The sequence below is a fragment of the Pygocentrus nattereri genome, chromosome 4 (genome assembly GCF_015220715.1).
Source record: "Pygocentrus nattereri isolate fPygNat1 chromosome 4, fPygNat1.pri, whole genome shotgun sequence".
NCBI lineage: Eukaryota > Metazoa > Chordata > Actinopteri > Characiformes > Serrasalmidae > Pygocentrus > Pygocentrus nattereri.
In genome coordinates this window covers 35,739,125-35,808,958 of record NC_051214.1, presented here as the reverse complement: position 1 = coordinate 35,808,958, position 69,834 = coordinate 35,739,125, and the positions used below count along the sequence as shown (strand labels likewise).

The window sequence follows — 69,834 nt, the reverse complement described above, 5'->3', positions numbered from 1 at the left end:
CCACATTTCATCATGTGGATTTCTTGAAAATCTGAAAAACTGAACAAAACTGTTGTTGTTGTATATTCTATAATTGTTATAACTCTATAACATCCACACCATTGTTTGAAATCACGTCCTTAGAAAGATTTGAGTTTACTGCTTGTTTGATGCCAAAATGTCTTTGCTCCATTGTCACTTTACTGAGTGGGATGTTTTTGCTCTGCTGTACTTCAGCTACCCCATAGAGAGGATGATGCCATCATCAGTTGGGAACGGACCTCAGGAAGAGCATGCTTCCCAGCCTAAAGAGCAGAATGGCAGTATTCAGAGCATGTACTGTAAGGATCTTGTGTTTGGAGGTGACACAGAGTTCTCCTTTGAAGAACTGCGTGCCCAGCGCTATTTTATTCAGTTGAATGGTATGTCCCAAAGAACAGTGTTTCTAGCAAACATTACTTACCATCAGCAAATTCCAGTGCTATTTTTTTTGTCTGCAGTACTTGATCTTGGTCTGTACCCCGCCATGTTGAGACAGTTAAACTGAAGAGAGTATAGATTTTTATTTATTTATTTATTTGTAATCTATGACCAGAAGAATCCAGACACACTTTGTAATAGTAAATCCAGCTACAGTTGCAACCATTGCTGACACAGCTTGTATAATTCATAGAAAAGCATTACCTAAAGAATAGGACACTTTGGAGCAGTAACACAGGTCACCATGCTTAATGCCAAGCGTGGGCTAAAGGGGTATTAAACCCCCAGCTTTGGGCTGTGAATCAGTGGAACTACTCTCTTGGGAGTTTAGGAGCTCCATCCAATACCTTTGGGATGAGTTTGAGTGATGTTTGTGATCCAGATCTAATCTGAGATCAGAACCTGATCGCAGTAATGCTCTTGTAGCTGAATGCAGTCATATCATCACAGCAGTTTTCCAACATCCAGCGTAAGGTCTTCCCAGAAGTGTAGAGGCTGTTGCTGTAAAACAAAGTCCCTGTTAATACCCGTGGTTTCAGAAGATGATGCATTAGTTAATGCAAATTGTTCTGTTTTTATTTTTTGTTAACTTCTCAGAAAAAGTCTTACACTTGAACAAAGTTAAGCAGGAACTGAGAGTTCAGATTGAGCAAAAACAAAAACTTATTCAAGGGAGAAATGGTGCCACCCAACATCAGGTAAGTGGCTCATGTTGATCCCTCAAAATATAATTTCTTCTCATTTCTATTTGTTAAATAGTTGTGGCGCATGATCTTCACACAGTTATTTTGCCTCTAATGAGGTAATAAAAATATAGCAATGAATTGGTCAACTTGCCTTTGCCCTGTTTTCTTGGTTGCACAGCAGTTTGAAGTGCCACAGCCGTCCTCCCAGATACGTGAAGTTAGTTGTGCTCCTGTTCCTCCTACTGAGGTGGCTCCATTGAAAGTTTTTAATGAGCCAGAAGTGTCTAGCAACTCTGCCATAAGGTACGTTTTTATGGTATGTTTTTGTGTGCTGAGTAATTTAACAGCATATTATGTTTGTTGTTCTAAAAATATTTTTTGTTTTTTTCTTTAGAAATGGTGTAGTAAACCAAGAAGAAAACATGGGACAAGGTTGGTGGAGTGCATATTTGCCAGTGGTTTTGTACTTGTTTTTGTGTTGATATAGTTAAATTGCAGTTTACCAAACTTAACAAATGTGAAGCAGTAAAGTCAATAAATCAAAAACATCAGTCAGCAGTCACAATCACAGGTAAGCCATGAACCTTAACTATGTTATAGGGCTCTCTTAATTGATGTAATTGACATGTATTTAAATTAATTTGAAGAACAAGAAAAAGAATCCTGAGAGTAAATGACCTAATTATAAATCCATTTTAAGGTCAAAAAGAGTTCAATATATCCATCCATCCATCCATTTTCTAAGCCGCTTCTCCGTCAGGGTCGCGGGGGGGTACTGGAGCCTATCCCAGCAGTCTTCGGGCAGAAGGCAGGATACACCCTGGACAGGTCGCCAGTCCATCACAGGGCAGAGTTCAATATAATTATAATTTATTTTTTTTACCCCTTAGGTAGAAGTGCCCTTAAACAGAGGCATTCACAGATGTCAAAACCCTTCACTGTACATGATGAGAAGCCAAATACAAGGTGTATTTATTTATTTTTTTAAATTAAAAAAAAAATGTATTGCCTCTGAAAAAATGTTTTTCTCTTCCTGTACATTTCCATTTTTAACCTTTTCTCTTCTTTTCTCCTCTGAAATTAAGGTCATTCTCAATGAACCATAACTCCTTGAAGCTGCCCACATCCATTTTGAAAGTCAGGCAGCCTACATCGGAATGTCCCAGTGATAAAGTAAGGATTTGTTATTTCAGACCTCCCTGAATTGGCCATTTTTAGTATGTATTTTGATGATAAACTGTATGAACTGTATTTTCAAATGAGGGCACTTGAATCTGTTTTATTTAAATTTGATTTTTTTTTTCCCCAGGACGCTTCCATCTCACGCTCTGAGGAGGCAATTATCAACGGCCACTGGAATAAGACTCTTTGCAGAAGCCCAGATGATACCTGTGATTTTGCCCGTGCTGCTCAGCTGGCCTCAACGCCATTTGGGGGACCAGTGAGGCAAAACCCTTCAGAGGGGGGCCTAATGGAAGACCGTGAAGCCCTCAACAAAACTGCCTCTGTGATCTTCAAAGAGCCAAACTCTGATGCTATAGCAGAGACAAAAAAACTAAGGTAATTACTACTTAAAATAGAATCACATGATGTACAGTATACAACACATTCTTCACCAAGGAGAGCAACCTTTTTTTGAATTTAAGCATTCACATAGTTTTTGTCATGGTTTAATGTACATTGTACGTTTCTAAAGAATCCCTTTTGAAAGAGGTTACTGTCTTTCATGCTTGCTAACAGAGCTGTTGAACTGTATACATATGATATTAGTCATATGCATATTAGTCTATAAGCTTGTTTTTTTGTTTGAGTTTGTTGATTTTACTGTGCTACTCCAAACACATCTCTCTTTATCTTAAGCCCAATCCAGGAAATCAGTCAGGAATGGGGTTATACCTCCTTTGCCGGCACCTACTCTGTGGAGCCTAAATCACAAGGAAGAGCTGCCACTCAGTCAGGGAATATGGAGGTTAGCCAGTCTACTTCAAGAACCACAGAATCTGTTCCTGCCCCTGGTGAGAACTTCTCTAAAAATAATATGGTGTTTCTAGTCAAGTTGATTCTAGTCCTGTGTGTATGTATGTATGTATGTATGTGTGTGTATATGTATATATGAAAATTACACACACATTATATTGTGCATTTTATACACCATGATGTCATGTGAGAGTTGTTATTGTTGTTGCAGTATTAGGCCACCAGGTGGCAATGAAACTTCATAAAGCATCTATAGACTGCCATTAACATTACCTGAATGTAGTATAAAACATTAACAAGAGAATCATATCGTAAGGAGCCTATATTATGGAAAATTGAATTTCCCTCACAAACTAAAACTAAGTGTAGACCATCATACACATATAAAACAAAAGTGAAAAGATTGTGTAAGGATCATGAAGTCTCGAAGCATATATAGATGTTTTTCACCCAATCAATTTAAATAAGAGACATTTAATACATGCCATGTGTGAGTGTGTATGTTGTTATGCAGTGGAAATTGTATTATTCATGCGGTGTTGTATTTTTAAACAGGTATTCAAAAGCAGCATTGAATTTTATTTTAAAAATTGTGCAGGAGCAGTTCAGCTCCATCTACTCATGCTAAAATTATAAGAAGTGTTGACGGCTTTTTGAACTCGTCTAGGTATGTTAGGCATAAATGCAGAGTAACTATAACAGCCTATGTAATTCTAAAGGATAAAGAATGAAAAATGCTCATGTAAAAATGAATATGACAGTAATGTTAAAGAAAGTATTTCTTAGCACATAAAAACATCCAAATGGCATGTGTGGATCTCAGGGGAGCAAAATAAAATACAAGGAAAGTATAAGATGCTAGTTGTTTAAAACCAAAGAAATATTTCTGACACTTTTCAGAGTTTGTAGAGTTTTTGATGTACTACAAAACATGTGACTAGCAGCAAGCCAGTCATATACGTTTTGCATGTACCTTTTAAAACTAAATCTTCCTAAATAATTAATGCCTACTTCAGTCACCAACAGTCTGCAGTAAGACTTGAATCCACTACTGGTGAGTACAGGATGTTTACTAATCCTAAATGTGTTTCATCAGAGCCTGAGATGGTCAATCCCTGCAGCCTGGCTGTCAGAAAAACTCTGCTTGATAACGTGGACCTGAGTGCATTTACTAACTTTAACAGAAAAACTGGACCTCTGCCTGAGGCTAATGATGACCTGCATCTTGGTATGCCTCACATGTCTATGACCATAACTTAATCATTAGTTTGGTATTACAGGCCTAAGCTTCTGACTGAACAGTTTTTTTTTTTAATTTTTTTTTTTTATTCTAGATGGCGAAACCTTGTTGTTCGTCAGAAAGATGGGAGATGCGGATAGATACTTGTATGGTTCAAGTGGTGGGAGTGTTCTTGCTAAGGTATGTCTTTGAGCACTTAACTTCAGTAGTCAATCTTGTTGATGGAACAGGCAGAGGCATGCATCCCTCTGGTTTGTGCAGGTGGACAAATCTCCAGTGCCTTGGGATTTCTACATCAGCTGCCAATTGAGAGCCAGCCTACCTACCAATCTACAGCACTGTTATGCTGAAAGCATCTGCTACCTTTATGAGAATGGCTCCTTCACACTCTGGAGGGTTCATCAAGGGATGACTATTCAAGTATGGCTCCCTTTCTTGTAAAATGATGGTTGTCAAAGTTATGGAGATGCCCTATTCTTCATACAAAACAGTTTTTTAACCATATTTTTTATTTTTTATTTTTTTAATGCTTTTTTGTGGCTATTTCTGTGTAGGACCTACTAGAAGAGCGCATAGATAGACAAGAAGTTCCACTTTTAGCTGTCCAGTTGCTGGAAATGGTGAAACAGATGCACTCGTGCCGGCTTGTTCACGGGGCTTTGCGGCCTGACACACTAATGCTGTGCAACAGGTACAGCTAATCTACAGAAAATTTTACTGCTAGTTTAGTACTTGTTACTTTGCTGTTTTAAAAGGAATAAAGTGATGAGGTGGCCCTTATAGGTGTTTAGCAGAAAAGAATGGTGGTGATAAGGTGAACATAGTAATGTTCACATGCAAGTACACTGTTTTTAAGCTGCAATGTGCAAGTTTTTTTTTTTTTTTTTAAATTGAAAGAGCATTACAGAGTGAGAAGAATAAACGCATGTTAAAATATGTCAGTTGTGCTAAGACACTCTGTAAAGCCTGATATAATAATGTAAGTCAGAAATGTCGGGTCAGATTTGGCAGAAGTTTTTCAGACCCATCTTACGTCTTTACATGTTATTGTCACACGCAGGCTCAAAAAGAACGAGGCTCAATTTTTAGGTCCCACATGCAAAATAAACATTGTACTGATGATGTGATGACAGTTATAGATAATTCACTTAAATCTGTCACTCACCAAGTTTTCAATGCGCTCAATCAGATTCATCTACTTTGAGAAGAAATCCTAAGGACAACTGACGTTACAGAATGTTTAAAAAATTCCTCTGCATGTTATGTGCAGTTACATATTTCTGCCAGTCTCCAAATTTAAGTTTTAAGAAATGTATTTGTTAAATAGTAGCCAAAAACCCATGAGCACACCTGTAAAACCAATCAAAACTGTTTTAGAGAATCAACAGTATTTCCACTAAGACTTGCAATGTGTGTTGAATGTTTACTTTAGAGGAAAACTGGTTCAAGGATTCCTGATTAGGGCATAAAAGTATTCTTTAGGTGTCCAACAAGTTAGTTAAATAATAAGATAAAAACACGCTCAGTGCTCACTCTTGTAGCTTCATGCTGATTTAAGTGACGATTCTTTTCCCAGCTCTGAAGAGAGTGTTATTATCGGGATCGAGTTCTCCAGCTCATTGGATCTTGAGCTGCAGCCTGAGGTGAAGATGGTGCAAGCTCTTCCGTCTGCTCAGGACTATATTAAGCAGGGCTTATTGTTGCCCACTGCCTCCCCTTACCAGGTATGTCATTCCCAGGCTGCTTAGAAATGAATCTAAAGAAAAACATTATGACAAAACCTTGACATTGTAACTTGCTGGGAGAAGGGACATGGGGGGGGAAAAACACTATTGTGTCATGGTAAATATGCTTACTGCCCCCTGCTGTAGTTCCACAATAGTATAGTATATAATGAGAGTTTCTTGTATTAAGACTAAGAACCCCCTTTCCTACTAAGAAGTTAATATCATGTTTGTTTTATTAGCCTGTACATTAGTGCATTTCTTAATCGCTGTTGTAGTTGTGTTTGCATTATGCATGCTGGGTATTGTAGTGAGAGAACATTGATGGACAAAAACATTAAAAGGACACAGAATTGTCAGCTCTGTTAAATTTGAGAGGTTGAGGGATGCAGTGCTGTGCTACAGTGTGTGTATGTAAGCGGAATGCCCCTTAACTGTAATGTAAAGAGATTTAAATAGGAAAAAAATGAGATGTTGAGATGTGTATGTATTATGCATAAAATATATTTGGAATTTAAAAAAAAATAAAATTAACGACTGCTCACCTTCAACAGGTTGACCTAGTTGGAATTGCAGAAATAGTGCACTTGTTGCTAGTTGGAAGAAGCATAAATCTAGTTAAGGAGGACGCATATTGGAGATTGGCAGAGGACTGTAACCTCAGGTATGAGCATTTAGTACATGCCCTCTTAACTAAAACAGTTAATGATTCATGCACTTGTGTCTCATTTCTCAATCTGCTATCACTTTTCCATTCTTTGGTGAGGATATTAAAAGATGTGAGATGATTGTGTTTGATGTGTTTGTCCTTCATTTTTAGAGAACCTCTTGGTCCCTTGTGGGAAGACTTCTTCCATACTATTTTGAATCCACAGGACAAGTCAACAGAGTGTGTTTTGTCCAACCTCATCAACAGCTTAAAGAATGCTCTCTATGAAGACTTGGAGTAATGTATGTTGTTAGTGAGTTTTTCTGTGTTATTTTATGTTATTTCTATGTTTTCTATGTTTTGTTATTTTATCACCTGCTTTGACTCCGAATTCCCTTCAGTCCTTTTTGACTTAATAAACTTAAGTTGAACGGAATTCATTAACTTCTGTATTTGTTTATACCTTGTATTTCATTCAGGCAACCCACAGGGGTGTTTCTGTAAGCTGGCAAACATTATGAAATATAACAGACAATTACACTAATATTAACGTCTTTCTGGAGAAGCAATTTGTTGTAAATTGACACGTATGTTTTTGTATGTTGTTTCTGATAATATTCTTTATTTACCAGTGGCAAGATGCGTGTAATCCAAGTGTTCAGTGTTTTGTTAATATAGTAAATGAAGCTGTCAGTTAGCTTACTTGTATCTCTCAATTTTTTTTTTGTGGTGGTTTAAAAAAAAAAAAAAAAAAAAGCCTGGTATTTTATGGTGGTTTGAGAAATTTAAGGGTGATGAGGCAGAGGGAGAGGCCTGAAACCACATGTTTATTTACACTATATTTCCAAAAGTATTTACTCGCCTGCCTTCATAGGCATATGAACTTGAGTGACATCTCATTAAACACTACGGCTTAAGAATATGTCAGTCCACCCTTTGCAGCTATAACAGCTTCAATTCTTTTGAGAAGGCTTTCCACAAGGTTTAGGAGTGTGTTTATGGGAATTTTTGACCATTCTTCCAGAAGCACATTTGTGAGGTCAGACACTGATGTTGGACGAGAAGGCCTGGCTCGCAGTCTCCACTCTAATTCATCCCAATCGCTTACACTTTGTTATAATATCACTGACACTTGACTGTGGAATATTTAGTAGTGAGGAAATTTCAGTCCAGGAAAGTCCAGTCGTGAAATTTCACACTGCACCTGTGGCATCCCGTCACAGTACCATGCTGGAATTCACTGAGCTCCTGAGAGCGACCCATTCTTTCACAAATGTTTCTAGAATCAGTGTGAATGTCTAGGTGCTTGGTTTTATACACCTGAGGCCATGTAAGTGGTTGGAACACCTGAATTCAGTTAATTGGATGGGTGAATGAATACTTTTGGCAATATAGTATATTTAATAGCCTGAAACCACTCTTTAAGATGCCAAGTAAGCTATATGGTACTATGCATTACTAGTCATTACATGCCAAGAGATTTAAAAGGGGAATTCCACCGATGTTTCAGAAATTCTGCATAATTCAGTTGTTGAGATGTAAACCAAGTCATTGAATTTTTTTTAGGCCATTTCATAATTTAAAACAAACAGCGTTCACCAAACTTCAAAAGAGACAAAGCATATATTAAAAAATAAAAAAACAGCAACAGTAAGGGAGAGCACAAAAAGTGTGAAGACTTATTTCTGTTGTCTTCCCTGAATGGTTTGTCAAAATGATCCATGAACCTACGTGTCTTCTGAGTTTTTAAATGTAATGTTGATAGTGCTAAAATAGTGGTAAATCTGAAAGTAAAGCTTTCTTTGGTGGCTGTTTCGCCCAACAATTCCTTGCATAGATCACTTCACTATGAATTTCTTTAAAAAATGTCCCGAAATTATCGTAAAGAACAATGTCTCAGGCATTTAACTATGTACCATTCTGGCTGTAAACCATTCTAACTCAGTTTCTCTATAAAGCAGCATTTCATTTCGAACCAGTCAGAAAGATTTTGTTATATCTTCACCATTTAATTAAGCAGAAATTTTGACCAATCTGTAAAATATCCTTTTGGTGAAGCTTTAGAGAAGGTTCATTTTTAAAAGGTGTCTGCTTTGATGAATATGCTGTCAATGCAGTTTTATAGTTGAGCCGTTTCTGCAAGCTGCACTTATATCAGCCTAGAGGCAGCTAAGATTGCAGGTGGTGTGTCTCACGGTGAGCGAGTTAATGTTTGCTTTTACCTAGACTCATTTGCTAGTAAAATGATTTATTTCCTGTTGAAAACAGCAAAAAGGAGTTGCTGGAATATGATCACTTGGTGACCAGGCAGTCACACCTTCTTACTCCACCCCAAACCAAGTCACAAGTCTGGAATGTATGGCAACAAGCTCAAGGTTTCCATGAATAGAAAGTGTCCCTTGTGAATTTAGGATCCAATCTGTAAGTGGCTGATTATCTCTTTTAAGCTTCTTCTTTAAAGCTGGTGTGAAAGATCTGCAGCCAAATCCAAAGTCTTGTAGACATGCCTTCTGGTTTAGCTTAACTAAACTTTGAACTTTAGTCTATGGATTGTGTATGTTCAGGTGAATTATTATAGAAGGTCTGCTTCAGGAGAAAATAATATCTGCTGGGCAGATTGGGTAGCGAGGCTTGCTGTGTTAACTACATGTCTGTGCAGATCGTTGGATTAAGTCAAGCACAATGTGGCTCCAGGGTGTGTCATAAGTGCCACAGTGGGTTTAAAAAAAGGGGAGAAAAATGGATGTGTTGGATTTTTTTTTTTTAAAGAATCACATAAGGACTGGTAAAAGTGGAAAAAAAAATTACCAACCAAGGTGGATTCAACTTCATAATCTTGCAACTGGAGGTCAATCAAGAAAATGGTCAAATAACATTAAGATGGTGTTAACCCTTTTACGTCAGACCTTTGGAAGGTAGATAAATGAATTCTAATTTGTAAAATGAATTAATTCCTTATCCAAGTTGAGGAGCATCTAGAGGCTTCCTGATTTTAAATGGGCACTCAGAACAAAGTGAAAAATGTAACCATGTCTTGCACCAATGCCACAGTAGTCTATAAGGCAAGATTTCCTGATTTAAAGACTAGGAAAACCCCCTTCTGATGATGCATCTTGAAGATGGAAGTACATTTTAATAATGTACTATAATTTTTTTGTGGTGGATTCAAACAAGCTGTTTTATTTTTCAATTGCTTATTAATTTTTCAACTGAATTATTCCCTTAACAAAGAAAAAAGTTTAACAGCCAACTGGGGTTAGTGCTGTATCACTTGTGCTAGTTAGCACCACAGATATACATTATATAGACAAAAATATTGGGACTGTTTCATTCATGCAGTCTGCCTTTACAAACCTTTGTGAAGGAATAAGTGTTTCTAAAGAGCTCACTGAATTTATGTGTTGTAATGTAATAGGATGGTACAGTTTAACAGCAACCAATCAGTTGAAGCATTTAGGAACCACAGCATCTCAGCCATGAAGTGTCAGACCATGTTAAGTTACAGAGCTGGGTTGGAGAGTGCAGAGGTACATAGCACATAAAAATCAGCAACACTCTGCTGACTCAGTAACTGCTGAGTTTCAAAACTGCTCTAGCATTAACATCAGCGCAGTAACTGCGGCAGGAGATTCAAGGCATGGGTTTCCATGGCTGAGCAGCTAAAAGCAATCACCAAGCACAATACCAAGCCTTGGATTGAGTGCTGTAAAGGATGCCACGCCTGGACTCTGGAGCAGTGGAAAATGCATTCTGTGGAGTGATAAATCACACTTCTCTAGCTTTCAGTCTCATGGATGAATCTGGGTTTGGTGAATGCCAGAAGTTTATCAAGTTTTGTGGAAGAGGGATAATGCTATTGGGGTTGATTTTCCGGAGTTTGTCTAGGCCACTATAGTTCCAGTGAAGAGAAATCTAAATAGTACAGCAGACAAAGACATTTCGGACACTTGTATTGGACACTTCCAACTTTGTGGGAACAGTTTGGGGAAGACTCTTTTCGTCCAACACCAGTGTCTAGCCTCTCAAATGCTCTTCTGGATAAAAGGGCAAAAATTTCCAGAGACACACTCCTTAATCTTGTAGATTAAGAAGAAGAGTGAAAGCTGTCATAGCTGCAAAGGTGGCATCAACTCCATGTTAATTCCTATGAATATGGATTGGAATTTCATAAAAGTTCCTGTAGGTGTAATTTGAAGGTGTCCCAATATTTTGTCCATTTAGTTAGTTTGTTATCCTCTAAATCAGTGGGAAGCAGTCTGTATTTGTTGATGGCCGTAGGGGTTCCCAGGTTTATTTCCATAAAGCATGTTGGGTATTGTAGTGAGAGAAGACTGATGGGTGAAAAACACAAAAACAACAGCAAATCCATACTTTCAAACCACTGAGGCTGAGGGATGCAGTACTGCACTACAGAAAATATAAATAACATATTACATGCTAATTTTAGGCCAGAAAGCCCCTTTAAATATGTCCAAACTGAGACCATTAACAGTATTCCCTACACTCTTACAAAATAATGATGCCAAAAGGGGTGGCATGGATTAGAAGATGGATTAAAAACTCACTTAACCCATACAGTTGAAGGTTCTTCAGGGAACGAAAGCAGTTCTTCTATGGCATAGCTCCAAAGGAAGCCTTTCTGGCAGGGTTATTTTTAAGAATGTATGCATACCAGAAGCCTGTTTACAGTTTGAGTGTTTTATGGTAATTCCTCTAGACGTGATTACAGCAGACGCATGAGAGGTCTGTTCTGATAGGAGATCAGCTCTGACACTCTGAGACTGCTTTAACCTCCCTCACTCACCCTCCAGGTAAGAACGCGCCCAGCTCATCCAGACATGTGGTGGCCTGTGGAGTGCATGTTGACTAGAGCAGCTACCAGTGCTCTGAGTGAGTGAGTACAAGACAGACATACAGTGCATGAGGTTTTCTATGAGTAAGTGACTGTCTTTTACTGAGTCTTATCTCCAAGAAGATATCCAACCATTTCACCCCTAGACAGAAAGGTAAGACAGACTCTCTCTCTCCCTCTCTCTCTCTCTCTCTCTCTCTCTCTCTCTCTCTGAATGAGTTAAGGAAGCTTTAAAGGAGGGGGGAAGGGATTCTGACAAAAAAAAAATCCTCTTTGACAAAAGTTAGGTTGGTGAAAGCTTGAAGTAGGAGGGCTGCTTCATGGTGGCCATGTGATTGAGGACTGAGGAGAATGGCCAGAAGAACAGAAGATATGGAGAGGTTAGTGACTCAGCACACGGTCCTTTCTTTGTTCTACAATCTTTCACAAACTATGGTATGTTTTGTACAATGGTGTGTTTGTGCCTCAAATATATGATTGTGCTTATGTGATTCCCATTGCAATGCTGTCTCCAAAGCTGTCTCCAAACCTCTCTTTCTGACACCTCAAGATCTTCAGGCCTTGCAGTGTTTGATCTGGCACTGGTTTGTGTTTGTTGTTTGCGTTTGCACTGTGAAGTTGTGACCTGTCTTGAATCAGTAAAATGCCTCTCCTGTTGAAAATCTATCCGAAGAGGCTTGAACCGATTTAATCGTCAAATTACTCTTAGTGACAGATAGTGCTCAGTTGTCTGGACAGGTTTCTCTGCATAAACAGAACCCTCATAAAGGCCAAGCAGGTAATTTCATTTGAAGCAGGCTGTTTGCTAGAAGAATAATATAGAATACAGAATCAGTCAATAACTGTTTTTCAGTGGGCAGTAGTAGTGAGCACTGCGGCATACTTTACAGTAGGTATGCACAGATATGGAAATGATGGTGATTTTCGTTATTTTACATGTACATACCTGGTCAGGCTGATACAGATGTACATGTAATTATAAAAAGCAGTGGTGAACCATTACAAACAAGTCATTAGTTTTGGCCATAAACAAGGCAAAAAAAACACTGTGCTAATTTCTGCTAGCACCATAATGGGATTTTAGTAGTATGATTGCATTGAGCTAACAACAATTCACCTGAGCATTTTTGGCTGATGTTTAAAGCTTCTTCTGTTTTACCTTGTAGCAATGTCACAAAAACTTGCTGCTGCTGTTTCTCCCTGACTGAAACATGTTAGCTCAGGCTACTGCTTGTATTCACAGTCAGTGATGTATCAAAGACTTCCAGACAGCTTAGCATGATGTTGTTTCTCTCAGAATTGATTCCACTCATTGTAAATCAAACCATGACTGGTTGATTCCACTGTCAGTTTCTAATTATATGATTTATTGATTTTGATATGTTAGTGACTGTGAACACTCAAAGAACTACTTGAGTGCATAAATGGTTCTTTGCTTGGTTAACTGGTTCTTCCCTAAGCTGGAGAGTTACAAATAAATCAGATTGAGGCATTTTAGCATGGTGGGCTAGCATCACCTATACGTTCTGCAGTTCTGAAGTTCCGTCAAATCTAAACATCTATTTGATCATGATTTTTTAATGCAATCTGCTGATAGGTATATTATTCCAATATCATTCTACATCACTACGTCTACATCCAAGTTCATTTTGTATATATTCACATCATTTTTTTTTTCACTTTTTGCATGTAGCAAACATGATTGCTATATGTAATGCTAGTCCTGCTAAAGCCTGAGTAGACTGATAAACCAATGTGATGAACCAGTTATTAATCTCAGTGTTACTGAGCTCTGAGTGATAAACAAACTAGTGATCTCATCAGTAGTGGACATGTTTTCAAGTGGTAAGTTTAGTATCAGTGTTGTACTGGAGTCCTGCGCAGGTGATTGTGGAATCAGCATTAGATTAAAGCAGGTGTTGAGAGAAAAAAGTTAAGAATTTTCTGAGCCTCATTTAAATGAATTAAATGCATTTTTCATGAAAGAAGACTTTCATAAATGCCTTATCACTATGTAATTCAGAATACATTCTATTTGATTTATTGTAATGTGATATTACTGTATACATTTAGCACAGTGTATTCAGTGTTCAGTTTTTCAGTTGATCACTAGTTTTTTTTAAAGTATTCTGCACAATCTTGCCTAATTTAAAGCTTCCTGTGTTGTGGACAATGCCAGCCTGTCCTATGAATGACAAAACGGTTGATGCTGATTATGGTTATGATATATTACCATGGCATTTGTGGAACTACATCAGTTATGGTTTAGGCAGGTTTAGTTTCTGTTTGTGTAGCTCTCACTATCTCTGTTATAACATGTTCTCCCCTTGTGCAATAGGATGTCAGCAACAGAATCAGAATGATTCAAAGTTAGGAGCTCTTTTGAAAGTGCTTACCTGCAGGTGTTACCAAATTTTCTACAAGAAATAATCAAACAGCCTGATGCCTGAACTCATTCTTATGTGTCCTGTGGGCCTTAAATTACCAATGGTTACAGAAAACAAAGCTTGTGATGGGGATGGCCCAGATAATGTGATACTGAACCTGTTTGGCCTGTGCAGTGCAGTGGATTCTTCAGGACACCAGGGTATTTCTCCAGTTTATGTGTCAGCGCCATCTGAAAGCTCAGATCACCTCATCACAAGTTCAGCTGGAGATAGAATCATGCAGTAAGTCAGCTATGAGACCTGAGAGGAACTAGTCAAATTAATTATCTAGAGCACATCATCTTGCCAGTCAGGCGTCATTCTTGAGTTCGGCATCTGCCTACTTATTCAAAGTCGAGGCAGCATGTGTCAAGTCACAGCATGTGTTACAGCAAACCGTACATTATTCAGTGAAACCTGCGGGAAACTCGGCACAAAATCTTATTAAGGTTAAAACAACAGCATTCTTATTGGATCCTGTTAAATAATTTGAGAAGAACGTTGCGCCAACAAAGGTATGCTTTTCAAAAGATGCAGGAATTTTTGTAATATTAAGCCAGTAGTTAATGGCATAAGTCAGTAGTTGAGATGTAAACAAAATTCTTCAGAATGGTTTGATGTGAAAATTCTCCATTCTAGAATAACTTACTGAGTCAGACGTATTCATAATGGTGATAATAGGAACCTGAAGTTCAAAGAGTTTAACTCCTCTAAAAGCTACATCAAAGAAAGTTATCATATATGAAATGCTTATGAATGCTGTCAGTTACTTGAGACATTGTTTTATGATATTTTATCTTATATTATGAGATTTCATTTTAGGTTTTGGCCTTAAACTCATTTTCCCAATGCATTCATGGTTGAGAGGTACGTGCAGGGCACAGAAAGGCAAAATAGACCCCAAAAGAAAATGTATTTTTCAGATTTATCACTATTTTACTATTACCAACAGTACATATAAAATAAAGACGGTGTGCTCATTTTCGATAAATTAATGCCTGTATTTGCATTTTAGGCATTGCAGCCCCTGCTTACCATCACCACCACTATAAAATGATCTGAGTCAGTAACAACCACTAGAAAGACCCATTTCACATCAAACCACTCTGAATTACTTTTTCCATTTCAACCACTGAATTATGTAGAAGTGTTTAAAAAGCTGTGGAGTTTCCCTTTAAAGAGCCTGAAATATTAAGCTTTCTATTATGTGTGTTTATAATTAACAATATGACAATCAAAATTGTTCTTGACCTTCTTTCAGCACGCACCATGTGCACATCCTCCTAGATCAGGCCTCACCAAATCCCACTGTTTGTGCATGTTATGCTGCACCACACCCTTTGATTAAACACTGGAAAAGAGTGTCAGTGACAGAGAAGAGGAAAAGTGTGCAGACGTGCAGTTCTCCTCTTACTCCTCTATCTTGTGGACTCTTAATCATCAGGTTTCATTGACATGGACATTTGGATTGGATGATGGGAACTCACTGAGGACCATCCACCAGAAGATTTCTATTGAGGCCAAATAGAAGTGCACAGGTAAGACTTTGTGACTTTATTCATTGCTTTACACTGTGTGATGTTGCCATATGGCAACAATGATTTTCATGATCTTTTGGCCTAACTACAATATAAATGTTCTGTTCTTTTCATATGGGAAACTGAAGGCTTTATGTGTAAATTTAGTTATCATTTGTCTTCTGTTGCTGTTTGTACTTCTCACACACAAACACTCACACATGGCGAGGCCTGGTTTCTGAAGCCCTCTGAAAGTGTGTGTGTATAATATATTTATTTGATAACTTAAGGGAGGAAAAAAATGTAAACACTTATTTTGAGTTACATTGTTTATATCATAAAATAATTCAGTTTAAATGCTTATGGTTTCATCTAGAATTATATAATTATTGCCATATGGCATCATGACAACGGAACTGCAGTCTGCCAGGCATACAATTGGAGTGAATAAATACACTGTTATTGGAGACGGTCTGAAGCTATATTATATTTTAAGCAGATTTTTTATCACAAAAAATATTTTCATACTTCTTTGTTATGTGCATATTTGGCCAGTATGTCTTTCTGCATAACTGTATGATAAATATGTCTTATAGAAATTTACTTTTTTGCATGCATTGCAGATGCACTGTTGCATGATGTTGCCATGTGCAACAAAATGCATTCTAATTTTTATAATAATAATAAAGGTATATTTTATTTATAATGCATATTTCATTTCATTATAAATTTAAAGGATAATAAAGTAATTAAAAGACGACCAATATTTTGTGTAACAACGCTATAGCACTATAAGAGCACTAAAGCAGCACTGTTGCCTCACAGCAGAAAAGGCCTGGGTTGGATTCCCCAGCTGGGTAACCAACATTCTTCTGTGTGGAGTGTCTCTCTCCATGTCTGTGTGGGTTTCATCCAAGTGCTCTGATTTCCACCGACCAGTCCAAAGACATGCAGCCAGGCTATCAGGGAATTGCCCCTAGGTGTGTGATATATCTGCATGTCTGCCCTGTGATGGACTGGCAACCTGTCCAATAAAATATCAAAAGCAAAAAACAGAACATATTGCCCATAATGTTTGAGTAAATTATGCCATTTTCCAAAAAAAAGATCTTTAAAACATTTATTTTGTGTATAGTTTAGAATCCATGCACTAAGTGGTTAAAACGTCATTACTCTATTAACAGTTATTTTAGCTTTGTTCATTTTATGTAGTGTATTATGTGTGGAAGTTGCTGGTTGTTTTTTTGGGGGAGGTGGTTTCGCATTTTCTGCATGCAGTGATCAAACAATTTATTGGTTTCAGTGGCTTAATTGTCTTCACAGTCATAAGTGTGTGAAAATGGGTTCTGTAAAGAGAATACTCTTAACTTATTCATGCTGCAACAGAGTCGTTCACTTCTGTAAATGAGTGTAATCACACTGTGATTTGTGGGTGTATCTGAATAAGCCATCCTGTATTATCCTGGGATTTCTTAAATCATAATTATACCATGAATTTCTCAAGAAATGCTTGCTGTGCTCCAGAATCTGCATTAATTACTGCTCTAATCAGGAACCGTTGGTACAGCATTGCAGTTGGTTTAAATAGGCTTAAATAGGTTTAAAACTAATTTGGAAAACTGTCCATAGAGTAGTAGATATTCTTTGCTTTCAAAGATTACTATTCTTGATTAAGCAAGTTGCATATCCTGTTTTGTATTATTACTCTTTCTAGTTTCATCTGCATATGTTATGTGGCAGTTATAACCAAATATGTAATAATTTTGTCAAATTTACTGTATGCAAGTATTTATATTTATGGAATTTGGCTGACGCTCTTATCCACAACGACTTACAATTAGATCATTTTACACAGGGAGGTGAAGGTAGTGTTAGGAGTCTTGCCCAAGGACCCTTATTGGCATAGTGTAGGGTGTTTACCCAGGTGGGGGATTGAACCCTAGTCTACAGCATAGAAGGCAGAGGTGTTACCCACTACACTACCCCAACCGCAGTATGGTATGATAGCTGAGCTTTATCAGAAATTTTAGGAGGAACGAATAAAGAAAAATATCTTGAACTCTAGCATTCAAAAGTTTGGAATTACAGTTCAAAAGTTTGGGATCAGCATTTTAAAGAAATAAAGAAAATGCTGCAAATAATTGTTTGCAGTTATTCTATTATGATGGGACTACTCTACAACTTCACACATCACTTTACACTATCTAAGTAATAGGAAGCTGTGAATGATAGATTGGTCCAGAATGCTGTGTAACATTGAGAATTAAGTAATAATAAAAGCAACATCCGGAATGCTGTGTATTTAAACCATGGTAATCAAATTACTATAAATAAGTAAATACATAAATACATACATACAGTTAATTATTTATCATTTCCACTCTGCTTAAGTTAGAATTGTACAAGAAAACTTGTATCCTGTGAACTGCTGTGATCTCTTACCTCAGTAGCAGCTCTATTGCATCTGTATTGCGTAGGCCTATTACGTACTGTTTAATGTTCGCTTGTGAGTAAATATTGATTGGCCTACTTAAACAAGGATACAGCCTGAAGATATTGCTCTTGTATGAACACAGTGTATACATGTTGTCATATCCTGATGTCAAATGTAGTTTTATGTTTCTGCCATTATTGTAGATAAAACTGCATTGTTTTTACATTGTTTATTGTGCACCCAAACCCAAAAGCATACTCAATTCAAAGTTCTAAACGCAGGTGCACACTTTTTTGTAAGCTGTTTCCAGTTTATTTTCACAGCCTTCAAATGGTAGCTACTGTCTCAAACAGTAATCTGATGAAAATGACTTCTAATTATCAGAAAAATCGGTTTTATATGACAGCAGCTGTGTTGTCATGATCAATGTTGTAAAAGCAGAAGAAGACATTTTTAGGTGTGATAGCATTTCTTGATCATCTTTCATTTAAGTGTAGATCATGTTAAGCACAAACAACTGCTTTTTCACTATATACACACTGCAATAAATGATATTGTGGTAAGTAAAGTTCAGCATATTTGTGGTATTGTGATTTGTGATATTGACCATTGACCTTTGTATAAAAAGGTCAGGTTTTTTTTTTGGAGTCTTATCTTTTTCACTGAAGCTTGTGTCAAAATGACTCTCAGGTGGATTTGATCTACTCATCAAGGCTTTGGCACAAATTTATGGAGCCCATGACAGCGTGACTTATGCTGATAATATAATTTGTAAAGATATGCTTTGTATTACATAAGAAAGGAATAAAAAAAAAATTTTTACACGTAGTCTTGGACTTTTGCACCACACTGTATCTAATAATTCTCATTTTAAAATTGCACTAAGAATATTATATAAGCAAGGAAGTGTAAGGATTTTTCTTAACTTGTTTTAACTTTTTTTACCTAGAAAAACATACTAGGTAAGTTTTGTCTTGTAAACATTTAAACAAATATGTGAACAACATCTGTAAATAAGTTGAATAAGCTTTTAATTTTCAAACACCTCAAAATTTGAAATTTTAGATTTATTGACTGGATTTAAGATGTTTTCACTTGACACAGTATAATTATTTGCAGTGCAGCCTGCCAGGAAGGCCACTGGCAGCTGAGGTTGCCACAGATTATACGCCTCTTTTCTCTTTTCTAAGTGTTTTACAGTTTTTTAAACCTGGGACATTTTACTCCTGCACTCATGTGTAAATGACCTGTATTGGTATCAATGGTTTTCAGTAAAGAAAAAACCTCTGTGAAGCTGGCCCCCATTGGCTTGTGATGTCACGCAACCCCCCCCCCCCCAATTAACGTCCAAGCCAATCCAAAATGGTCTGATTCCTTTGTGCTGCGTTTGGGCTGCGTTTGTACCGTTAAAGGAGGCGTTTGTGCTCTTTTAATTCTTAAGTTGTTGTATAAACAGGTTTTGTCACTGCAGATGACATCATTACCACAGGTTAACACTAGTTGATGGTGACGATCCCAGAAAGGCCTTTTTTCTTCCTGAGCAGCCACTGACCCTGATCACTACAGAGTCATCTGGCAATTTCAACGTTAATTATTCAGCTTCATCACTGCACTGAATAGTCCAGAGCTGAACTAAAAATTATTAGAAATGACTACTTTGCCCTTCAAAAACATTTTCAAACCAATCAAGGGTTTTGTGAGGTTTCAGGAATAAAGCAATTTGGTCTTTCAGTGTATGATGCGCACTCATGTTAATGTGTGACTTGTTAAAATGCTCATCAAATATTAATGAAAATTTACTGGAACCACCAAGAACACAATAGATTTTAACAGTGACCAGTGTGGGCTTTATCCCACTCTGGAATTTTCGTGGATATTTCCTTTTGGTTCCCAGAAATGAATAATTCATAGTTTTGGTAGAAATGTAGGAATAACACAGGAAACCTAATGATGTCATCTGTAGTGACAAAACCTGTTTATACAACAGCTTAAGAATTAAAAGAGCACAAGCATTTCTTTTAACTGCACAAACGCAGCACAAAGGAATGAGACCATTTTAACGCGATTTAGATGTTGATGGGGGGCTGCGTGACGTCTCTTATTAAAGAAATATTTTTAGCCTATAACTTGATCATTAAAACAGCACAAACATTTCTTTTAATGGCACAAACCAGCACAAACGTATGAGACCCATTTGGTGTGATTTGGACGTTGATGGGGGGTTGCGTCACAAGCAATAAAATGTAATGCTTGATTTCTTAAAAACGGTGCCAGCACAAACAATGGTTTCTATGGAACAAACCGTCACAAACAAATAGTAGCATTTTTCTTCCATTTCTGACCACATGGGGGGCCAGCTTCACAGAGATATAAACTATCTGTAAATACTACTAATAATGTGGATTCTAAACAGTAGTGGGGTTAGTGTTAGGTTTTGGGCCAGGGTTAGGGTTGGGTTTAGGTTTTGGTACGCTACGCATACAAGGAATTTGGTTTTGGTTACAGAAGCTCACAGTGCACAGTATCAGACAGACATTCACATGTAGAGAATAAAATAAATATAAAATATAACGAAATAAAATAAAATAAAAATAAAACATGCATTCCTACCATCACTCACTCATACACACACACACACACACACACACACAGTCATACCTGTAAACTTTACAAATGTGCAAATTGTAAGGTTGAATATAACCTTAAAGTAAATTTAAAGTATCTACAAATCATCCATCCATCCATCCATCCATTTTCTAAGCCGCTTCTCCGTCAGGGTCGCGGGGGGATGCTGGAGCCTATCCCAGCAGTCTTCGGGCGGAAGGCAGGATACACCCTGGACAGGTCGCCAGTTATCTACAAATCATCTCTTTTATATTTATCTTCATCTTAATACAACAATTGATGATTGTGGTAAGGATTTGATGACACACAGATATTGTAATGTTTCAACCATGTTTATTTGAGCAGATGTACATACAGAAAAGAAATATGGATTTCAATATTATTAAAAATGCTTTAGAACATTTTCTCAGCTGACTCAGCAAAGAGGAACCAGAATAATTGACTAAAAATTAAAACATTTATTTTTGTGTATTTACATTGTCCTGCATTGGACTGGTGACATGTCCAAGGACTGGCAACCTGTCCAGGGTGCATCCTGATATAAATATAGAAAATTATTAAATAAAAAAACAGATTTAGGACAAAGTCATGTAATAATTGAACTGACCCTTTTACAAAGACGAGTAGTTTTATAAAATATCACCACAATTTTGGATTGATCATGGAAGGTCAAGAAATATTTTTTTTGTAGTTGGTAAAACTTTCCATGGTGAGTCAAAATTCCATATGAAATGCATTTGGGGTCTTTTTAACCCCCTTTACAAAAACCTGTAGTGATACAAAAATGTTCTTTTTTCCCAGAACCTTTGAGGAAATATGGAAATGGCATTCTTGAGGCTCACAAACAACAAAAAAGAAGGTTTTTTTGACGAATACATGGAATATCAGACAATTAACTGATCTTTTTAAGATCACGCTCTATCGGGACAATATGAGCCATTTTATGTATTCTAATGTTAAAGATGCACAAAGATTTAGAGGACATAAATGTTCTTTCTGTCTAAAAGGCACTAGCTGTACCGGCATCACATCACACAAAGCATTTGGACACAAAAAGGTTAACACTACAACTAAGCTCATTCCTGTGGTGGGTGATTGATTCCACAATAGCAGACAGAAGGCAGCCTATCTATGTAAGCGTCTGTCCAGGGTCATGACAGGCCTAATTGTTCCATCAGTGGAAGTCTGGTCCAGCGCTAAGAGCAGTATTGTAAAAGGGAAATGAGGACAGGCAGCATGTGCTTACTTGACCTGCTTTGTTCAATAAGCCCCGCTTAAAACAACTCATTGAACTTTTCGAATGAACATTGATGCTGCTGTTTTAACCTCCAGCTTACAGCTGGAAAGAACTGCAGACTCACATTGTTGTTTGGATTACAGTCAACTTTAGTGCTGAAGACTTTAAATATGTGCATCTGGATGGCATATCAGTTTTTGCTTTGCTATTGCTTTGTTTAGTTTTTAGTTCCAATCTCTAATAACCAGTGGAAGGGTGAGGCGGTGAATGCTAGAGATCCTAAGATTAAATATGCAGATTTGGAGGACATGCCATTTATTGCGTTGCTGAGCCGAAGAAGAGAGCGTGTCTTAGATGGACATGGAGATAAGCTAAGCGCTTAAATAACACTACAGTAGTTTTGTTCCTCTCCATGGAAGGGGTGTGTCTTCTGCTGACTGGGTGTTATATTCTCTCCACCCCCCTTCCTGTCTCACCTCTCTGGAGAAGAATATTTGAAGTCAGGCTTGCCTGGGTGGCATTGTCTGTTGTGTGCTCAGTCTACTGGAGTCATCTGAGTTTTTTTCCCACCCTTGTGTTTTGAAAGGAAGTAGTGACTGTGTCGTTGGGGTTTTTAAAGCACTGTGGCTATGTTCTCATGTCTTGGCTGGAGAAGATGAAGGTGCCCCACTATAATGCGTTTCACTGCTGTTTTCCTCAGGCCCTCAGAATGTTCCAGAGGAAGAAGAAGAAGAGGAAGATAGAGATCTCTGCACCTAAGAACTTTGAGCACCGGGTGCACACGTCTTTTGATGCTGTACGGGGCTGCTATGTAGGACTACCACCTCAGTGGCAGAGTGTCATAGAAACCCTGAGGAGACCCAAGCCTGTGGTAGATCCCTCCAGCATCACACCTGTGCGTCTCAAGCAAGAGAAGGTACAGCAAAATGTTCTATGTTTGCCATAAAGAATGTTCTACAAATGGAAGTGTGTAACCATGGCCAGGTTTCCTGTATATGTTTAGAAGTGTTTATGTTTCTGTTTATGTTTATAGGGTGAGCTTATTTTCAACAGAGATGATCCAAATGTTTATAGACACCTACTCATCCAAAGTTTCTTCTAAGATCAAGGGTATTTATAGGGAGCTCCCCCTTTGCTGCAGTTACAGCCTCTACTGTTCTGGGAAGGATTTACACTAGATGTTAGAGCTGTGAGGATTTGATTGCAGTCACAAGAGCATTAGTGAGATCAGCTACTGATGATTAGTTTTGGATCCCAAAGATAGTAACTGGAGCTCTGTCACTCCAGTGAACGCAGTTCCACTGCTCCTCAGCCCGGTGCTTGGGGACTTAATACCCCTCTGTCAGACACTGGGCAACGGGCTTGGTGACCTTAGGCTCATGTGTGGCTCCTCCAGGTCACCCCATTCTATTATCAGTGCTTTTCTATAGAGATTTTATGAACTGTTTGCACACAGTTGAATATCTGTGTCAGCAATGGGTGAACCTTAAAGTAGACAAATTCACTAAACAGGAAGGGTGTCTGGAGACATTTGAACACACAGTGTATGTATCTCATAACAAAAGTGTAGCAGGTGTTGTTTGTCACCTTGGTCTGTCTCCTCCTGTTCTTTTCTCTTCTGTTCTGTTCTGAGTGCATTTTTTTTACACATTCATGCAAATCATCACCAACTTTATCTGTGGCAACACCTCAGATTTGCATTTGAATTGAATTCACTTTATATTTAATATTGTATCTCTTACTAGCTTACTAGATATGCACTCTTAATTCGTACCATTTGGTAGATTATACTGAAATAAATAAACAAAATTTACAAAATAGCCTAGGGAAATTCATAATTAGGACTGTAACTGCTTAGTTTTCTAGCACAGAATAAATGGGCAAACCTGAAAAGCAGCTTTTCTCTGTGCTCAAATGAAATCTGGTCTGAGCAGTCTCTGAACACACATAGTTGAATTTCATTGGGGAATTTGATAGCATTGTTTTGATGCATGACATAGAAGTATTTCCTGAACCAGCTCTTGCCTCAATGTGTCACTCTTGTAGTTGTACAGTTAAAAAGAAAGTTTCAAAATGTAGTATATTTAGCTACTAATTCAAGCAATTCAGTTTCAGGAATGCATGAATGAGTTAAGAAGTTGAAAATAGTTGTAAGAGAAATGTCTGCAAACCCACTTCCCTGTCGTTGTTTAGATTATACTAAACACAGCTTAGATTCAAAGGTAAATTAATATCACTAAATATGCACATTCACACACATATAGAGCCATACCTACACACGCAGTGTTTGAAAGTAGTCTTGTGACTTTCTCTTTCACGATTAGGTGTTTTAGAATTGTTTCATTTGTGCATGTATTATAGACATTGTGCTTCAAACCACATAATGTCAGCTATATTATAACTTATCAGTCAATACTTTGGGTCCTACTGCACAATAGCAATGTGAAATGGTTAATTATAGAGAAACTTACTATTTTTACTAACTTACAGATTACTTTACAGTTGTGGTGACAGATGTCTACAACTGAAGTATAGTAAATAGAATGCAAATTTCACAATTCTAAAACCACCAGTGAAGTTACTTGTTTTCTAAGGTTTTAGAAGCATTAAAAGATCCAAACACTTCCTTTTATATCAATCAACTTGAAATTACTTTATTTGCATCTTAACAGCTTAATGATGCAGAGATTTTGAATAATTGGTGTAATTCATTTTTTAAAAAGCTTTATAGAGAGTCTACTGGTGTATATTATATTGACTTAATCTTTTGAAGAATGATGCTGTATCTTGGTAATAAAATGTCTGTGAGAAACATACATTCAAATTTCTGAAGTGGATGAAAGAAGGTTTTCAAACGCACAGTCTCCCCATTCAAAATTGTCCAATTAATGCCCGGGATCATTTTAGGTTTCGGTTTCAGTTTCAATGAAGCTGATTGTTATTGTTGGTTGTTCTAACTTTTCTTACAGATACAAATGAATAAATAATAAGTTTAGCTTGGAAAGCAATGCATAAATAAGTAAACTGGATTCAGAGAGTGTCCCAAGACTATTTTTGAACATTGTAAGTAAAGCTGTAATGATGAAAACAGATTTTAAAATAGAGGAATAAGTTTTCAGTAAAGTAGAGAATCACATGATGTATGAAGTACAATTCAGGCATTAATTCAAGAATTACAACCTGCAACAAAAGAAGAAAAGCCATACTGTACCAACTTGTAGATAAACCATAATAGTTATAACTAATAGGTTTTCAGCCCGTACACTGAGGTTGTGTGCACTGCAATTATAATGTTGAGCAATAAATCCTCTAGAAGAGTAGCCATTTCACATCATAGCAGTGAAAGGAAATTATATTTTTGAAGTTCTAAGACCACATAAGACACAAGTATTCTAAACTTTAGAGCCCACAGTTTAACATCAGAGTAACCACCTTATTATTAGCTCTGTCACCTGGGTGATATTCTTGCAATTGTGTAATTAAGCACATTATGAACTTGTATACTTTTGCTGTGCTCCTTCAGTCACTTAACTCAAAACTCAAGATATACGTTCACTAAATGATCACAAGGTCAGTCAAAATCATGCATATTTGTTAATCATTTTGCAAGTTTTTTAGCTTTTCAATTTTATTTTATACATGTATCTTTTCCTCAAGCTAGCAAATAAAAATTCACATTCTGCTGCAACTTAAACATGTGAATGTGAAAGGTAACATCTGTGGATAATATGGCAATCAGGTAAAATAATTGCTGTCATAATTGTGACAGGGCTAATGTCTTCACTGTCTTTTATCTATTTTTCTGTTTATTCTAGTTGTTTGTTGTGTAAGCTCTTTTGCTTTTCAGTTCACTTGACAAAACTAATTTACTGTCCTTATTTACTTTTTTGTAGCTACTGCTTGGCAGTGCTTTAGCAACTACTGTATACAAAAGCAATGCCATAGCAACATCTCAGCAACCATCTGGGAAATCATAGCAACTACCTAGCAGCACCTTAGCAACCACCTTAAATGCCATAGCAACAGCTTAGCAACACCATAGCAGCCACCTGGGATATCATGGCAACAGCCTTGCATGAACTTGGCAACCACCTAGGAGAGCATAGCAACCACATTGTCTATATTTGTCTGTATTTACTATGTTTTAAAGTGACCTTTATTGTAAAAAGATGCCGTACACATAAAACCTACTACTATAATTATAATGATATTTATTATTATTATTCATGCAGACCATTGTGCGTGGCAGTTTTATTGGACATGGAGACTACATTGCTGCAGCGATTGCGGAGATGACCCGCCTCTCTGTCACCAGCTCCAATTCGCTCAGGAGGACCAGCCCTTCGCTAAGGAAACGAGCCCAGTCCATGGGCCGCCTCGGTGAGGTGGCCGAAGGGGACACATATCAGTATCAGGAACTGTGCAAGAACAGACAGACAAATGGACAGCCTGCCCTGGACTGGCACGAAAGAGCACGGCAGGTATACAGTGAGAGTGGAAGTCCACGGCCTGGCTCCAAAAAGAGCGCCACATTTCAGCCTAATGGGTTGCCACCCAGAGCCAAGTCTATTATCGAAGTCAGCACGACGTCCAGTGAGCAGCCTCGGCTCATGCCAAGGGACATCTTATGTTCACCTGGAGCGGATCAAACAGAGATGTTTTCACACAGTGAGAGACTAAGGCTTCACCAGCCCGCTGTGACTCATAGAGACAGTAAGACCAACCCCAGACCTGTGTCCTGCATCTACAATACCCCTACATTAAACCAAGGGTCAAAGGTCAGCAATCCAAGTGAAAGGATGACTCCAAGCCCAGAACTTCCTGTGGTCTCTGTGGACACCCCTAGGAGGCCTTACTCCACATATGACTTGAAGGTGAGAGCACTCCTTCATTCTCTAAAGAACGCGTATAAAACATCTCACTAATAATGTTCTACACTGTGCGCTGTGAATAGAAGTGATGAAGTGATAAAGTGATCTTAGCTTGAAGCAGATTAGAAAATTAGATAGTATTGTTTTCATAGATACCAAAGACTTCTCTGAATAAGCTCTTGCCTCAAGTTGTTTGACTCACAGCTGTGCAGTATAAATAATAAAAATGTCTGACTCACTGCCAAAACGTTGTAGAGGAATGCAAGTTACGGCACCTTTTGAAAAGATAAAAATTCCTGACCGAAACTGAAATTCTAAACACATCTGGCCGAAAAACCAAAACTGAGCTTTAAAGTTTTTTGTATGCTTTTGAATAAACAAAAACCACATGGTAATAGGCACACTTATAGTATTGTTACAATCTGGGTTCAGTAGAACAAAACTAAAATGGCAATAAATAGTTTAGAAAAAATAAACTTAAATAATTAAACAACCGTTTACAGTTTACAAAAAAGTAAATAAAAAATCCAGCATCCTCAACAACAGAGAGCAGTAGATCACTCAAGGCAGTTAAGTCTATTATTTTTTAGTTATACACAGCACTGTGGCACTGTCCTTTGTGAATTTGCTTTTTGTCATTTAAAAAATGTGTCTACAATTGATGGTGTTGTGCTAGTAGAAACTCTCTGCTTCCATTGTTTTGCTGTATTCAGTGTATTGAGTGGGATGTCAGGTTTTTAGTCAGTATCAATGCTATAATGAGCATTGTACCCTCTCTTATTTAAATGAACAGTGACAACAATTTGCTTCTTTAATGTCACTCATAGAAACCATACAACCTTTTTTAAAGTTGTAATGCTGCAGCTCCAACTGTTGAACGTGTCTGTGCTGACTGGCACTGGAGAGCAAAGGAAACATCATGATTTTTCATTTTCCATTCAAATTAGTAGTTGGACACTTCACTGTAGACCTCTTGCTGCACTGTAGTCTTCAAAAACCAGCCATTTTTTTACATTTTTGACCAAAATGGTTCTGTATCTAAATTCAGTGGATCCCTACATTTCGAATTTAGCTAAATCATTTTTATTCCTCTTTTTTTAAAAGATCATCATCATCATCATACTGCTGCTTAATTGTAACATTCACTAGAAAAGTCTGGTAAATTTTTGCAAACACAGTTAATTTAATGCCATTCTGTGTTGTTTGAAGCACATCAGCTTTCCAACCTAAATACAAATATGTATCAAAATAAATGTGATTAGTGAAAGAGGCTGTGTTAAACACTGGCATTTTATTCTTGACCACAAAGTAGAAAAGCAAATATCAGTACAATTATTAAATTAGGAATTTCAATTAGGAAAATTAGGATTTTAATTAGGAAATTATAGAAATATTTTTTATTAACATGACATATTTAGTGCATTTCTTGGTTCTCATTCTATGAATAAAAACGTCTGAAAAAAATAGATGTAGAGAAATGGACTGTGGACTGCTCTCATTGTTTACTTTGGCAAGATTAGTTGTAACACTGTTAAAACTAGGACTATGTGGAGGCTGTACTTTAATCTGACTAGCTCTCACTGTGCATTGTTTACCTGAATATGATGAAAGAAGTTTCTTTCATGGTGCAAAAATGTTGTTAAAGGGGCTCCAGATTAGCTCAGCTCTCGCCCTATTGTGGAGAGATCTCAGGTTTTATTCCCTGCAATGCCACATCCATCTGTGGCCCGGAGTCCACTAGGGCCTAACCGTCCTCACTCTTTCTGGGTGGGTGAGATGGTCCCCCCTTTCCTGCCGTCACATAGTATGATGCTATTTTTAGAATTTGCAGTTAATGTCGTCCTACAAGCATGTTGAGCGTTTTTTTTTTGTTTTTTTTTTTGGGTTTTTTTTTTATGCAACACTGTTTTTTTTGCCTGCTCTGACATATCAAACCTCAGAAATATAAAATATGATGCATGTATCATGAAAATGTCTTGAAGTATTGTAATGTTATGTTTTTTGCCATATTGTCCCCACAAGCTTCATGTGTCTCAAAAGAAGAATATCTTAGCCTTCACCCTCCTAGTGTTGTGTGATGTGAAGAGCTAGCTAGTGGGTAGAATTGGTAATGACTAAACTGGGGAGAAAAATTGTGCAAACCATGTCAAGACTGTGACAGAATCTCAGGAAATATCTGTCAAGGTGACTTAAGACATGACATAACATGAAAAATTGCCTCACCATCATGTTTTACTTACTATAGCTCCCTGACTGGTACATTTGTCTGTGCTAGAGATGAAATGTGCCATTTATTCTTTTCTGTTACAGACAAACTCCTGTGGTTTCTCAGCCATGTCAAAACCTAATGGCACCAGCAGCCCAAAAGCAGGGCATGGCACACACTCCCACCCACCCCTACAGTCTTCCTCTAGCTATACGATAGGTTTTTCTCCTATTAAAGCTTCAGTGCCACCTATACAGAACAGTCCCTCCCAGCCTCGCCCCTCCCCTACTGGCTCTCCTGCCACCAACCTGCCAGGAGCCTCCTCTCCCTGCCTGAGGACTTCTCAACCAGCCACCATCAACTGTGAGCAACCTAAGATCACCCACGCACAGTTTAAGGCTGCTCTGCAAATGGTGGTGGACAAGGGGGACCCCCGCACATATCTGGAGAACTTTGTGAAGATTGGAGAGGGCTCGACGGGTGTCGTCTGTATTGCACGAGAAAAGCACAGTGGGAAACAGGTTGCAGTGAAGATGATGGATCTAAGGAAACAACAAAGAAGAGAGCTGCTGTTTAATGAAGTATGGCGTTCTGCATTATAGTTCATCTTAACACAAAAATCTTTGGTTTTGTGAGATTAATTTGAAAAGATAAATGTTTCCGAGTGAATACATTAAAAGTATGCACTCAGTTCAATTAATCATCATTTCCACATAAAATATATTACGTCAACATAATTACTATGAACATAAATAACTGAAATAAGAACATAACTGAAACATTGTGCATATAATATAGTTATGCATGTTGTCACTGCCACACAAAGAACAAACATTGCATTTTGCATAATTTGAAAACACTTGTTACCCTTTGCACTGTGTTAGAATATCATGGTGAATGGACCAACACAAATGGCATTATTAGGCTTAATGGCATTAAAGGCTTATTATGTTATCTTTCATTACAAGTTCTCCTGTAAAATTTTTGTTTCAAGATTTTGTTCTTGTCATTACTGTAACAAAACCTTGGATTAGTAATGCTGCTAATGCTAATTTACTGTAACAGTAACACATCAAGTTTGTATTTACCCAGAATTTTTGGGCGATTCTTATCGGTCTGTTTTTCATGAAATGCTCATATTTGATTCACGTAAATTTGATGCATTACATTTTTCAGCGTACTGCAAGTCACCCGGTCTCTTAAATGACTGGTTTGGCCCATTAATGTCCATATTGGTCCATTATTTTAAAATTAATTTAATTTGTTTGTTCAAACCACATGGCTGAATAGTTGCAGCACTTTTTCTTCACATCAGACCAATCAGAACAAGCCCTGTGGTGTGTTTCCTTACCATACTAAATGTAGATGTTGGACATGAGTTAACCACCTTGTCTCTGAGAACAGAAACACCTGTGAATAAATTATGGTCAAAAATCTGGATGTGATTTTACACTTTGGAATAATTTCTCAAATGCTTAGGTGGTCATCATGCGGGACTACAGGCACAAGAATGTGGTGGAGATGTATAAGAGTGCTCTAGTGGAGGAGGAGCTCTGGGTCATAATGGAGTACCTGCAGGGTGGTGCATTAACCAACATAGTATCTGAAACCAGGTGAGAGAACCAAGAATGATGCATGATGTTTTAAGACCATATGTAGCTTGTCTAGGTTGTCAGAATTTCTAAATTAATCTAAAACATCTCTGCGGTATGTTTTGATTAATACATCATTTGATTTGAATTTGATAAGCACATCAGAGAAGAGAGAGACCGTTCTGTGTAAATGAGAATACAGCCCTTTGTGTCAGACAACACATTTTACAACTGACATTTGAACCAAACCATCTTTTCTAATTAAGACTACTTTAAGATAATGGAGGTAATTGATCATCAGTGGCATAGTCCTGTCCCACGGAATGTAAGACTGCAGTTTTAAACTTTTGGTTACCAAAACTGGGCTAAGCAGAAAACCATGATACATGTTTACACAGAAATACAGAACTTAATCGCTTTAAACGTTCAGTTCAGGCACACATTCTCATTCACATCTTCACCTGACTGATGACTCAGATGAACAATATTCCCAAGGACAATATCAAGGAACATTCTGTATATGACAGTGGTTATAAGCATGCTAACTGCATCTGTATAATACCTGAATCACCTCATGAAAGGCTGATATTTTGACTGGAAAAACACAAAAATCACATACTCGATCCTCTAAAATCGGGGCTTGATTTAAGGGGGAAAACAAAGGGATGTCCACTTGATCAAAAAAGATAAACATCCACTTTATAAAACTGCTATCCCCTCTTTCCATCCCCTTTGGATTAATGTCATTACATCATTATATTCATATAATGTCATTATATGAATTTCAGAGTCACAGAGCAGATTGCTTTTGATGTGTGAAACTGTAATAAAATCCACAAAGCACAACAGTCACTGTGAGTTTGTCAAAGGTTTGCTTTATATTCATATATATTAATATTCATTTATATTCATAGTCAGCTGCCACTTATAACCCAAAAAAGTATTCATCCCCAGCCAAATTATGTTTTATTTATTTGCTAAGTGAAAATAAGTTAACACATTTCTGCACTGTGTTATTTATTTGTTTAACATGTTCTAAAAAATAAAACTTAAACTATAAAATGAGCCACAACTTCAGCTGGGATTCCATTTTTTCCCCATGGTGTTAAATTGAACAAATAACAGTATTTGTGTATTAAAATGTGCAGAAGTGTGTTAACTTCTTTTCACTTAAAAAGAAATCAACAAAACATGTAGTTTGACTAGGGGTACTGAAACTTTTGCAGACAACTGTATTCACAGTTTTTAACCACACCTCACCGACCCCCTTATCAGAGTTTGGCCATTGCCTGGAGTGTTTTATGCAGGGGACTAGTGTTCTAGCAGCTTGTTGACCACTATATGTCTGGTGCAAATGTGTGTACGTGTGTGTGTGTGTGTGTGTACGTGTGTTTGCGTGTGTGTGTGTGTGTCCACGCAGGCTGACAGAGGAGCAGATAGCTACAGTCTGTGAAGCTGTGTTACAGGCTCTGGCCTATCTCCATGCACAGGGTGTCATCCACAGAGATATCAAGAGTGACTCCATACTACTGACATTGGATGGAAGAGTAAGTGCTACTTTTAAAGTGTTATTTTACATCAATAGCTGTATGTTTTTATCAATGTAATAAATCACATACATTCCATAAACAGCATTAGTTTCTGAATAAGAATTTTGAAATGTTATTGGTTTATTTTATATGGCCTGGTTGAAGTAGAACACAGTGAATTCATTCATTCATTAGGAGACTGGCTGTGTGGGCAGGGCTTTCATTTAAGATACTCACTGATCTCAACAGAATACACTGATTTAAGCAAGGGTTATTTGTAGCATGACTCACAGCATGCTGGCTTCAGTGGTTTCGATGCAGATTATCAGCCTTTGACACCATTGTGTGCTGCTCAGTTTATTGAGAGATAGGATTGAGAAAGGTTATGAATGAAGGCTGGAGTCATATTACTTCATATCTGAGACACCCCATAAAGTCATAAGTGTCTCGCTGCTATAAATAATAGCGTCTATGATGTGAACACAGTGCTGGTTAGTGGGCAAAACCCATGGCCACAAACTTGTACAGACACTCAATACCAGCTAAAGTCTGCATTTGAAAAGTGAGATTACATCATATAGGAGATTCCTAGAGAGCAAAGAATGAGATTCACTCGGCCAATGACATCTGACGGAGAGTAAACACAGTTTATGTGTGTGACATGATGTGGTTGAAGTTCAGCAGTAAATGCAGTGAAAGCACCACTGACAGCACAAAGCAAGTTAGCAATATATAATCCCAGAAGTATTTCATATGTCAGCACAACATGGCTTTCAAATGACACTTTATGAATTTTACTGTGTTCTTTTCTCCAAATAATTTTGTTGGTAAAATACATGGTGACTTTCAATGATATCTGATTATATTAAATCTATTGAACATCTACATGGTAGCTTGTTAACAACCAAACTTTTTTAAATTAAAGAATAGCAACGAAGCTAGAATGTGTTCTCTTCTTTCCAGATCAAGTTGTCAGACTTTGGATTCTGTGCTCAGATCAGCAAAGACATCCCAAAGAGGAAGTCTTTGGTTGGAACTCCATACTGGATGGCCCCAGAGGTCATTTCCAAAACCCCCTATGGAACAGAGGTAAAGAGAATAGTTAGGTCTGATTCTGGAGTGGCTCTGTTTTCCCATGTGGTAATGTTGCCTGGAAGTTGGGGCCATTAAATGATAATCTTTATACATACTATATTTTCTAGATGTGTCCAGATGCTGACACAGGTGTTCAATAGTGCATATACAGTTTGTATAATTTCCATAGAAGGTTTTCTCAATAGAAAGGGACGCTGGAGTAGCAGTGCATGAGCCTACTGTCACCATGCCTAATGGCAAGCATCAGTTAAAGGGGTGAAAAGCTAGTGCTAGATCTAACTAACTGACTAACTCAGCTTTTTTTTAGGGAGGACAAAAAGCTGCCTTGTCATGTCATCTGCAACTTCAGTGTCAGTGACTATTATTAAATCAAGACCTGGGCACCATGCTTTGACACCCACTGATAATCCTTATCTCTTATCTCCAGAGTTATTTTCAGCCCTTGGTTGAAGAGCGGAGGAGTGTACTGGCACTTACTAGTAACCCCCTTCGTTAAGAATGTGTCTCTTCATAGTTTAGCTTACATAATTCAAACTTTGAGATGTGTATGTATTTTTAAGCTAGACTAAAGGAGAAATTGGTTGTTTTGAGAGGTTTAATGTAGTTGTATTCGTAGGTGGATGTGTGGTCTCTGGGAATTATGGTGGTGGAGATGGTGGATGGGGAGCCTCCTTATTTCAGTGACACACCAGTAGCTGCTATGAAGAGGTTAAGAGATGAACCAGCACCTTCTGTCAGGAACTCGAGCAAGGCAAGACTGGAAGAACACTAACACAACCTTTTCTGTCATTTTTAAAAAGCTTTTTCAAAATCTGTGTAGTCAAAACATCTGTATATATTATGACATGTATAACAGTCACATTTTGAAAGAAACATAAATAACATAAACAAAGAGACATAAAAAACCAAAGACCTGGCTCTTGAATTGTCATGATCAAGTAAAAAAAAAACATGAATCAAGTTTGCTAGAGCATGTGAAACACTAAAAAGGAACAATTCACCAACATATTATGAACATTTAATTAGACACTTAGATAATATCATGTTGATATGTTTAAAGCAATTATTGGAATTTGGTAAAAGAAGTGAGTTCAGCCTCTTGACTGTCTTTGTCAGTCTTGGTAGGATGTAATCTCATCTAATGTTTCATATAATTATATATATATTTATTTATTTCATTTAAAAATTTGTTTGCTTTACTGTCAAAATATTGTTTAAAGTAAGCAACAAAAATAACAAAGACATTTATTTCATGATCTTTTTTGGTGACACTTCACTTGAACCTTGCTACATAACTGATGTAACAATGTCATAAACATCATGGCAGATGTCATGTGCTGTCATGTGCTGCCATGACGCATTTTGTTCAGTAATATAACAATGTCATGTTATTGTCATGCCATTAATGATAAATGTCATGAAAGATGCTATGATGTTGGATGTCATGGCAGCATATGTCACATGCAAAATTGTGCTTTGTACTTTGGTTTGCCACCTCTGTCACGACAATTGTTGGTAATGATAAGTTGACACTTTTATCATGACAACACATGCCATGACATGTTACTGGCTTGGTTATATCAGTGTAACGTAGGAGTGTTCAAATAAAGTATTCCCCTTTGTTTAAAAATATATACCAGGGGTGCCAGTAATTTGGGCACTAGAGGGCAGACTAATTCATTTGTGTAACACTTGAATCTACAATATTGGGAGCTGCTTTTTTTGTGTAGTTGTAGTCATGATCATGAATCTTATTCGCTCCTCAACAGATCTCACCAGTGCTGAGGGACTTCTTGGATTCCATGTTGACTAGGGACCCTCTGCAGAGAGCAAGTGCCAGTGACCTGCTTAAGCACCCTTTCTTGCTGCAGAGTGGCTCCCCGCGCTGCCTGGTGCCGCTGGTGGAGCAGTACCGGAAGCGCATGTCTTTCTGTTGAGCAGTTTGAGCTCAAATAAGGGAGATTTATTTGGAACACTATAAACTGGCTTCCCTGCTGCACATGCCTTGTGTGACATACTGTATTCACACTGGATTGTGAAGTGTTGTGCTTCTGCTTGCAAGTGACCTCCACCTCCAACTTCACCATACTTTTTGGCTCTTTATGTGTGTCAGTGGTTCCCAGTAATGGTCCTGGAATACCACCGATGTATGCAAGTTTTTCACCTTTTTTGATGTTGCCTACATATTTCACTGGAATCACTGCCTGTTTTTTTCAACAGTATATTAAAATTAAATTCCAGATTTTGGAATTTAGTTTTGTAAGTATGAATAAAAAAATAAGCAAATAAATATCTCACTGAAGACATGCTGTCATTGTACAGGGTTTTTTTTTAATAAAATAAATAAAAATTGAAGCTTAATATCTCATTTCACTCTATTTGTGTTCTTACTTTGAGGTATGTTAGGACACATGCAATAGCATTAATTTATGCATTACATCATGAGTAATGGCACACCAGCCACGTTACATGTACGTTTTGCTTTGAAAATAAGTAAACGCCTTCTTTAGAGACCATATTTCACTTCAAAAATCATCAAAACAGAATTAGACAATGGGTGTTCAAATTTTTGCATACGACTAATTTATAATAATTATATATATATATATATATATATATTATATTGTTACTGTTTTAAGGCATGCAAGAGACATGGGTTTTGCACCTTATGCATATCCATGATGACTCCTGATACATTATATGTATGAAAGAATGATTAATACTATTTCATGTATCTTTCATTGTAAAGTGTTACCATTTTCTATTAAATCTTAACTGTACAATTTTCTTATTTCTGTCTTGATAATGATCTTATTTCAGTTATTAATCTAAAACTAAAATAGTTCTAGTAAAATGGCATGTATTTATTTGAAACTGATCTTGATACTTGGAATACATATGACCATATACCTAGTGGAGTGGTTTGTAATTACGTCTGCTCATTCGTTCTATTTAAAGAATGTTGAATTATACTCACTCACTGCTTCCTGGAGGCATTTTGAGCAAACAAGCTAATGTGTTTTTCTTTTTACACATTGTAAAATGTAGTCTCAGGGACTTTTACTTAATTAGTTATATATTTCCCTTAACCTACTTTTAGCAGTACAATTGTGAGCCAATATTGTTATTACTGTTGAATCATATACCATTTAGAAAGATAAAGTAATCCTGTATGCGTAGGGCATAGCAAAACTCACAAGCAAGAAACACTCTGCGCATTTAGCCCTTTACAAAGAGCTGATAAGGCACCACTGTCTTATCTGAATTCTCCAAAAGGCCCTTTGTGGATTCAAGAATGCAATGGGCAATTGTGTTGGAAATCAAAGCTTTCATTCTGTAAAGCCTAAAGGCAAGAGAAGTACATGGAGAATATTTATTAATAATACACAGCAGAAACAGGATTCTGTGGGTTCTACATTTTGTTTCACTTTTTGTATTTTCCATCATAATAAATGACTTTACTACCACAATATATTAGCATGTTTTAACAATCAATAATAGAAAGGCAAAAACCCAACATCAGTGGAACAAAGTTTGTACATTTTGTGTAATAATACGACAGGGATATCTTACTGCATACATCAGCGGTACAAAGGATTAAAGCACATAAGAGGGAAGGGCTGACATTTATACAGGAGTACTATTTTGAAGGTGTTGTTAAACAGGGATGAGCTGAGATGGTCTGTACTTTGAGAGCTTTGAGAAGTGTCAGTGGGATCTATCAGAAGAACCTTTGATAAAGGAGGTGTTCTGCCAATTTGTTAGTATAAAATCCTGATAAAAGATTGATTCATTTGTCAGCATGGATAATTTAAATGTGTATTAACATTAGACTGAGGTAGAAATGTTTGGAATGTCTATCAGTGATGAACCATAGAAACAGACAATGAGGGAGGTGAGAGTTGTCCTTAAAAGGACATTAACGGCTAAAGGTCCTCTTACTGCCCCCACACCACTTACAAGCCTTGATAAAAACTTCCCTTGCCATTTATGCTCCCCTTCTTGCTCAAGATGCCTGGAGATGCATCCTTATTTGGAACTCAGTCATCCTTTATAAAGAGAGACCAGTACTGACCCTCTGGGTATTTTACAGTTCATCCTAGACCCATCTTCAGCTCTGCGTTTACTGATTCTCTGTGCATCTGTGGAACTCAAGAGATCACAATGGGTGACGTTATCATGGCAGAGTTTGGAAAAGCAGCTCCTTACCTAAGGAAGTCGGAGAAAGAACGACTTGAAGCTCAGACTAGACCATTCGACATCAAATCTGAATGCTTTGTGGTGGATGAAAAAGTTGAGTATGTCAAGGGGCAAATCACCAGCAAGGAAGGAGGGAAGGTGACCGTTAAGACAGAAGACGGGAGGACCGTAACTGTCAAAGAGACAGATGTCCATCCTCAGAATCCACCTAAATTTGATAAAATTGAAGATATGGCAATGTTTACTTTCCTACATGAGCCTGCAGTGCTGTTTAACCTCAAAGAGCGTTATGCAGCCTGGATGATTTACACTTATTCAGGGTTGTTTTGTGTAACAGTCAACCCCTACAAATGGCTGCCTGTGTATGATGCAGAGGTGGTTGCTGCTTACAGAGGTAAGAAGAGATCAGAAGCTCCTCCTCATATCTTCTCCATTTCAGATAATGCTTATCAGTACATGCTAACTGACAGGGAAAACCAGTCTGTCCTCATCACTGGAGAATCTGGTGCTGGGAAGACTGTTAACACCAAGAGAGTAATCCAGTATTTTGCAAGTATTGCAGCTGCTGGTGGTGCTGCCAAGAAGGATTCCAACAAAGGCACCTTGGAGGATCAAATCATCCAGGCCAATCCTGCACTCGAAGCCTTCGGCAATGCCAAAACAGTAAGAAATGACAACTCGTCTCGCTTTGGAAAGTTTATCCGCATTCATTTTGGAACAAGTGGTAAACTATCTTCAGCTGACATCGAAACATATTTGCTGGAAAAGTCACGTGTGACCTTTCAGCTAAAAGCAGAAAGGAACTACCACATCTTTTTCCAGATATTATCCAGTGCAAAGCCTGAGCTGCTAGATATGCTGTTGATTACAAATAATCCCTATGATTACTCTTACATCTCCCAAGGAGAGGTAACTGTTGCAAGTATCAATGACAGTGAGGAGTTGCTAGCTACCGACAATGCCTTTGATGTGCTTGGTTTCACTCCAGATGAGAAGATGGGAGTCTATAAACTGATTGGTGCTATCATGCATTATGGTAATATGAAGTTCAAGCAGAAGCAGCGTGAGGAACAGGCAGAGCCTGATGGTACAGAAGCTGCTGATAAATCAGCTTACCTAATGGGGCTGAACTCTGCAGATCTTCTCAAAGGACTCTGTCATCCAAGGGTCAAGGTAGGAAATGAGTATGTCACAAAAGGCCAAGGCGTGGATCAAGTGTACTACTCACTTGGTGCACTGGCAAAGGCAGTGTATGAGAAGATGTTCAACTGGATGGTGGCAAGAATCAACCAGTCCCTTGACACAAAACAGCATCGTCAATATTTCATTGGTGTACTAGATATTGCTGGATTCGAAATCTTTGATTTCAACACATTTGAGCAGCTCTGCATTAATTTCACTAATGAAAAACTGCAACAGTTTTTCAATCACCACATGTTTGTCTTGGAGCAAGAGGAGTACAAAAAGGAAGGAATAGACTGGGAGTTCATTGACTTTGGGATGGATTTGCAAGCTTGCATTGATCTAATTGAGAAGCCTCTTGGGATTATGTCTATTTTGGAGGAAGAGTGCATGTTTCCAAAAGCAAGTGATCAGACCTTCAAAGCAAAACTGTATGATAATCATCAGGGTAAGTCAAACATATTCCAGAAACCACGTGCTGTCAAGGGCAAAGCAGAGGCACACTTTGCATTGGGTCACTATGCTGGTACTGTTGATTACAATATTACAGGATGGCTTGTGAAAAACAAAGATCCATTGAATGAAACAGTAGTTGGGCTGTACCAAAAATCCTCTCTCAAACTTCTAACTCATCTGTTCTCAAGCTATGCAGGAGCAGAAGCAGCTGAAAAATCAGGGAAAGGAGCTAAAAAAAAGGGATCATCATTTCAAACAGTGTCAGCCTTGCACAGAGAAAATCTTAACAAACTGATGACCAACCTCAGAAGCACTCACCCTCATTTTGTTCGCTGTTTGATTCCCAATGAGACCAAGACTCCAGGAGCTATGGACAACTGCCTTGTGATGCACCAGCTTCGCTGTAATGGTGTGTTGGAGGGTATCAGAATTTGCAGGAAAGGCTTTCCAAACAGGGTGCTCTATGGTGATTTTAAACAGAGGTACAGAATTTTAAATGCATCAGCTATCCCAGAAGGCCAGTTTATTGAAAACAAGAAGAGTGCTGAGAAACTACTAGGATCACTGGACATTGACCATACACAGTACAAGTTTGGCCACACAAAGGTCTTTTTCAAGGCAGGTCTGCTGGGTACCCTAGAGGAGATGCGAGATGAGCAACTTGCCCGCATTATTACAAGGCTACAAGCTAATGCTCGGGCTCTGCTTATGAGGGCAGAATATCAAAAGCTGGTAGAACGCAGGGATGCCCTAATGGTCATTCAATGGAACCTTCGCTCTTTCCTGAGTGTTAAAAACTGGCCTTGGATGAAGATGTTCTTTAAGATAAAGCCCCTACTGAAGAGTGCTGAGGCCGAGAAAGAGATGGCAAACATGAAGGATGAATTCAATAAATTAAAAGAGGCTCTGGATAAATCTGATGGTCGGAGGAAAGAGTTAGAAGAGAAAATGGTCACACTTCTTCAAGAAAAGAATGATTTGCTTCTTCAGCTGCAATCAGAGCAAGATACGCTGACAGATGCTGAGGAACGCTGTGAACAGTTGATAAAAAGCAAGATTCAATTGGAGGCTAAAGTAAAAGAGCTGACTGAGCGAATTGAAGATGAGGAGGAGATAAATGCAGACCTCACAGCCAAAAAACGCAAGCTGGAGGATGAATGCTCTGAGCTTAAGAAAGACATAGATGACCTTGAACTCACCCTAGCCAAGGTTGAGAAAGAGAAGCATGCCACTGAGAACAAAGTGAAGAACCTCACTGAGGAAATGGCCTCCCAGGATGAGATGATTATGAAGCTCACAAAAGAGAAAAAAGCTCTACAGGAGGCTCACCAGCAGACATTAGATGACCTTCAGAGTGAGGAGGATAAAGCAAATACTTTGGCAAAAGCCAAAGCTAAGCTTGAGCAGCAAGTTGATGACCTTGAGGGCTCCCTTGAACAAGAAAAAAAGGTTAGGATGGATCTTGAACGTGCCAAGAGAAAGCTAGAGGGAGATCTGAAAATGGCTCAAGAGAATGCAATGGATTTGGAAAATGATAAACAGCAGCAGGAGGAGAAACTGAAGAAGAAAGACTTTGAAATATGTCAGCTGAATGGAAAGATTGAGGATGAGCAGATGGCTGTGGTACAACTACAGAAAAAATTAAAAGAAAATCAAGCTCGAATTGAGGAACTAGAGGAAGAGCTGGATGCTGATCGTGCAGCTCGTGCAAAGGTGGAGAAACAGCGTTCCGATCTCTCACGAGAATTAGAAGACATTAGTGAACGTCTTGAAGAAGCAGGTGGAGCTACATCTGCTCAGGTGGAGCTCAACAAGAAAAGGGAGGCTGAGTTTCAGAAGCTGCGCAGGGATCTTGAGGAATCTACTCTTCAGCATGAAGCTACTTCTGCTGCTCTTCGAAAGAAGCATGCTGATAGTGTTGCTGAACTAGGAGAACAAATTGACAATCTGCAGCGTGTTAAGCAAAAGTTAGAGAAAGATAAGACAGAACTGAAGTTGGAGTTGGATGACTTGGCCTCAAACATGGAGAGTATTGTGAAAGCCAAGGTGAATCTTGAAAAGATTTGCCGTTCACTGGAGGATCAAATGAATGAGTATAGGACCAAAGCTGAGGAGGCCCAGAGAGCTCTTACTGACTTCTCAACTCAAAGAGCCAAGCTACTGACTGAAAACGGAGAACTTGGACGACAGTTGGAGGAGAAAGAATGCCTCATCTCCCAACTTACAAGAGGAAAGAGCTCGTATACCCAACAACTAGAAGACATGAGAAGACAACTTGAAGAAGAGGTTAAAGCAAAGAATGCCTTAGCACATGCTGTGCAGTCTGCTCGTCATGACTGTGACTTGCTAAGAGAGCAGTTTGAGGAAGAACAGGAGGCAAAAGCAGAACTTCAGCGGGCACTGTCAAAGGCAAATAGCGAAGTTGCAACCTGGCGAGCTAAGTATGAGACTGATGGTATTCAGAGAACAGAAGAACTAGAGGAGGCAAAAAAGAAACTTGTTCAAAGACTACAAGAGGCAGAAGAAGCAGTTGAAGCAGTCAATGCAAAGTGTTCCTCTCTTGAAAAAACTAAGCATCGGCTGCAAAATGAGATTGAAGATCTCATGCTAGATCTTGAACGCTCAAATGCAGCTTCTGCTGCTCTAGACAAGAAACAGCGGGCCTTCGACAAAGTCATCGCAGAATGGAAGCAGAAGTATGAGGAGTCACAGTGTGAACTGGAAGCATCCCAGAAAGAAGCACGAAACCTGAGTACTGAGTTATTCAGATTGAAAAATGCCTATGAAGAATGTCTTGATCAACTTGAGACTATTAAACGGGAGAACAAAAATCTGCAAGAAGAAATTTCAGACATGACAGATCAGCTCGGTGAAGGTGGCAAGAATGTTCATGAACTTGAGAAACTTAGGAAACAACTGGAACAAGAGAAAGCAGAGCTGCAATCAGCACTGGAGGAAGCTGAGGCCTCTGTAGAGCATGAAGAGGGCAAGATCCTGAGGGCCCAGCTTGAGTTCAATCAGGTAAAAGCTGACATTGAAAGAAAGTTGGCAGAGAAGGATGAGGAGACAGAGCAGGCAAAGAGAAACTACCAACGAATGGTAGAATCCCTACAGTCCTCTCTTGAGGCAGAAACAAGAAGCCGCAATGAAGCATTGAGAGTCAAGAAAAAAATGGAGGGAGACCTCAATGAGATGGAAATCCAACTAAGTCAGGCCAACAGACAGGCAGCTGATGCCCAGAAACAACTGAAGATGGTCCAGTCATATCTGAAGGACACTCAGCTTCAACTAGATGATTCTGTTCACATGAATGATGATCTCAAAGAGAACGCTGCCCTCTTAGAACGCAGAAACAACCTCCTTCAAGCAGAGCTTGAGGAGTTAAGGGCCGTGGTGGAGCAAACTGAGAGGGGACGCAAACTAGCTGAGCAAGAGCTTACAGATGCAACAGAGAGGACGCAGCTATTGCATTCTCAAAACACTAGCCTTCTCAATCAAAAGAAAAAGCAAGAGTCTGATTTGCTACAGCTTCAGACTGAGATGGAAGAAGTCATACAAGAGAAACGCAATGCTGAAGAGAAGGCAAAGAAAGCCATAACTGATGCAGCTATGATGGCTGAGGAGTTGAAGAAAGAGCAAGACACCAGTGCCCATCTTGAGAGAATGAAAAAGAACATGGAGCAGACAATTAAAGACTTGCAGCACCGTTTAGATGAGGCTGAACAGGTAGCTATGAAAGGTGGGAAGAAACAGCTCCATAAACTGGAGGCGCGCATACGTGATCTTGAGAATGAACTGGAAGCAGAGCAAAAACGAGGGACCGAATCCATAAAAGGAGTTCGCAAGTATGAACGCCGCATTAAGGAACTCACATATCAGACAGAAGAGGATCGTAAGAATATGGCAAGAATTCAAGATTTGGTGGACAAGTTACAGTTGAAAGTGAAGTCATATAAGCGCTCTGCGGAGGAAGCTGAGGAGCAAGCAAATGTCAACCTGGCCAAGTTACGAAAACTACAGCATGAGCTGGAAGAGGCGGAGGAGCGTGCAGATATTGCAGAATCCCAGGTGAACAAGCTGCGTGCCAAAACTAGGGATGGAGTGCCTGGTAAAAAATCCCAGGATGAGTAACATTAACGTCACTAAATATGCACCCTGATTGTGCAAATGTCTAATTGCTGTTTCTTTATCAGTTTAAATGTCTAGATTGTTTGTCATAAAGTTAAATGACACTAAATATATACAATTACTGCTATATTATACAGAATTTAAGATTGGAATGTGAAAAATTGATACTTTTGAGAACCTAAAAGTATTTTATATCATTCTATAGTTTGTAAAATGATATGGAAGCATTTAATCATTGTATTTTTAACTAGGTATTATTATTATTTTTTTTTTTATCCTATGGAAATCCTATGGAAAAATGTTCCTGATATATTCTATGATGCCATTGTCAAAACACTGAACAGCTGTCTCTTCTGTAGTAGTAAACACAACCATTGCACAACTTTAGTTTTTAGTGTGGATTTGATTTTGACTGGTTTCTTGATGAATCATCTTTAAATTGTTTGCTTCTCTTCTAATTGCAAGTTCAGCCTGGGTTTTAGTTCTGCATTTTTCAATACTGTAAGTATTTAGTAAACAAATAAATATTTCAGTAAATAACCTCAATAAAATGCACAATTACTACAATATATATGTACATAGTAGAGCATGAGGGAGTATTTACAAAAACAAATTGTTGTCATATTTCTTTATTTTCACATTGCATTTAACTTGAGATGACCCATATGAGTTAGGTCAACCACATTTCACAAGAAAATAATAAATTTAGCAAGCTACCTCTTTAATACAAAAATAAGAGGCAATCTATGATACTCAACCTGTCAACTTTAACGGCAGAAAAACTAACTTATATCCAAAAAAAAAAAACCCTACACACTTAAAAAAGATGGTTCTTCAAGTGTACTTTAGTAAAGATAATGGTTCAATCAGATTTTTTCTGTTATTTGAGTTCTATATAGAACATTCCTAAATGGTTCTTCAGATTGATGGAGAATGAGCTGTCTATAGTTCTATATAGAACATTTTTGAAAATGGTTCTTTATAGCACCAAAAAGGTGTTCTGCTATTGTTTCCACATCAAGTTTAAAACAGAAGAACTCTTTTTGGTGCCATACAGAACCATATACCACCCATTCTCCATCAATCTGAAGAACCATTTCACCATGCAGAGAATCCATTTAAACATAAAAGAAGAGAGTGCCCTTTTTTAAAGTATGCAGAGCAACTACTTTAGAGATGTTCATTTAACATTCAAAACACTAAGCTAACATTTTTAGGTAACAAGTAAAATGGATTATATCCTCGTTCTCTATAGCTCAGGTTTCAATGGAATATGTAATGTGCACAAGAAGTACAGCATACAACTATCACCTGATCAGACGTTTTAAACACAGCAGACTTTCATCTTTACAAAAGTGCATCAGTTTCTCTGATAACCCACTACAATGCGGTTTCTACTAGAAGCCATGATTGTCATGGGATTCATTCTTCTTTCTCCACAGAAAGTCCAAGTCCATCTTTGTTTCTTTTCCTTCTTTCTTTTCTTTATATTCCAGTATCCAGTATCAAACTTACAATTCCTCTCCTTCAAAAAGCAATGAGTAATCTTTGATATTCACATATAATGTAAGAAAACAAATGCTTGTTATACAACAGGGCTGGGACAAACTACATGCTTCGGCCAAAGCAGACACAATATTTGCCTGTAATACATAGCTCCTTTAAATGTTTTTATTGATTAAAAGTAAATATGCCGACACCACAGTGACCATGGTTATCTTAAGAAATGACAAGTCTCAAGCTTCAATAATGGAGTTCTTTTATAAAAGAAAAAAAATAATAATTGCATCCATTTTGAACAGCAAAAGACAAGTCTGCAGTTGCAGCCTGGAGGATTTTGCGAACCTTTTGACAGAATGAATGACATAATTTGGTTCATTGTCAGTTTTCTTTCAGTATTCAAATACTTTATTAGCTGGGCCACAAAACTTTTAGGAAGCTAACTATTTATAAACATATTTTTGTAATAATCATTAAAATAGATTACTGCAATTGAAAACAGGTATGGGATTTCCATCCATACTACATTCATAATAATTTTATGCAAAAGCAATTAATAATTAATTTTGGCTCAGTATATCAATTTTTTTCCTAGGAAAATGGGGATGTTTTCCATTTGTAAGCAGTTAAACACTACTGACAAAAAGGGTGTATTCATTTTTTCAAGCTTGTTTTATACAAACAAGTAAGCATTGTATAATGCACTTAAGTCTGAATTTAACATCTGGATTGTGAACTACTGTATTAGATGAGGTAGCATTTCTGTAATTGCCATTTACAGTAATGTGTTCAGTAACGGGATGCAGTTGTTGGTAACTTCCAATGCTACAGTAATTCAAGCCTCTTTGTCGCAGTGTGCAATAACAATGCCAGCAGCAATACTTTTGCTGTGTACAAAGGGGAGAGGCAGGGATAACTCTTGTGGACAGTAGTTTTAAAATCAGATTTCCACCAACTTTCTTTTGACTAAATTTGTGTTCTTATAAGGCAGGAAAAAAAGAATATGTACATACAATCAAAATTAGCAAATCTCTTTGCTAAAAACCTTTTTTCCCTTTATACCACAATAAAAATATATACATATGCAGTTTTACACTGCACAAGTCATTTATACTGTTTACAGACTGAGTGGTTACTCTGTGATTCTGCTTATCAATTTGCCCCCAAGCACAAGTATACACACCAGCCCCATTAATAGAGACCGTATCACAGGCTGGATGGCTGCACTTGCTGCTGTAACGCAGCATGGTGTTGAGGGGCAGGTTCGCAGTCTTTGGGCCCTTCTTCTTGGCGCACATACATGAGGAATAGTGTTACAGTGGCAAAAGTGGCTGCATTGACAGGGAATGCTCGGAGTAAAGTAGAGGTCAGGCCACGTGTGAACACTCGCCAGCCCTCTCGCTCTATGCTCTTCCGTGTACAGTCCATAATACCGCTGTACTGGAACTTGCCTCCAACACCATCTGCCTGCAGTCGAGACTTAATCACATCCACTGGGTATGTAGAAAGCCACGAAGCGATGCCTGACATGCCTCCAGCAAACAGTAGTTTAGGGATCATGTAGGGGTCTTCTGGCTCACAGCCTAGTGAACGTGTCAGCACATCATAGGTCAGAAAGTACACACCAAAACCTGGCGTCTCACGGATGAGGGTGGTCACCATGCCCCTGTTGACACCCCACAAGCCATCACGCTGGTATATGCGAGCCAGGCAATCCAGGGAGTTTTTGTAGACCTTGCGAGTGGATGACTTCTTCTCACCAGTACCTTGCATCTGCATGCGCGTCTTGGCCAGCTCTATGGGACAGCAAATGATGCACTGAATAGCCCCAGCAGCTGCTCCTGCCAGGAATTGGTTTACGGGCGTGTCTTGACCCAGTAGACGCATGGTGTTCCCCTGCACACCAAAGACGATGGCATTGATGAAAGTGAGGCCCATCATAGGAGAACCAATGCCCTTGTAAAGTCCCAACATCTGCACAAAAAAACCAAAACAAAACAGTGAAGACATACCATATGCAATTTCCCTGACGTACTGTGCTACCACTAATCCTATATCCTCCTGGTCATTTTATGTGTCTTAAGTATCTGGATAGAGATTATCTACAAAAATGTGATTAATGCACCTAAAATGAGATTTAAATCCAATTTCTCAAACCACTTCAGATGGTAGTCTGAGATTAACTGTAGACAGTTGTTTAACAACTGTGAATGCATCCATCTCACCAAAATAATGACTTGAGAAACAATGAGTTTCTCCTCAATGAAATAGCCAACTTCACAAAAAAAAACATCAGCTTGGATGATTCTTTGCTTCACCTGGCTGTTATTCACCATCTCGTTAGAATATTTTACGATTTAAGGCTCATGGTCCATGGGAACAACAGACCGCTGTAGTCGTGCATCATTCTGTAGTCCTCTTTATGCCCATATTAGGACGTGGGGTCTAAGCTCCATTTCTCTATGGCCAGAATGGGGTTTCGAAAAAAAAAAAAAATCGTCTCTATCACACCTTGTTTTAAATAAAAATGTTCAGAACCCGATACGTTTTGTGCTATGTACATTTTTTCTCCTGAATACCACTTGACGTTCTGAATTATGAGGTTGTTAAAGAGCTATAATACTTATATATAATATACAATGGAGGAAATAATTATTTGATCCCTCAATGATTTTGTAAGTTTGCCCACTGACAAAGAAATGAACAGTCTATAACTTTTAATGGTATTTAAATGGTTTATTTTAACACAGAGATAGAATATTGAAAAGAAAATCCAGAAAAATCACATTATAGAAAATATATAAATTGATTTGCATTACATTGAGTGAAATAAGTATTTCATCCCCTACCAACCATTAAGAGTTCTGGCTCCCACAGACCAGTTAGATACTCCTAATTTCAACTAGTCACCCGCATTAAAGATACCTGTCTCAACTTGTCACCTGTATAAAAGAATCAATCAATCAATCAGACCCTAACCTCTCCACCATGGGCAAGAACAAAGAGCTGTCTAAGGATGTCAGGGACAAGACTGTAGACCTGCATAAGGCTGGAATGGGCTACAAAGCCATAAGCTAGAAGCTGTGTGAGGAGGAGACAACTGTTGGTGCAGTTGTTCGAAAATGGAGGAAACACAAAATGACCATCAATCAACGTCGGTCTGGGGCTCCACGCAAGATCTCACCTCATGGGGTATCAACGTTCATGAGAAAGGTGAGAAATCAGCATACAACTACACGGGAGGAGCTTGTTAATGATCTCAAGGCAGCTGGGACCACAATCACCAAGAAAACCATGGGTAACACACTACGCCGTTATGAATTAACAGGTCCCCCTGCTCTAGAAGGCACATGTGCAGGCCCGTCTGAAGTTTGCCACCAGTGAACACCTGAATGATTCAGAGAGTGCTTGGGAGAAGGTGCTGTGGTCAGATCGAGTTGCCAAGCGACAGCCTCAAAACCATAAGGATTTAGAGATGATCTGCAAAGAGGAGTGGACCAAAATTCCTCATGATAGGAGGAACATCTGACCTCTGTGCTTGCCAACAAGGGTCTAAGTCTTGTTTTGCTAGGGGATCAAATACTTATTTCACTCAATGAAATGCAAATCAGTTCACATATTTTCCATAATGTGATTTTCTGGATTTTCTTTTCGATACTCTATCTCTCACTGTTAAAATAAACCTACCATTAAAAGTTACAGACTGTTTATTTCTTTGCCAGTGGGCAAACTTACAAAATCAGCAAGGGATCAAATAATTATTTCCTTCGTTGTACATGGGCATAAGAGCACGACGCTGACCACAAAATAACGACATACCTAAAGTGGTCTATAACTAATTACTCTAAACAAGCATAAATAAAGAAACACAAAACTGTGTGACATCATCTTTTGAATAAAACTGGAAAAATAAAGAACAAGACCGGCAATAGGATGTTGTACATGAGCTAATTTGGGTATTACTCACGATACATCAGTTGGTTTTAACCTGAATAACTATAGATGTGTTTGACCACTAAGTAAGCACATGTGGTTCAGATCTTGTCAGGTTACAATCTAGATAATAGCTGCCTGAAATGACCAGCTGTAAACAGAGTCTAAGTAAGCACATTGTAATCTCTAGGTATACTAAATGTCATTCATTTTATTTTATTGAATGAGTGATTCAGATTGCACTCTGCTGAGTGAAATTATATCAGATCATAGTTAACATCAAACCAACTGCTACTTCTAGGGAGAAGTTTTAACTGCTGACTGATTCAATTACAGGCACTGTCAATATCAAAAACATAAAATGCCTTAGCTTTTTAGTTTATCACAATATTAAAGCATGTCCACAATCACTGTTGAAGTACTTACTGATTCTTGCCGCACAATGGACTGAAAACAGTGAAAGGTTCCCCTGTAGAGAGGCTTGTCTGCACTCTGTACTTGAAGTCTGACCTGTGACAGAGAAAATGCAGAAATAAGTCTTTCCTGAGACTGAGAGTTTTAAGCAACATAGCAAAATTATAGAAATAGACAGAGGTATGTTAGTCAATTGAAGTTAAAGTAGGATACAGATTCAATGAATAATCTCTTAAAAGCGAGCACTGATTTAAATTTTTCTAATGATTTTGCAGTGGGTGCCCTCTGTTTTAATTAAAAATATAAGTTAAACATCTTCTGCATGACAAAAACCTCCTGTATCTGAGCAAATCAGACCACAACACTCATGAGTCAAGAGAAAGCTTCAACAAATGCACTTACATAAACCTACACTAACAAAGAGAAAAGGAGAGTAAAAGAAAAGAAAATGCAATCTTTGGAGTCACATGCAATTCATTTTACAATGCTTTGCACTATTTCCTCTTGAGAGAAAGCATACAAAGGACCACACTGCAGCCAATATGTGCCAATTTTATCAGCTTCCTGCAGGAATCTGAATAGTACCAAGAACATTTCATACACTATATCTACAACCCCAACTCCAATGAAGTTAGTACATTGTTTAAAACAAATAAAAACAGAATACGATGATTTGCAAATCCTTTTTAATCTATATTCAATTGGATACACTACAAAGATACAAGATATTTAATGTTCAAACAGATAAACTTTATTGTTTTTTGCAAATATTCACTCATTTTGAATTTGATGCCTGCAACACGTTCCAAAGAAGTTGTGAGGAACAGGCAACAAAAGCCTGGGAAAGTTGAGGAATGCTCAAAAAACACCTGTTTGGAACATTCCACAGGTGAACAGGTTAATTGGAAACAGGTGAATGTCATGATTGGGTATAAAGGGAGCACCCCTGAAAGGCTCAGTCGTTCTCAAGCAAGGATGGGACGAGGCTCACCACTTTGTGAACAACTGTGTGAGCAAATAGATCCAACAGTTTAAGAACAACGTTTCTCAATGTGCAATTGCAAGGAATTTAGGGATTTCATCATCTACAGTCCATAATATCATCACAAGATCCAGAGAATCTGGAGAAATCTCTGCAAGTAAGCAGGAAGGCAGAAAACCAACATTGAATGCCCGTGACCTTCGATCCCTCAGATGGCACTGCATTAAAAACCGACATCATTCTGTAACGGATATTACCACATGGGCTCAGGAACACTTCAGAAATCCACTGTCAGTGAACACAGTTCGTCGCTCCATCTACAAGTGCAAGTTAAAACTCTGCCATGCAAAGCGAAAGCCATATATCAACAACACCCAGAAACGCCGCCGGCTTCTCTGGGCCCGAGCTCATCTGAGATGGACTGACACAAAGTGGAATAGTGTCCTGTGGTCTGACGAGCCCAGATTTCAAATTGGTTTTGGAAATCATGGATGTTGAGTCCTCCGGGCCAAAGAGGAAAAGGACTGTCCGGTTGTTATCAGCACAAAGTTCAAAAGCCAGCATCTCTGATGGTATGGGGGTCTGTTAGTGCCCATGGTATGGGTAACTTGCACATCTGTGAAGGCACCATTAATGCTGAAAGGTACATACAGGTTTTGGAGCAACATATGCTGCCATCCAAACAACGTCTTTTTCAGGAACGTCCTGCTTATTTCAGTTAGACAATGCCAAGCCACATTCTGCACGTGTTACAACAGCGTGGCTTCGTAGTAAAAGAGTGCGGGTACTAGACTGGCCTGCCTGCAGTCCAGACCTGTCTCCCATTGAAAATGTGTGGCACATTATGAAGCACAAAATACGACAATGGAGACCCCGGACTGTTGAGCAACTGAAGTTGTACATCAAGCAAGAATGGGAAAGAATTCCACCTACAAAGCTTCAGTAATTAGTGTCCTCAGTTCCCAAACGCTTATTGAGTGTTGTTAGAAGGAAAGGTTATGTAACTCAGTGGTAAACATGCCCTTGTCCCAACTTCTTTGGAATGTGTTGCAGGCATCAAATTCAAAATGAGTGAATATTTGCAAAAAACAATAAAGTTTTTCCGTTTGAATATTAAATATATTGTCTTTGTAGTGTATTCAATTGAATATAGGTTGAAAAGGATTTGCAAATCATCATATTCTGTTTTTATTTATGTTTCACACAACGTCCCAAATTCATTGGAATTGGAGTTGTAAAGAAAAACCCTCTGATAATACACAGCTACAGATGGCAGAACATTGCAATAAATAGTTGTGTGTGAGTATTAATGGTACGTAGATGCTAGTCAATTCACTGACCAAGAAAATTGCCTGTTTATTTTCATGATTTACTGATTAGAAAATGTAGGGCATGCAAGTGGCATGCATAAAAAACAGAACAAGTTGTGTTTAGCTTGGATGAGTAATGCATACTTTTTATGCTAAGCTATTATTTACAGACCATTAACACGAGTTAACACAAGTTACTGGTAAACACCCTATGGCTTTCTGGTGGTGTGCAGATGTTTATGATCACTGGCCACAGTGCTAACTTTAATAGCCACATACAGCTTTTGACAGAGTTTTCCCACACAGAATGGGCATCTAATGCATTGTAGTTATTACACAAGATGAACTGAGTTACTTACCTTTACAGTGTCAAATGGATGTCCCACTAGGACCCCAGCGGCACCTGAGATAAACAAAAGAAATCACGGGGTGGGCTATATGATAATATTTATTGTTAAAAGTTAAATGATGACACGTTACATCACAACATTGTTTCAGACTACTTTTTGAATTAGGCACAGTAATTTACATTTGCCAGTCTTAAAGGCACAGTAACAAAAACAGCCAGTATAAATCTAAGGTATAAAAAGGGGTTGGAAAATGGCCATGTAAAAATGAATTCAGAATTCTTAATAGCAATTTTTAAATGTGGCACTACTGGCTTTACTTTGTGTCTTTAAAAACTGTGATGTTTTATTTTTAGGAGGGTGCTGGCTGCAAAGCAAAACAATCTAAAGGCAGAGGATCTGCCTTAGTCATCAAATACACAGCACTGCATGTGGTGGCTATGTCCAGGAGCAGGGGCCAAGCAAGTTCAACTTACACAGGACTACAACTGTATATCCCCAGTGAATCCTCTTTCATCTTTAAAGCAACTACAACTAAAATCATGATAGCATTAGATACAGTAACAACCATGGCTCAAATCTGTTTTCTTACAGGCCTCTTCAAAATCTCTTTGGACTACATTAGACTGCCTTCCCTTTAGTATAGAAGAAGCAAGATCTGCATAGAACCCTATATCATTTATTGTTTTCTTGAATTTGGTTGCATAAAATCTTTCTGAGAGTTTAAGTGTTTCTTTTGAGCACTTCTAATACTGAAAACTCTGAACTAACACACTGCCCAGGAGGAGAGACTCACTACGGACTGGTAAATGCATTAGTTATGAGCACTTCTTATCACTGAAAATCTATCCTCCTATGCTCCTCGAATACTGCATACCATAGATGTTTATACCACCAATGATACCTCTAGATGGCAATAACATGGTGTTCTCCTTTAGAGAAACATGAGGTCATATAAATATGCAATCATTTTTAAGCCAAACTGTTGTGTCGACATTAAGAATATCATGGGTTACTAATTATGTAACTAGCCATGTGAGAGGGGCTTTGGCAACCATGCCAATGAAATCATGTTGTTCACCTCAGTAAACAACATCAGATACTGTCAGCTGACCACTGGTCTGAGTGACAAGACCAGACCACTATGTTTCAGGATTTTAGAGACTTGCTAGGCCTCAGTATCATCTGAAGGGTACATTCATTCATTTGAGTCTTTGATATCGTGTAAATTCTCTAAATGTAATAGTTAAACATTATATTTTTCCCCACTTTATTAAACACCTGCATCATACCATACTGTATTCTACCAGTTTAAAAGTCTACAAGCTGTTACCACAGATCTCCTCCTGAATTATAAGGCAGGTGGCAGGCCCACAGCCTGACAGCTCTGATTGGTTCCTGCAGGGGTGTGTGGATGGTCCTCCTTTTTACGGGTTCAGAAAGGTCAGGTGAGACGTGGCTATTCTGGGCCGTTCCAGGAACCAAAATTTACAGTGCAGTTCAGGCATACATGCAATCCGCACAACTACAGAAGGCTAAGACGTGCTTGTCAGAGTGGACAACTGTGAAGAGGGTTGCTTATTGCCTTCAGGTTAGCTTATACTCTATAAAATGAACCTCCAGCTCTTTCTTCAAAGTTTCTGCAGAATCAGATCATTCAGATGTAAACCAAGTCATTCACAGCACTTCGAGAGAGAAACTAGAGAAACTGACAGAAATGCTCACAGCAGTGGTAATCGGAACAAGATGTCTGACAAGATTAACGCCTTTAAATATTCTCGCACAGAAAGTCAACACATGAAATGTTTACAACTACGCTGTCTAGTGCCTGGAGCATTGTTTTGCAATAGTTTTTTTTTCAGGTTTTGCCCTAACATGTATTTTTCAAAATCCATTTAAGACAACGAGGTACATGCAGGACAGCAAAACAGGACTCTATGAAAAACTTTTAATTTTAATTTATCAATATTTTACCATTTTCAGCATTACATATAAATCTCACTGGTTCTTACTCCCTGGATGTTACATTACATTATGCCTAACTGTTCTTTTTGAAATGTAAATAAACTGCTACATTTGTGTTTGTGACCTCTGTAACCACTACCACTGTAATCTGACTCCCTAAGTTTCTCAACAATTTCACATCAAACCACTTTGAATGACTGACATTTCAGCAATGATGTAATTCTTTTTTAAATAGGTGGAATACCCCTTTAACACCCAACTATCCGAAACACTGTAATCATAAGTTAAATGGCTGTGCATGCCCACCAATCATGACATTTTTAAGCTATTTAAAGTCTGGAGTCATTGGTGAAACTCATAAGCGACTGTGGTGATTATAACCAATGATTAACCTCTCTGTGCAGACCGCGGTCGTACTTAGTACTGCTTTTGCAGACTGAATGAAGCAATACGCAATGCTCAGTTAAATTTCCTCTTACTAGAGAAGGAAGAGGGCAGACTGGGCTCCTCTCAACATACGGAAGGATGCTGAAGCATTAACTGACTTAAGAGTGTAGCTACGGCTGTAGGAGTGTAGGAGGGTAAAAGTGCTCAAAAATCTGCCACTCATCCTTTTTCATTTATTCTCCAATTCATTTCAGCACATAACATGGTCATTCCACTGTAACTAATGGGTGGGACAGCTGGCAGTGCTGTGTGTATGAACTCTTACTTTGCTGTAGGTGCTTTACTGAACAACACTGGATGGACTAGATTTTGCTATCTACATAATATAACGTGAGCACGTGTGTATATGTGCCAGTATGACCCTCTTAATGGGCTTAACCTCATCCCACCTAGCATGCTAGCCAGCTAAGCAACCAGACAGTCTTAGCATATTAGCTCACTAGCACCGAGCCCTTAGGAATCATCTCAGTTTACCGTGTTAGCTATCTAGCTGGTCACCTACCTCCTATGCAGCCAGCAACGAAGTCCATTATTCTTCTCAAGACAGTCTTCACTCGCTGACAGTATCGACTTTTCTAAAAACGAGTATTAAGAGCCAACAAGCTGTAAATGATTAAAGTGGGCACAAACTAGCTAATGGTTAGCTAGCTAACTGAGTTCTCTCCTCAGACCTGCCTCGGTGAGTCTAGATCTGCGCCCAGCGACGCCAAATAAAAACAGATATTAAATGAAAGCAGGGGAAAAGCTGCAGTGCTGCAACCAAGTGTTCGACCGACTATCCGGGTCGTAGTGGAAAATTACACCTCAGAGTACCACCTACAGGCTGGTCTATTTCTGTTTCAAGCCTGGAAGGCAGAGCAGGAGGCGTTTACGGTGAATACTTTGCTCAACCAATGGCTCCGAGCAGATAGAGCCAATCCTTCTGCAGTCACCTCCTCCTTCGACACCACTGTGTGCTCATTGGTCAGTCGCTGTCCTCTCGAAATGACTTTTCCGAGTTGCATCAGTCTTGTGATGCGATGGGGTAAGGCTTGTAGGAGTTAGTATGTGTTTAAAGGATTGTGCGAGGAACTCATAAAACGAGTTTTCATTTTGCTATTGTAACGATTAGGATAGTCGAGTTTCATGGTGAGTAGTCCATACAGCCTGGATGTCGTGTTTGTAAAGTAAGAGATAAACGACAAGTTGCAACGTTCTCGGGTGCATAAATAAATTAGTAGCCTCGCCCAGCAACCAGAGCCAAAAAAACTCGTGAATACATTAACTTGGAGCTGCGTGTTCTTACTGCCACACCATGTACTTCTAATGCCGTTCTTTTGAAATGACTGCGTGAAGTTTGTGATATACGTTGTTCTTGAAAACAGGTGTGCCCTTGTCTCAAGCTGCCTCAAAAGACCAAGGCGATTTAATAATTAATGTTAGACTAACATCATGTTAGACTAACATTCATTCATTCAGCCTTTCATTCATTCAAACTGGGGTGTAGCGCTGCATTCGGCCCATGATTCGATTAAATTCTCGATACTGGGGTCATGATTTGGTACTTTCATGATATTTTTTAACAAAATTGAAGAAAAAAAAAACAATGACTCGATGTTGTTACACAGTTTACTAAAGCACATGCTGGCATGGCTGCTTATTTGTCCTGGTTGTTGTCATTCAGTGCCACAGTTAATAACTGTATGTCCCTTCTCCCGCTCCAGAAGGCCCATTTCACAGCATATTTAAAGCGCTCGAATATTCCTTATGGATATTATGTTTTGTTAAGAAACTTTGTGTTTAACACACAAACACTGTTTATGTTTCCAAACATACAGTTCATTCCCTAGATTACACAAAACAGCCTGTTTTGGATTCATTGTTTTTGTGGTGTTATGAAAACCAAGTGACATCCATCTCTTCAGCCTACAGCAGTTTAGCCCCACCTGCTTTACACTGAAGGTGTAAAGAGTGTTCCAGTCCAGCTGGAGAGAATGCCATCAGAACACAACTCATATACACCCCAGCTGTCACTTCAACGTTAAATCAACATTGAATCAACATTAAATGTTATGGTTGAATCAACATTGGATTTGGTGTTGATTTTGGTGTTGAAAGTGAATCAACGTTGATATGGCAACGTTACATAAAGACCAGCCAACAGCGGACACAGCGAGTAAGCGACATACTGAGGTGTGGCTGTTTCGTTGAAACTCCGGCTGTTTCTACGCAGCATGAGCTACCTGCATCCCAACGCCGTCAAGCCAGTGAGCGCAAATCCCCTGGTGCTGAGGGGACAAGAGCGTTTGGTCTATCCCGTAGGAAGGCAAAGGACCATCCCGTCTTCTATTTGGATGACAAGAGTTCAGGTAAGCGCCTTGGGTCCACTCGGCTTGAGCAATGCTGCAGGGAGGAGCGACCTGCATCACAAGATGTGAGACGGAAGGAACCTGCAGACAACCCTTACTGTTGTACTTGGCTTGTTCTCAAGCGCCACTGCGAGCTTCCCATAGCTCGAGTGAGCCTTGGGAGTGGCTGAGAGGGTAGTGTGTCTCCAGGTTGTGTTCCAAAAGCACGCCTGTTCCTGTGGACGCTACCAGCGCAAAGTCTGCGCCCCGGGACCTGCCGGCTGTCGCCGCGCCTCGGGACCCTCCGTGTCTCTGGACCAGCCGGCCGTTGCTGAGGACGTCGCTGCAGGCTCGCCTGCTTCTGTGGACATCGCTGCTCCTTTGTTCCGCCTGTCCCAGCCTTGCCAGTGTCTGTGGCTCCCCGTGGGCCTCCTGTTCCTCCTGTGTCTGTTGCTTCCCATGGGCCTCCTGTTTCTCCTGTTTCTGTTCCTTTGTTTTTGCCCTTCTCTGTTTCTGGTGTGGTTTTGTTCCTTTCTGTTGTGTCTGTGCCCGTTCCCGTTCCTGTTGTGGTTCCCATTCCTGTATCTCCTTTTGTTTCTGTCACGGTTTCTGTCTATGTGTCCATTTCTGTGCCGGTGTCTGTTTTAGTTCCTGTTCCCCTGTCATTTGCATGGTCTGTCTTACATTCTTGTTTCTCTTGTCCTGTTGTGCCTCCTGTCGTCTCTTGTTTGGCATCGTTTTGTGTTGTGCCTCCTCGTGCTCCCTCCGTGTTTCTTCCTCCGTTTGTTTGTGTTTCGTCTGTTCCTGTGTCTGGTGCTGTGTCTTCTGTTCCCGCTTCTGTGCCTGTGCCCATGGTTCCTCTTGTTCCCTCTCCTGTCTCAGTGTCTGGGCAAATGGCTTCCACTCCCGTTCCTGCGCCTGCTCCTGCTTCTGTGCCCGTTGTTCCTGCTTCTGTGCCCGTGCCTGTTCCATCCTCCGTTCCTTGTGTCCCGGCTCCTGGCCCTGTTTAGTCCTGTCCTTGGTCTGTTTGGTTTTGTTCTGTTTTTTTTTTTTTTTTGGCACGCTTCAGAGCCTAGGTGGGGGGGATGTGTCATGCTTGGTTCCTTCCACTCCCCCATGTGCTTTTTGTTTACCTTATGATAGTCCACGTGCTTCTTTGTTTTAGTATCCCTAGTCCTGCATTTTGTTGCTTTGTACTTGCGAGATACGCAATGACAATAAAATTGAATTCTATTCTATTCTAATTCCTGCCCCCTTGTTTTGTGACTCCGCCCCTGATTGTTTTTACCTGTCCCTCGTCTTCCTGGTGTTGTATTTAAGCCCTGTGTTTGCCCTTTGTTTTTGCTAGTCTTTGCTTGATGTATGTTTGTTGGATGTTTTGTTATTCCAGTCTTTGTTAGTCCACTCTGTCTTGTACTTCAGTCTGTGTTTATTTTGTCATGTCTGTCCTGTGTTGGTTATATGAACCTGGACTGTCATGACCACAACCCTGGATTTGCCCTCAATAAAAGTTGTTTATCTCAGCACGTGTGTCCGTCTCCTCGATCCGCATTACAATAACACAACAACTAGAGCCCTAACAACTAAATATAGTATCAGATATTTCCGCATGGCATGTCCCCTCTTTATCACAGCTTCCATTCTTTTTGGGAGTCGTGTTTTCAGTTTTTCAAAGAAATGGATACAGGGATATTGTTCTACACCTACAAAGTTCAGTCTCAAATGTTGGTTGCTGTTTTCAGCTTCATGATCTAAGTAATCCCAAACACATTCAGTCATGTTGAGATCTGGACTCATTAACCAGTCCCTTGCTCTGAGAACACCAGCAGCTTCTTTGTTTGATCATTTTTGTTTATTACCTTTTTTCAGTAAAGGCTTATTATCAGTTACACATTCATTGAGACCCAGTGTTGAGTTGTCTTCTCACAGTGGAAGGATCGACAGACACAGCTGTGCATTTTTCAGATCTGAAACAAGAATGGGGTTTGATTTTCTTCTCTCTCAAAGATGAAAGCTTTAAGTACTGTTTATCTGATAGTTGGTAGTCTTGGTTGTTAGGAGTCCCATTTTGTGTTCTTTTACTAATTCGAGTTTTGGAGTGGCGCGACATGCAGTTGGCACGGTGGCGCGACATGCAGTTAGGCCAATTGGACATGCTACATTGCCCCTTGGTGTGAGTGATTGTGTGTGTCTGTCTGTCTGCCCTGTGATGGACTGGTGACCTGTCCAGGGTGTATCCTGCCTTCTGCCCAATGACTGCTGGGATAGGGTCCAGCATCCCCCCTGTGACCCTGAGGGAGAAGTGGCTTAGAAAGTGTGCATGTGCTGGAGTTTTTTAATCATTCAGAGTGGTGAAAAAAAACAGTCCTTTGATTTTCACCTTGCCAGTGAGTTATTTTGTTAGTGTTTTTTTTTTGCTAAATAAAAGAGCACTGCTTGTGTCAAGAATAATGGCTTCTGCTGCATCTCCTTCTACGATGGCACTACAATACTTTTTCATTCAAACTGGCATTCTGCACTTCATAGTCATTCCAAATAAAACGTGTTGGTTTACCGCGTCAAAATCATAAAAACTGTACTGTGACTGCACTGTAGTGTATTTTATAACAGAGATTGTGAAATGGGCCTTCAGTACAGTAAGAGTGGACTGTGTCAGTGGCAAATGCTCTTAACAAAAAAGGGATTACGACTTTTGAGATGTATTGTTTCAATCCTATGGATGAATGAAGCCAGAGACAAGAACTGGTTCATCCAGTGTCTGTTTTCAGTTTTACCTGTTGTTATTGTTCCTTTACTATTCGAAGTTTTGCTGTAATTCACAGAGTAAAACAGCTCAAAACATACTGCTGTTCTTTTATTACACAGTGTTTGCTGCTAGCTCTCTCAAAACTTTATTATAGTGCATAAAAAACAAATGAGATTAAGGATCAGAGACACTAATCTTGGAACATTCCTTAGGTCTGTGAAATGAAGTAACCCTGTGAGTAATGAGGATACCTTGAAGGGAAATGCCACCAGTGTTACAAATTTTCTGCATGATTAAATCATAGAGATGTAAAGTACTTAAGACTTCATTTCATTTGATGTACGATAGTGGATGTTAGAGACCATTAATTACTTTATTGAGTAAAGATTTCTTTATAGTTCTGGTGATTTAGCCATTTTATTTGCCATCCAAAATGTCAAGTGAACTGCATCTCTTCTTAGTTTATATTTGTAATGTTGTAAAACTGGTAAAGGATTAAAATAGATAATGTCAGAATGGTCAAATAGTGGTAAATCTGAAAAAGTACATTTTCTTTTAGGACTGTTTGGCCTCACAATGCCCTGTACGTACCTTTAAAAGTGAAAATTGCTTTTAAAATGAAAAATGCTTCTCAAAAGTTGTTAAACCATGTCTCAGACATCAGGCAGCATATCTGTAATTACATCATGTAATAACTTTTGGTGAGATAACAAAGCCATTAAATGCTTTGAACATTTGTGTTACTGTCTCTGTGAATTTTGACTAAGTACATTTCTATAGAATGGTCAATTTCACAGCTCTGAATGACTTTGAGTACCACATAATGATAGAATTATGCAGAAATTTTGAAGTGGAATTTTCTTTAAACCTGCCATGAAAAGGCCTCACATAAAGTCTTGCACACACAAAGAAGAAATAGAATAGAAACAAATAAAAAAACAAGCTTGTTTGTTTGTTGTTGTTTTTTTTTTTGATAACTGTCTTTTAAAAAGGAATTCTAGTGATTTTTCAAAATTTCTGCAGAATCAAATGCTGAAAGTTAAAAGAGTCAGAGTTGCTCTCAGTAGTGGTGATAGGAACCAGATGTCTGAAGAGTTACACTATTAAAAGCTGCATCATAGAAGGTTGTTACATGAAAGGATTATGAAAACGTCTGATTCCTGACATGTTATTCTAAAATAGTTTTAACATAAAATCCATTCGGCGGCACGGTGGCGTGGTGGGTAGCGCTGTCGCCTCACAGCGAGGAGGGTTCTCCCCGTGTCTGCGTGGGTTTCCTCCGGGTTCTCCGTTTCCTCCCACAGTCCAAAAACATGCAGTCAGGCCAATCGGACATGCTAAATTACCCCTGGGTGAGTGTGTGAGTGACTGTCTGTGTCTGTCTGTCTGCCCTGCGATGGACTGGCGACCTGTCCAGGGTGTATCCTGCCTTCCGCCCGAAGACTGCTGGGATAGGCTCCAGCATCCCCCCGCGACCCTGATGGAGAAGCAGCTTAGAAAACGGATGGATGGATGGATAAAATCCATTCATGATGGAGAGATTCATGCTGGGTGTTCTAAACTAGAATAATCCTAAAAGAAAATGTACAAATTAAGAGCATTATAATAAACTCAGAAGACACATGTAGGTTCACTGGTGGTTTGGAATAGCAAATAAAGTGGTATCATTGCATTGTAGATGATGTGACCCCTGGTTCCTATTACTACCATTATTAAGAAATGAGTCGGTAATTTTCTCTACAATGAGCCGTCTCACATCAGACCAGACTTTGTTCACATCTCAGCCACTCAATTGGGCCAAAATTTAGAAAAATCAGTGGAAGCCCTCTTTAACTTTACACATCAAGATTAAGCAACTTTGATAAACTATCCTGTGCCTTCGGCCACTCAAGAACATCTATTTACTTTTCCCAACTCCGATTTCATTCTGTGCGGTGGGTAGCACTGTCGCCTCACAGCAAGAAGGGCCTGGGTTCAGTTCCCCAGCCGGGTGACCAGGGTCCTTTCTGTGTGGAGTTTGCATGTTCTCCCCATATCTCCAACGATTTCCTCCCACAGGCCAATTGGACATGGTAAATTGCCCCTAGGTGTGAGGCTCCAGCACCCCACCCCTGTGACCCTGAGAGAGAGGCGGCTTAGAAAATGTGTGTGTGTGTGGTTTCATTCTTGCTTAACTGTGTTCATCCCAGATAGTCTGTGCTTATCCTGTTGAAAAGTAAACATCTTCTGCAGCTTTAGTTTTCTAGCACAGACATGTAAGACATTTTCCAAGCATTTCTCTTCATTCATCTTTCAGTCAGTCCTAAGAATTTTGCCAGTCCCTGTGCCTGAAAAGTGTCCCATGATGCAACCTGTCAGCAAACTGCTTGTGAAAAAGAAATTGCCAGTCCTATTACAGGCTGAGAGATTTGTCAGAATGTGCATTGGTGCAAATCTGGGGGTTAACAGGGTTTTGGGTTAACAGGATGACTGTCAGAAAAAAATCCATGGTGTATATTATTGATCAAATTTTCCATTAAATCTCCCACACCAGGCATATAGTGTTATTTTACAAGCTAAATCATTTACCCAAATGTGTCACTGAAAACACACTGCATGCACACTAAGCTGTGCCAAAAAAGTCTGTCAGTGTGCAGCAGCACTTACTGAAACAGGCCTTTTTAAGTGTTTCAGTACTGCATAATTATTATCTATCTACACTATAAAGCATCCCCATATGTAATTCCAGTTAACAGTTTTAATAGTGACCTATAAATCAGTAGATATGAGAATATAGTAATGTGGCATACTGTCTTTACCCAGTTTTATGTCCGATATCTGCAATTTGTGTGTAGTGCTAACATTGACTATAAACTATAACCTCTCGATTTTGGTCACCTTCATGGAAGATCAAATTTACCCCCCTGAGAATGCAGAAGGGGGGAAATATATAAGTCAATACATTCAGCATTAAAAGCTGAGATAAATTCAACGGCCACAATAAGGCAAACAGCACACTGAACGTAATGAGAAAACCTGTGTTCACCTATTGGTTTTTGCCTCCCCCATGTGGTACTTACATGCAGTATGCCTGTTCAGATCTTAGCATATCTTAACCTTGTGTAAACGTGGATTTTTATGAATTAATGTGTGTGATCATTACATTTTAGGTACTGGATTTAAACATTACATGACCACTTATGAAAAAATATTTGTAGTAGTCCAGCTTTTGTAATAAATAAATAAATAAATAAATAAATAAATGAATGAATGAATGTGAAAACACAGATACAAACCTCTATCCAAGCATCTTAAATGTCATTATATACCAGTTGATATAGATGGAATGACTTGATGCTCCTTTTAAACGTAAATCAACCCTATTCAAGAAAACTTTGAAAGCAAATGAAAACAATGTAGATATCATTCAAGATTACTGAGGCTGTGTAAAATGTGAATTCACCTCAGACATATTTGCCTAAATTATAAAACAAACAGACATTGCTCATTAAAAATGCAGACACTCTGAGCTTTGCTACGAATCTGGGTCTTTTTGCGTTGCAGAGGAAGAAAAAGAAATCGGAAATTCTAAGAATCACTCACTTTTTCATGATAACGGATCCTGTATTCTATGTTCCTTTTTTATAATTAAAGCCTAAATGTCTCTCCTCCTTATGTGACGAAGTGGTGTGTGATTATGCAAGTGTGTAAAGAAGCTAGAAAGCTTTAACTGTGCAAACAGCACACATGGATTTTCCTTTGATGTCACTTTCCTTTCATTTAGAATTTTTAGACAAATATGTGAGAAGAAACACCTCCACCCCTCCACTCTGCTGTGCTCCATACAGAAGAATATTACTTTTTGTCTTTTAAGTGATCTGTTGCAGTGTTTTAGGTAAGAAGCTTCTGAGCTCCTGAATTCAACTCTGGACAACTACAAAGTAGTACAGTTTGATGTTACTATGTCTGATGAATTTATGCTTTATGCTGCATATGATAGGCAACTTTATATATCATGATTCTTTTTGAAAAAAATTAAAACAAAATTGTAAAAATTATGATTTCATAACCAATCGCTAAGCTGAAAAAATTTTAAGGGTTCAAAATCTGGAGTATCCAAAAGAAAAATAGTCATATTTCAACTACATAAAATTTTAATAAGACTTTTAATAATGATATGTGCTTTTCATACATCAAACTTGAGGAATTCAGATATCAGCAGTAGACATCTTAATTGTTCTAGGTCTGTGAAATACCATTGACACTGCAGTTTAGTCCAACACTAGGTTTAATCTGAGGCAGATGAAACTGGTCTGGAGCAGCATTACTAGGATGGAAATTTTGGATGGCAATTTTACAACAGGATTGATTTTTGTCACTCTTTTGAGTCTGGTGGGCATCCTTTTGCTTCCCACCCCATATCAAGCCCTGATTTTGCCTGTAATTTAAGCAGCATTTTAAAAATTTAAACTCAAAGCATAGTCTAAGGTGCACTGATTCAGTTTCATGCACAGGTCAAGCTTACAGTCGTATGCAAATATTTGGGCGCCCCTGGTCAAATGACATGTTTTGTTGATTTTCTATATATAGAAATATATATATATATTTTTTATTTTATTTTCTGTGTATGTTAAACTCTATTTACATCTACTGTGTTAAATAGTACATCGTAGTACAAATTTGCAGAAAAGTAAGTTTTTTCCCTGTACAAAATGTGTTAACTTATTTTGACTTTGAAAATCAGCCAAACACATCATTTACCCAGGGATTTTAAAACTTACACTGCCATGAATAAAAGATCTAATAGCATTTTTAATGTCTCTTTGTATAAAATTACTGAATTAGTGTTCTCAAATGCAAACATCAGGTACACCAAGGATGTAACTTATTCCTTGTATAATTATTATTATTATAATTTTGACAGAAATTGTTCCACATATACAGACATATTGAGCATTTACTGTCTTAAGTCAAACGCAACGTCTGATGCCTAATGCCTAATTCAGCAGGAGCTCCTGCATGTCTATTTTCAGCCTTCTCTCAGCCGTCTCCCTGCTGGTGGCGGATGGTAAATTACTGCAGTGGAGTCTGACCTGATCTCTCCGCTGCTACTCAAGGCACTGATTAGAGGAGCAGAAAAAATAACTTTTGGAGTGCTTAAGAACCCAGCTAGAGGGCAGGATGCTCACATTAGAATTTTTCCGTTCAACAGAGTGAATATGTACAACACGCAGGCTTAAATGGAAAACAGATGCTTCATGGGAAACATTTGAGCACACTGACTCTATGGGGCCAACAAAAAGGCAGCAGGAGAGACTGTCTCTGAAGACAGAGCTGGACTGATGGGAAGAAAAAGGAAATCAGGACTAGTTTAGTAGGACAGGCTCCGAGATAGGGGGCAGCATGAATGTCTGTCTCAAATGTGCTTTAAAATCTGATTCATACTGCTAATTAATCTAGTGATTAATACAATCCAGCTAAACTCATAATGTCATTTAAAGTAGCAATGCAAGTACTTAGAAAACCATCATCTGTGATTAAACATCTGTACTTGTTTTTAATGAAAACTGATGGCAGTTTGTAGTTATATCAGTTATTTATGAGTTATATCATATCAATTCAATTTGAATTGGATTGTATTTGCTTTTCATTGTATTTAGGCAGGTATCAAGTAATTCTGAAGCACAAGCAGAAAACATACATTAAATATGAAAAAAATATATAATAAATAATACAACCCTGTTTCCAAAAAAGTTAGGACGCTGTGCAAAATGTAAATAAAAATTTCATCATTTTCATCATTCAATCATTTAACTCTATATTTAATTGAAAATAGTACAAAAACAACATATCAAATGTTGGTACTGAGAAATTGTATTTTTAATTTTTTTTTTAAAATATATACTCATTTTAAATTGATGCCAGCAACATGTTCCAAAATGTTGGAAAGAGGGCATGTTTACCACTCTGTTTCATCACCTCTTCTTTTAATAATACTCTGCAAGTGATTGGGAACTGAGGAGACCACCTGTTGTAGTTTTGAAAGTGAAATGTTTTCCATTCTAGTTTGATATTGGATTTCAGCTGCTCAACAGTTCAGGGTCTCCTTTGTCTTATTTTTAATATCATAATGCAGCAAATGTTTTCAGTTGGTGACAGATCTGGACTGCAGACAGGTCAGTTTAGCATTGCTCTTTTAATATAGATCAATGCTGTTGTAATACATGCAGAATATGGTTTGACATTGTCTTGCTGAAATAAGCATGGCATTCCCTGAAAAAGATACAGTCTGAACGGCAGCATATGTTGCCAAAACGTATATACAGTTCAGCATTAATGGTGCCTTCACAGATGTGCACATCACCCATGCCATGTGCACTAATAGACTCCTGGCTTTTGAATTGTGCACTGATAACAAGATGAGTGGCCTTTAGCCAAGAAGATACAGTGTCCATTATTTCCAAAATGAATTTCAAATGTTGATGTGTCGGACCACAGGATACTTTTTTCTCTTCCTCTGCATCCATTTTAAATGAACTCAGGCCCAGAGAAGGTGGCAGTGTTTCTGGAACCTGTTTACTTTGCATTTGTGAGTTTTAACCTTCATTTGTTGATGCAGCAACTAATTGTTTTCACAGACAGTGGTTTTCAGAAGTGTTCCTGAGGCCATGCAGTAATTTCTTCTACAGAATCATGTCTGTTTTAATGCAGTGCTGCCTAAGGGCCCAAAGATCATGGCCAGCAAATACTTTTTTGGCCTTGTCTCTTGCATACAAAAATTTCTCCAGATTCTCTGAATCGTTTAATATTATCATGTACTGTAGATGATGAAAAGCAAAAGTTCTTTGCTATTCTATGTTGAGAAATGTTATTCTTGATGAACTATTTCCTCATGCAGTCACAGAGTGGTGAACCCCTCTTCATTTTACATCTGAAACACTCAGTCTCTCTGAGATGCTCATTTTATACCCAATTATGTCATTGACCTGACTCAACCACCAGGTCTGTTTTTTTAACATTACACAACTTCACTAGCCTTTTGTTGCTCCTGTCCCAACTTTTTTGAAAAGTGTTTTGGCATCAAATTCAAAATGGAATTCAAAATTCAAAAGTATTTTTCAATAAAAAATAAACTTTCTCTGTTTCAACATTTGATATGTTGTTTTAGTTTTCAATGAAATATAGGATTTAAATGATTTGCACATGATTGCTTTTTGTTTTTATTGACATTGACATTGGGGCTCAGCGTCCCAACTTTTTGGGTAGTGGTGTTGTAAAATATAAGTTTCCATTTTCAGTGTGTCCACCCTTCGCCTCTATCACAGTTTACATTCTTTTCAGGAGACTTGATATCTATTTGATATCTCTTTCTTTCTTTCTTTCTTTCTTTCTTTCTTTCTTTCTTTCTTTCTTTCTTTCTTTCTTTCTTTCTTTCTTTCTTTCTTTCTTTCTTTCTTCAGTTACAGCTTCTTGACACCTATGTATCCTTTCAGGCTCATAGTGCTGAGTTGTCTTCTCACAGTGGAAGGATGGACAGAAACACCTGTAGATTTTTTTTAGATCTAAAGCAAGAGTGGAGCTTGATTTTCTCCTCTCTCTCAAAGATGAAAGCTTTAAGTACTGATTATCTTATGAGGACAGTTTTATTGGTGGTGTTTCTCTATATCCCATTTTCTCTATATTTCTATATCTATGACTTTTTGAACTCTAGCCTTGGAATCCTCTTTGACTTTCTTCTTTATTCAAGTAGATGTCTAATCTTTTCAGAATACTTAATGGAAGTTTTGACTAGAAAGGAAAAATGAATGGTTGGTCTCTGATTTTTGCACATATATATTTAGTACATATAGAAATATATCATGAATTTGTAAACACAAACATTGTCTCATGGCTGAGCTTTTGATGTCTTTAGTATCAACTTATTCATCTCTCAGTTCTGCTGTCCTAAAAGCTACTGGCTCTATCCTCTCAGTGGGGGTGCCGAGGCTGCTCAGCAGGAGGAACGGGGGCACGGGCATTTTGTCGCCTGCAGCAGAGAGGCACCATGCTGGGCAAGACGCAGACCGGTCGTCCTTCTGTGCCCTCCATGTTCCTGTACCTCCTGAGAGCCTACTTCTTGTGACAGTGCTGTACTGTCGCACTGGGTTCAGCTGAGGTCGATGCCACACAAAGAAAAACGTGCAATCAGATAGAATCACAATGCTCAGGCTACGGGGGGAGGGTGACCGAGCTAGTCGTTTATTAAATAGAGGTTTATCAAATGAGATTTTCATATTTCCACTTGGAAAGATACAAGGGAATTTGTGGTCCTTTGGCCAGCACCCATTCCAGAACACGTTCCTTCAGTATCAATAGAACACCCTACCCCCCCAACCACTTTTAATGACAGGAATGTGCTGGATGGTGTCCTGGATATGGTGCAATATTCTGCTAGATCCCAGTCAGCAATGACCAGCTCAGGCTACTGACCTCATTGAAAGGGCATAATTTCTTGCCAGTTGGGGAGAGAGAGAGAGAGAGAGAGAGAGAAAGAGATAACATCAGAAAACAAAAAACAAAAACAGAAGTGAGTGTTGAAACATGGGGAGTGAGTCATTCTGCAGCAAGTCGTCATCAGAAAGCCAGAGGTTATCTTCCTATCTACTCTGCTCCATGACGGTCAACTGTCCACAGGCCTACGTATGTGCCAGGGATAAAAAAAAAAAAAAATCCACCTGATTCAAACCTGTGATGAGGAGCAAGGGCTACAGTCAGGTCAGGGGAAGTGCTTCAGCTTCAAAAAGACCACATTAAAAAATGGGAACTACTTTTTCCCCAAAAATGTTATTGCATTCAGATACATTTTGTATATTTTCATAAAATCACAATGGTGTGGCTGAGCTTGTGTTCATTGATGGGTTCGTAAACTAAATCATGAGCTTAAATGAAAATGATCTGAAACACCATCCACCTTTTAAAGTTCCTGGAATGATATTTTAAAATAAATGCCACTTGGTTTGAAATTTGGTTGAAAAGCAGTAAAAAAACACAATATTTAATGTTTTACCCTGTGAAATATATTGTTTTTTTCTGGTATTTATTCATTCATTCCACATGTCATGCCTTTGACACATTCCAAAAATGTTAGGACAGGAGCATATTTACCACATAATTTTCCTACAAACAATACTTAAAAATTGTATCCAGTTTTGTAAATTGAATTATATTGCTTTAACAATGGAACCATATCAGGCATTTTTTGTAGTGTGCAGATATGCAAGTTACCCATGTCATGGACACTGACAGACCCTGGCTTTTGAACTTTACACAGCATCCATTACTTTTATAAACAAATGAAAGTTTGACTCATCAGAACACAGTGCACATTTCCATTGTAAATCAGGCCCAGAGAAGTCGGCGGCGTTTCTGGACGTTGTTGGCATATGGCCTTTTCTGTGCATATTACTGTTCTAAACTAGATGGATGCAAAGAAAAATTGTGTTTAATTCTTGTAATCTCTTGTTGCAGAGCATTGTTCTTAACTGCTGAATTATTTGCAGAGACATTTTTTGCAAAGCATCACCCACTGAAGACATTTTACAACATTTCTAGTTTTAAATTGCCTCTATTCCAACTTTTCAATTTTAGAATGAGCACATATTTACAAAAACAATGAAGTTGAGAAGATAAGAAAATTGATTATCTTCTCTTTGTACTGTTTTGTTAAGCACAGGTCAGTGTAGTTTTTAAAAATCACTGTTTTTGGTTTTTTTTACAGTTAACATACTGTCACAGAGGTTTGTAAGTATAGAAGTATTGTTAAGTATGGCACAAGTGTCCAAACATTTTTGGAGCTGCTGTATACAAAAGAAAAAACATGAGCGTTTCTTTTGGCCCATTTATCATGAAACACTCACACAATATGAAAGGCATCTGTGATTCTCAAAGGATGTAAAAAAAAAGAAAAAAAGAAAAAACATTATGAGGTTTGGATGTGACAGTGGTGATTATTTAAAGTATTTTAAATCATATACAAACTTTTTACAAAGTCCTCCACTATGTCCCCAATCCCCCAACACCCAGAGACCATAATGTGTGCTCTTTATTTAGAGTTGATCTAGGTCACTAATAGGCTGACGGCGGTCCGAGTCCAGACCCAGATGCTGTCCTATGCGAATCTGGGCCTATAACTAATAAATTAAGGAGAATTATTTAATTTTGGCAAAACTTAGCATTTACGGTACAGCATTAGCCGCTCTGGAAACTCACAGACCAATTGCATGCATTGTAAAAATCCAATGACACTACTCAGCCAATCAGACCTGTGCATTATATCAGTTGAGACTTGAGTGAGTGATGCACACTCAGGGGAGAGACATAGTAGTTGGAGAAGAAAATGAGCCAGATTATTTCACATGGAGTGCTCTAAAAAGAGAAACTTGGCAATAAATGTTGTTGAAATATTACTGAATTGTGTTTTATTTGATTTGACATTCAGCTGTTGACTACATAAGATGTTGGTATAACTATTACTTCAGTATACAGTATATGGCACTGAATCATACTGCAAGTTAGACATTATGATGTTCAGGACCTTTGCTTGAGGAATTTTCTATGACTGGACCTTATTGAATTTTAATTAAAGACCTCTGATCTAGATCATTACAGTTTTCCAAACTAGAACCAAAAGCTTGTTTAATCATCAGCTCATAGACTACCTTATAGTCTAATGTATTTATTACATCATGTCTTAAGTGGCACACTTACCCAACATTCCCACAAATACCAACAAACCTAGACACTGGATTTATGTGCTATAC

At 38.4% G+C, this 69,834-nt stretch overlaps 4 protein-coding genes across 11 annotated transcripts in view; 3 read left to right on the top strand and 1 right to left on the bottom strand.

Moving 5' to 3' along the window:
• bub1ba (BUB1 mitotic checkpoint serine/threonine kinase Ba) overlaps positions 1 to 7,171 on the top strand; it is a 10,127-nt gene extending 2,956 nt beyond the window's left edge. The window contains exons 2-16 of one of the 2 annotated variants that reach the window (XM_017681552.2): positions 217 to 401; positions 1,057 to 1,157; positions 1,327 to 1,448; positions 1,540 to 1,577; positions 2,036 to 2,111; positions 2,231 to 2,318; positions 2,455 to 2,705; positions 3,006 to 3,160; positions 4,219 to 4,350; positions 4,457 to 4,542; positions 4,624 to 4,782; positions 4,917 to 5,053; positions 5,939 to 6,086; positions 6,641 to 6,750; positions 6,907 to 7,171. In XM_017681552.2, the coding sequence (XP_017537041.1) occupies positions 217 to 401; positions 1,057 to 1,157; positions 1,327 to 1,448; positions 1,540 to 1,577; positions 2,036 to 2,111; positions 2,231 to 2,318; positions 2,455 to 2,705; positions 3,006 to 3,160; positions 4,219 to 4,350; positions 4,457 to 4,542; positions 4,624 to 4,782; positions 4,917 to 5,053; positions 5,939 to 6,086; positions 6,641 to 6,750; positions 6,907 to 7,036 (1,918 nt within the window). In that variant the 3' untranslated portion in view covers positions 7,037 to 7,171. Of the gene's footprint in view, positions 1 to 216; positions 402 to 1,056; positions 1,158 to 1,323; positions 1,449 to 1,539; positions 1,578 to 2,035; positions 2,112 to 2,230; positions 2,319 to 2,454; positions 2,706 to 3,005; positions 3,161 to 4,218; positions 4,351 to 4,456; positions 4,543 to 4,623; positions 4,783 to 4,916; positions 5,054 to 5,938; positions 6,087 to 6,640; positions 6,751 to 6,906 lie in introns of both variants that reach the window. The other variant, XM_017681544.2, reaches the window with a different exon arrangement.
• Positions 7,172 to 9,106: 1,935 nt separating this feature from the next.
• Positions 9,107 to 35,487, top strand: pak6b (p21 protein (Cdc42/Rac)-activated kinase 6b). Of its 7 annotated transcripts, none has more exons than XM_017682944.2 (12): positions 9,107 to 9,156; positions 11,547 to 11,671; positions 11,812 to 11,967; positions 15,458 to 15,551; positions 22,527 to 22,742; positions 26,059 to 26,700; positions 29,008 to 29,484; positions 30,383 to 30,516; positions 31,916 to 32,042; positions 32,988 to 33,113; positions 33,736 to 33,870; positions 34,889 to 35,487. In XM_017682944.2, exons 5-12 carry the CDS (start codon positions 22,536 to 22,538, stop codon positions 35,054 to 35,056), a joined length of 2,016 nt encoding a protein of 671 aa, XP_017538433.1. In that variant the 5' UTR covers positions 9,107 to 9,156; positions 11,547 to 11,671; positions 11,812 to 11,967; positions 15,458 to 15,551; positions 22,527 to 22,535; the 3' UTR covers positions 35,057 to 35,487. The 7 variants fall into 7 exon arrangements, with proteins under 7 accessions (XP_017538433.1, XP_017538456.1, XP_017538441.1 ...); XM_017682967.2 differs by lacking the exon at positions 11,812 to 11,967 and adding an exon at positions 14,149 to 14,256 and having other exon boundaries at positions 11,547 to 11,741; XM_017682952.2 differs by having other exon boundaries at positions 11,547 to 11,741; positions 11,875 to 11,967.
• A 1,703-nt stretch (positions 35,488 to 37,190) lies between these two features.
• On the top strand, positions 37,191 to 43,472 carry myh6 (myosin, heavy chain 6, cardiac muscle, alpha). The gene has a single exon (XM_037538199.1). It carries the CDS (start codon positions 37,284 to 37,286, stop codon positions 43,086 to 43,088), a length of 5,805 nt encoding a protein of 1,934 aa, XP_037394096.1. The 5' UTR covers positions 37,191 to 37,283; the 3' UTR covers positions 43,089 to 43,472.
• Positions 43,473 to 44,076: 604 nt separating this feature from the next.
• slc25a29 (solute carrier family 25 member 29) lies at positions 44,077 to 54,835 on the bottom strand. The gene is made up of 4 exons (XM_017682977.2): positions 54,486 to 54,835; positions 51,584 to 51,627; positions 48,945 to 49,028; positions 44,077 to 46,559 (listed from the first exon to the last, which is right to left on the bottom strand). Exons 1-4 carry the CDS (start codon positions 54,511 to 54,513, stop codon positions 45,792 to 45,794), a joined length of 924 nt encoding a protein of 307 aa, XP_017538466.1. The 5' UTR covers positions 54,514 to 54,835; the 3' UTR covers positions 44,077 to 45,791.
• Positions 54,836 to 69,834: the final 14,999 nt, after the last annotated feature.

Coding starts and splice junctions, on each gene's coding strand:
- myh6 (XM_037538199.1), top strand. CDS start 37,284: ATGGGTGACGTTATCATGGCAGAGTTTGGAAAAGCAGCTCCTTACCTA.
- slc25a29 (XM_017682977.2), bottom strand. CDS start 54,513: ATGGACTTCGTTGCTGGCTGCATAGGAG. Junction 51,628..54,485: donor CGTTGCTGGCTGCATAGGAG/GTAGGTGACCAG, acceptor TGTTTATCTCAG/GTGCCGCTGGGGTCCTAGTG. Junction 46,560..48,944: donor CCATTGTGCGGCAAGAATCA/GTAAGTACTTCA, acceptor TTTTTTGTGCAG/ATGTTGGGACTTTACAAGGG.
- pak6b (XM_017682927.1), top strand. CDS start 22,464: ATGTCTTGGCTGGAGAAGATGAAGGTGCCCCACTATAATGCGTTTCAC. Junction 22,743..26,058: donor TGCGTCTCAAGCAAGAGAAG/GTACAGCAAAAT, acceptor TTATTCATGCAG/ACCATTGTGCGTGGCAGTTT. Junction 33,114..33,735: donor AAACCCCCTATGGAACAGAG/GTAAAGAGAATA, acceptor TTGTATTCGTAG/GTGGATGTGTGGTCTCTGGG.